This window comes from Pelmatolapia mariae, linkage group LG7 (genome assembly GCF_036321145.2).
Source record: "Pelmatolapia mariae isolate MD_Pm_ZW linkage group LG7, Pm_UMD_F_2, whole genome shotgun sequence".
Taxonomy (NCBI): domain Eukaryota; kingdom Metazoa; phylum Chordata; class Actinopteri; order Cichliformes; family Cichlidae; genus Pelmatolapia; species Pelmatolapia mariae.
Window position 1 is genome coordinate 40,918,546 of NC_086233.1, and position 58,391 is coordinate 40,976,936.

The 58,391-nt window shown below is 40.1% G+C and overlaps 1 protein-coding gene across 1 annotated transcript; it reads left to right on the forward strand.

The window, feature by feature from the left end:
• The first annotated feature begins 8,165 nt into the window (after positions 1 to 8,165).
• Positions 8,166 to 12,952, forward strand: dusp6 (dual specificity phosphatase 6). The gene is made up of 3 exons (XM_063479108.1): positions 8,166 to 9,172; positions 9,508 to 9,942; positions 11,233 to 12,952. The coding sequence occupies exons 1-3, from the start codon at positions 8,770 to 8,772 to the stop codon at positions 11,544 to 11,546; spliced, it is 1,152 nt and encodes a 383-aa protein (XP_063335178.1). The 5' UTR covers positions 8,166 to 8,769; the 3' UTR covers positions 11,547 to 12,952.
• Positions 12,953 to 58,391: the final 45,439 nt, after the last annotated feature.

The following is a 58,391-nucleotide window of genomic DNA, read 5'->3' on the forward strand; positions in this document are numbered from 1 at the left end:
GAATTAAGAGTGGTAGGTTGACAAGTCCATGTCTGCCAAGTGATGGGATAAAGAGACCGGAGTATTTATAAACCTTGGGAAAAACCTTTGGAATCAGGTCTTTCCAGGGTGAATTAAGGTATAACAAGGTTATCTTAGAGATCAAATCTAATATTGAGTGCTGAAGACATTTATCAGAATTTTTGCCTAATGTATATCACATGATCTTTAGCTCATTTAACCATTTACAGTTATAACATTTTGAATGAAAGAACTCTCAGTGATAACTTATAGCTCATTTCCAAATAAAGATACAGCTCTTTGCAATGTTATTAGTTATTCTCATTGCTCTGAAAGTTTTCAACATAATTATTCAATAATAATAATAATAATAATAATAATAATAATAATAATAATAATAATAATAAAAACAACACACTATATCTCTAAAAAAACATCAAACTGCTGACAGACACAGTTGGGGTTTACCTGATAAGAGCTGATATTTCCCTTAAAGTGGCATCTGCACAGGGAAAGATGCTACAGCCTGACACTGTACAGTAGTACCAGGCTGTAAATGCAACGTATTTACCACAGTGCCATATGTTAGTCAGCAATATCCAGCACTCTTATTGGTCATCGCTTCAATTGCTCATCTGAAAGTTGAGAAAATGTAAAGTTTGCATTACATGTGATATTTCCCCTGTAGCTGCTTGAAGTCACTGACTGTCATTGACTTTCTGTGGTCTCTTCATTGCTACATCACTACAGATTACTTCCTATGTGGACCCCTTAAGAGTTGGTAGAAAAAGAGAGAGGAAGTACTATGCTATCAGGTGATCAAAGTGTAACCTTGGTTAAAAAAATAAACCCCAAAAAACCCCAAACGTGTCCACTGATCATGTGTCCATCAGTGAGAAAAACAAACAAACAAATAAACAAACAAACAAACTCTGTACCAGATAGGGTACAGAAAGGCTACTGTACCCTATCTAATGTGCCAATTTCCACACTATTCTACTTTAGTTCTACACTGGCTCTGCTCAGTATAATGACAATAAATTGGACTGAATAGAATTTTTAGCAGGGTTAAATCAGTATGTAAAGGATGTGGGTATTTTCTTTTTTGCCATTCTGAATTTCAGAAATCCTGGTTGTGCCACAGAAAGCAGCGAGCAGAACACTGATGGCGGTTGAATGCAGTCTAGGTGTGGCCCATGTGAATCAGATAAATATACAGCATAATTCCCTTCTGAACAAACAATAATGAATGTAATGAGGCAGCTCCCGTTTCCTCACGGAGCAACCTTCGCCGTCGAGCTTAAGGTGATATATAAATCACTTTCTAAATGTACTTCCGAAAGCTGCGGAATGAAAGGAAGTAAAACCGTTTTGAATCCAAGTGACTGAATGCAGAGTGACAGACATAACTGGACCAAACACAGAGGGAAGTGGACACACAGTGAAGGGGAAATCCTCTCTGTGGGTCTCTCACACAAGTAGCATGTGAATGTGACACTTCGCCGAAGGTAACCGAGCTCATTGCGCAATCCCTAGTCCATCCTGTCTGTTTTAACACACACATACGCACATGCACGCACACACACGCAGATGCAGAAACAGGACAGCAGTGACAAGGTGCAGAGCAGAGACAAAGCGATGGAGCTGTTGATAACACTGGAGCCAGCATTGTCTTTTACAGAGCTCAGACTAGGGTGTGTGTCTCTGTGTGTGTCTGGAGTTGTCACGAAACAGCTCGAGGGAACCTCCCTGGATATCAAAGTGTGAGTGTGTGCTGTATCTGAGAATGCACTTTTCACCTTTTTTTTCCTCCCACAAATCATACAAAGGACAGATTTTAGAAATGGATTATGGGTAGGAAAAACATAGGACCCTAAACCAACACATACTTTCACAACAACAGCTAATAACGCATAAAGCTTTCTCATTTGGATTTTAGAGAACCTCGTTTAAATTAAAGCAGGACTCTATTATTGCATTTTCCTCTTACAGACAAAACCATCATTCCATTCTTCATGGAGTCAATCATCATAGCCAACATAAAAAAACCCTAACAAGTTGCTATCATACACAGTTTTTTGACAAATGCGTCTGCCTTCAAAAGGTAAAAAAATAGAACGAACAAGAGAACAGGATGTATTGGCATTGCGTGCCGTTTACCTATGAGTTTGCGTGTTTGTGTGTTGTGTGTTACTTTGGTGCCCCTGTACAGATAGAGTGGATAAGGGAGGAAACCATGCACTTGTTATCTGTTAGCAGAAACCTGGCAGCGCCTCCTGGCTTTTTTTTTTTATTTGCTGATCTGAGCCTCCACCGCAGCTCAAAGCCTTCAGAAGAATCCTCATCATGTCTTCATGATGCGCGACGTTTCTGTTGTTCAATGCTGTGCTCTTCAGCTTTCACAGAAGGTTGGCCTGCCTTTGGAGTGTGCTGCATTTTGACCATTTTGCACCGTGGTACTTTGTCATGTGAGTGTGCTTAGAGTCTATTGAACACATCATATAAATATGGTATATATTTTTCTGAACATACGACTATAATTGACCACCCACTCAATTTTTTTTTAAACATAAGTGTGCTTCAGCATGTGAACACAAGCACCCATTCTCAGTATAATGACAATAAATTGAACTGAATAGAGGTCCTCATTACATTTTTCCATTAACTTTTTGCATTTGTGTGTTTGTTTGCCTTTCAAGCCGAGCATTGAAAGGCATTGTTTGCTTAATTTTGTGGATCGCATGACTTTTGGTTTCAACACGCATTTATTTCTGGAAGTCTGTAGGTTCACCCACACCCACAGTCCATTTTTTCCATAATTGTCACGTTTCTCTTCCTTTGTTTTTATTCAGCAAATAAGAATATAAGTTATTTAAAAGCAATTACCCCAAATTAGCCTTCTATTGACTTCTAATTCTTGAAATGTTGTCTTTGCATTTTTTTCCAAGTAAGTATCACTTTTAATGCTCAACAGAAGATCCTTGTTCAAGTTCAAGTGCAGACTTCCTATGTATCATATGCTAACTTTAGTTTTTTGCAGTGCAGTAATATATGCAGACACTTTCTCACTGTCTGTCTCAGTTTTTCTCCATGTCATTCTCAGGCACCAATAAGACATTTTTACTTCCTGAGTATGTGTCATGTGCATACATCTCACACACACACACACACACACACACACACACACACACACACACACACACACACACACACACACACACACACACACACACACACAGACTCCAGACCTGATTAGTGCACGGTCTTTGTTTGTGGACAAAGGATTTCCTCGTCTGAGACGAGCAGCCGGTGGCAAAGAAACAAGGACGGAAAGATTAGTTGCTGAATGAGAAAAGAGGTTTGAGGTTGAAGGAGTGGCTGCTGTTGTTGTTGTTGGTGGTGTGGTGTGTATGTGGAGGGGGTTGGGACTGACGTGGGGAGCCTGACGGTGGAAAACACCCAGAGAAACAGAAGCTACAACACTGCAGGTGTTTCAATTGGCATCATTCAAAAAGAAAGCAAAGAAACTACACAGTGCAAATCTTCATTTTAAGTTGCACACTAGCGTCAATAAAGTAGGAGATATTAAATCACTGACCTTTAAACTCCCTGTCTCCGGTATAGTGATTTAAACACATCTTACCACTGCCTTTACAGTCTCTAAGATAATCAGTAAGACATCCATTAAGTCACTCAGTGTGGAAATGTAAACCAACTGACTGTAAACAGTAGAGATAAGACCATGACACCACAAAGTGGACATGTAATAAGTCTGTGTAGGTCTGTAGGAAATGAGTGGAGTGAAACAAGCTGACAAGGCGAGTCAGGGGATTTTCCAGCAGTACAAAACAAAGAAATGAGTAACAAACAAGGCGAGACTAAGCATGTAAACAGTTAATGAATGACTTGAGTTGAGAAAGGAACAAGTTATTTAGTGGTTGGCTTGGACAGCTTTTACACATATCTGAGACAATATTTGTTAACAAGTGGCAAAATTAGACTCCAGAATTGGTCACAGAGATATCATCAGTAGGCTTGGTGTGGTGGTCATGTGACCATAGTGAAGTTCAAAGGTAACACTGCATTTCTGGCCATTGCATTTATGTTTGAAAAAATTTATGTGACACCATTTTATGAAGATTATCTTGCTAAACAAAACATAAGTATCACAAACCTTCAGTTGCCCCATGGGAATAATGCTATTGACTTTTTATCAAAGTAAACGGAGCAGTGATAACTTACAGGTTGGCCTGAAAATGAAGTCATCCTTATGTTTACGGCTACTGGTTCTTATGCTGGTAACGCAATTTGCAACCACAGCCTATACTGTAACAATGATCAAGGCGTGGAGACGATGTGCTCTCTGTACAAAACACACAAGTGAGGACACACAATTTGAACTTCATTATCTGCCACAATTTGTCTTCAAAGCTTATTTTCTCTGTATTTATGGTTGATTACTTTAGTTTTCATGCCAGTCAGCAACACTGGAACTACTTTCATCTTCATGGGTTGTGTGTGCCCATAGCTTAGTATCAAAGGCAAGAAAGGAGTCGGCACCTGGATACTTTGTGTACATACACATTCACCACTGCAAAGCACAGCCCCCACTGCATATTTTGCCCTCATTTCAGTGATGCTAACGCCATCCTTTATACACTGTTTATATGTTGTTGTGATCAGGACGGACAGGGTAAAAAATCTGAAAGCTCTCATATTAAGTTTCAGCATATAAACAGTGTTTTCATGTCGGTTAAAACAGTGTAGTGGCCCAATTATGTGCCGAGACTGTGCCTAAGTGAGGCAAATGAGTTTATTTTAGAAACGCATCTTCTTCTTGTCATTTTGAATTTGCATCGTGAAATCGACTGAGCTAGCAAAACCGAGCTTTTTGAAAATAACCTGGCCAGCTAGAAAAGACTCGTACATTAACTCATTAATGTTTTTAAAAACACTTAATTCAGGCTGATCAGAGCAAGTCTGAAAATGACCTCACAAAGTCTTGACACACTGCGTTTATGTATGTCTGGCCCAAATTAGTGGTTTCAGGCATGTTTGATGTGCTTTATGTGCATGTACGCAGACAAATGAAATGGAAAGGGTGAAAGAAGAAGGGAGAGAGGGACAATGACAAAAAAGGGGGCCAAGGGCAAAAAAAAGGGGGGGCAGGGGGGCAGAGGGAGAAGAATGGGGTGAGCAGCAGGGAAGAGGTAGAGGTACTGAAGAGGGTGAAACCCAGAGAGGAGGAGGAGGGAGCACTGAAAGAGAATAGAATTCATTTGAAGGTGAATAGTAACAGCTTGGCTTCTTTCATAGGGGCTTCTGTCATGCCTAGGGGGCTGCAGGAGGTGGAGGGGTGTGCAGAAGTCTTTGGGCCAAAATTAACACTGGAGCCATTACACACTTCATATGCAGAGACACTGCTGGGGAGCCACAACACAGGCACACCCATGAGCCATATTTGACATAACAGGAAGTGTTATGTATGACTGAAACTCACTAAAGACTAAACGCATACATGCTCCATTTTACTTTAAGCCAAATCTTTTGCTTACTGCTCATAGAGTGTATTTGAGAGAAGTCCTGTCAGATGAACAGAATCAACTTTTTGGGGTCCCTCCTTGATCACAATACATAAAACACAATTTCCAGACAACAAATGAATCATTATTGTAAGAGGATTTTTAAAACTTGAGCATATTATTGTATATTCCACTAAACCGAAAACAATCATGGTTTTCACTCACAAGGTCTTTAGAGCAATGCCGCTACTTTTACAGATTTCATGCTGTTTGATATAAACAAACATGTACTGTATAGCAGAATACAGTACATATAATCTTGCAAAGTGGGGGACTGTGAACATGCTGGCATGAATCCTTTCACAGAGAACAACAACAACGAAAAAAAAAGAAAACACAAAAACAATGCAAACTTTTTTAGAGTAGCCAAGACTGGAATCGAATGGAAAAATACTGAGTCATCTGCTGTCCAGTCACTCAGCTTGTTTCTCTTGTTGATTGAGAAACTCCTCCTTCACAGTGATTCTATCTTATTACTCTCTGAGGTGTGAGGAAGACAGGAAGCAACAGAGATAAACACGCTATCAAAACACGACTATATTTAAACAGGAACTACCTCTGAAGAAAATCACACTGTCTTTTTTTAAGTGCACTGAGCTCTTTACAGGATTATTATGTCTAATTAAATGTTCAGTAAATAGTTCCCCTGTTTGTCATGTGCCATAGTATCATGCATATGAACTGATAACACTTTCAGCCTTAATGATCAAAGATGCGATTAAGTTACTGCTGGGATATTCACCCATGTTAATTACGTTTCCACTTACCTGTCCAGAGCCTCACTAAATCATACATTCATGCCACCAATAAGAAATTAAATATTTGTGTTGGATCATTTTCGCCACATAAGTGTATCCAGATTTGTTTCCAAATCAGTCTTCAAATGAATCCATCAAATCGGCCTTATACGATGTAATACTTCAGATTTGTGCATGTTTGTGTTTTCCTGCTGGGTCATTTTAATAATATCGCTGTAGCATGGCTTCCGCTCGAGGCTTCAACTCCTCTTATATGATAAAAGTGTCAAGTTGCTGTTACGGTGTGATGTTAATTGAACCCCACTGAGCCTGGACAGGTCATGCAAATTAACAGGTAGTCTATTAAAAGCCTTTGTGTGTGCGATCTGCGACCCTCGTGGCTTCACATAACCCTGAAACTGTGCGTCTGTCAGTGCTGAAAGAGGGTTAAGACAGTCAAATGATCCGTCTGATTAAAGTGAAATGGTCCAACATTTCAGTCTATGCCACTGGCTACTCTTCATGCACTTTGGATTATGGGAAACAAACAGATACTAAAATTTAGTATTATTGGGACAATGTATGATTCAGAAGAAAAAAAAGAAGAAAACCACCAGGGGTTACATAAGGTAACGTGACATCTTCGGAACATGCAGCAGTTTCACAGGACTGTCGGGCTAGTTAGTGCGAGACAGAAAAAGAGACGGTGACACTGAACCAGCATCACCCACACAAACAAACCTCTTCATTCCAGTGAAGGCTGCACAGACAGAAATAGCTCCAGTGCCGTTGTGTGCTCACAATATCGCAGAGAAACATTTTTTTCATCTGAGGTGATTTCAGCGGCCTTCCATCAAGTGGGCAGAAAAAATCGTGAATTGCAGAAGGCCACTTTTTTGTTGTCACATAGCAGCTGGCTGCTGCTTTATTCTACCGAGAGTATATATTTGTAGCGGAAATTTATGGAGCTTGAGTTTTTCGAGTTTTACATTTATATATATTTTTATGGAAAAAGAAATAATAATTTCCTTCCGTGAGGGCGCACCAGTGTGTAGGCCTATATGTAATCCCAAATTCATGCCCACAGAAAGCAGTGGAAACAATCTAAGTGGTCACACAGGGTGGGATAGTTAGCATTAAAAGACAGACTTTTTTTTAAAACAAACAAACAAACAAACAAAGGTTACAGGTCATATCTCTCAGCAGGGCGCTGATCCTCCGTCAGATGTGCCAGACCTCACTGGATGCAGATCAGCTGTGTTTCCGGAGTGAGGAAGAAAATGAAATTGCACCAAAGGCGTTCCGCCTGTAAAGCCCGCATTGAGCATGGCTTTACTGTCGCGCTATTACAGTGTAATATGTATTTTGAAAACACATATATATGGCTCTTATTATTCTTATTATATTATGATGGTTTATGGTAAGACTTTCAATATAGTGCATACAAATGCATTAGAGCGGTTCAAACAGCTCAAAGTGAATTAAAACTTCCAACATGTTGAAAAACGCACACCGCATTGTTGCAGACTTGCGTTGTAGCCTAATTATCGCGACACTCTTTATTTGAAACTCGTGTGTGTGTGTAACTGTGAGTTGAGGCCGCTCCCGCCCTCTCCGTCTTCCTTCCTTCCCCCTGCAGTTCTTGTGTTTGTTTGCACACACTTGATCCGGAGCGGAAATTCCTCTCCGTTTTTGTGAATGACAAACTCATTAACGATTCATCAACACAGGCCGCTCTATCCGGCCCCCGTTTCTAAGGCGACCGCTGCTGCCGCGCTTCTGATTGGTCGCCCCACAAAACGTATCCAATGGAACGCCTCCTGTTTGTAGCCATTCAGCAGCCTGGCGCCGCAGAGAGCGCAGAGAGCCAGAAGCTGCAGAGAAACGATCCACAGCACAGACAGGCTGCAACAGCAGGCAGAGACGGGTGCATACCCCGCATGCTTCACAGCAACAAATCCACCTTTCCGCTCTGGATCTCCATAAAAATATTAGATACATAACCTGTATACGCACAGAGAGAGAGAGAGGTGGAAGAGCAGCCGTGGAGTTATATAAGAAGAGAGGAAGCTTCAGCCTCGTCGCAGGGCCAGTATGACTCATTGATAAATAACTCAGGCTCTCTCCAACCAGATGCATGAATGAGGAACAGTGTGGGCAACCTACTCTCGGGAGATCTCTGAAGGGAACAGGAATTCCTTCGTCCCGCAACACACTGGATCCAAAAGAACGTTTGGAGTGAGACTTGACAAGCGTGACGGTTTTTATTTTGTCTCTTTATTTAGTTTTTTAAGCCGTTGTTCTCAGAGTTGTGTTGCCGAGGGCCCTCTGAGCAGCAGATCAGACTGAAAACGAAATTCTAGACAGATATTTGTGCTTGCTGCTGAAGCCGAGAAGCTCCCCGCTTTTCTTCGACACCCTTTTTTTCCTTTTTTAACTCCTGCTTATAAATGCTTGACAAGCTCAAGCCCGTCGTCCAGCTTGACTCGGTTATGGCGATCAGCAAGACGGTGGGCTGGCTCCGAGAGCAGCTGGAGACGCGCAGGGACGGCCTGCTTGTGATGGACTGTCGGGCCCAGGAGCTCTACGAGTCGTCTCACGTAGAGACTGCCATCAACGTGGCCATACCCAGCCTCATGCTTCGCCGGCTTAAGAAAGGCAATCTGCCCGTGCGCTCTCTGCTCTCCAACGGAGAGGATCGAGACAGGTTTGTGCGGAGGTGCAAGACGGACGCCATCCTGCTGTACGACGAGTACAGCCGAGAGTGGAACGAGAACGTGGACGGGGGCTCCGTGTTGGGTTTACTGCTGAGGAAAATGAAGGACGAGGGCTATAAGGCGTATTATCTAGAGGGTGAGTGGAGTTCATTCACATTTTCGGGCACGGCGGCTGCCGCTGTTCATTCACAGGCTAGATTTTCGCGCAGACATAGATTTTGGCGTTTTGATTAAAGAAATATATAGTCATCACTCTAAGGTTAGGTTACATTTGACTCCTCGCACGTCAGTAATTACTGAAGAGGGTCTTAATTTACTCCGAAGAGACGCATAACCAGATTTTATGTCTATTTGCAGCTTCTTTTTTTCTTTCTCAGAAAATATTCATTTACCGTCTACAGTGTGCAACTTATGCCTGCTGTATGGCAGGCAGAAACGATGTGTTCATTGCATCTGTTTTATATTTTCCAGGTGGCTTCAGTAAATTCCAGGCCGAGTGTCCGGCTCTGTGCGAAACCAACCTGGATGGCTCGTCCCACAGCAGCTCCCCTACTGCCCAGGTGCTGGGCCTCGGTGGGCTGCGCATCAGCTCTGACTCCTCGGACATCGAGTCTGATATCGACCGGGATCCGAGCAGCGCCACAGACTCGGACGGCAGCCCGTTATCCAACCCGCATCCCTCCTTCCCTGTGGAGATCTTGCCGCACCTTTACCTGGGCTGTGCCAAGGACTCCACTAACCTTGATGTGCTGGAGGAGTACGGGATCAAGTATATCCTCAACGTGACTCCCAATCTCCCCAACCTCTTTGAGAACGCAGGAGAGTTTAAGTACAAGCAGATCCCAATCTCGGATCACTGGAGCCAGAATCTCTCTCAGTTCTTTCCCGAAGCCATCAGCTTTATTGGTAAGTAATCCCGCAGAACTGGAAACGCTCTGCAGATTAAATCTTGTTGGTTAGGTTGTGTACATGCTTATTCATTTTTTAGTACTGCTTATAATTATTTAATCTCCAAAATTAGCTTTTGAGTTTGTGAGACCATAAATAGTAATAGTCAGTCTGCAAAATATAGAACATAGAGAAAAAAAACATCAAGTCCTCACAATTCTGAGGAAGGATTCAACTCAAAAGTTGGGTGTTTGATTAGTATTGTTGTTCCCTACTTTATGACATGCATGCAGGCAGAGTAAAGGGGCAAAAACAGATAGCTGGGGGCATAAACGTATTAAATGTGATATATGTTATCACTGGCAGGAAGTTCTTAGGTTGTTATTGTGCAATTGAGATTAGATGAGGTGTCCCTGGCTGTGGTCTTATCAGTCAATCAGACAGGGACGCACAGAGCAGGCAGATTAAGGCATTGTGTAGAGGCAGAGGAACACAAGTCTGCCTCCAATGGTGCACAGGCAAAATGCACTTGGTTTGACTTCAGTGGAAGACATTCTGGCCCTATCTCTTGTCCCAGGGCTTGTGTAATTGCAGCACAAAGGGCGATGTTGAAACTGGAGAAAGGGGAGAGTGAGCGAGGGGAGGGCGGTAATTCAAGCGCAACAGGAAGGAAGTGGCATTGAAAGTAATCTAGGACATGGCATTGCCCCCCCTCCCCTCCTCCTCCCGCCACATTACAAAAGGAGCCATTTACGGCCCCGATGACATCCTGTTCGCCTTGACAGGGTGCCCTCATGACTCCTACATTTACACGCCCAAATGGCACCATTGTCAGAGTAACCCTAGCAAGCGGAAGAATGGTTTAATAGACCGTAATAGTCAATTTCCCAGCCGGCTACTCTAGGCCAAAAGAAACCAAAGAATGTGAGCTCTGTTTATGTGCAATACTGTCATAGCCCCTGTTTATTTACTGACATGGCCGGGAGATAGGATAATAAGTTCCTGGACCTGCTTCAATTTCCGACAAAGCTTGACTTAAAAATCACACAGATTTGATTATTGATTAGTTGCCTAAAAGAAGCATAAACAATGAGAGCTTCTCTGCTTTGGGCTTTTCAGATGTCAGGAATGTTTTTTTCTTCTGATCAGTATCCATGCACACTAAATCTTTGGTCTTCGGACTGTGAGAGTAACAAAACAACAAACTGGGATATCTACTCTTTCCTAGTTATCTGGAATGATGAAAAGCTCTAAAGATGTTGTTTATTTATGATACAAAATTTCCACCCCTTTCTTTTCTTCCATCAGATGAAGCTCGGGGACAGAAATGCGGTGTCCTGGTCCATTGCCTTGCAGGCATTAGCCGCTCTGTCACAGTGACGGTGGCCTATTTGATGCAGAAGCTCAACCTGTCCATGAACGATGCTTACGACATTGTCAAGATGAAAAAATCCAACATCTCGCCCAATTTCAACTTCATGGGTCAGCTTTTGGACTTTGAGCGCACACTGGGTCTGAAGAGTCCATGTGATAACCGCATGGCACCACCAAGCCAGCAGCTCTACTTCACCACCCCGACCAACCACAACGTCTTCCAGCTGGACCCCCTGGAGTCCACGTGAGGTCTGCTGTCACCACTCCTCTTCTCACTGGGGGTTTTGTGGGCCTCCTATTGGAAAAGCTGCAAAATGTTTTCTCTTTTTTCCGTCGTCTGCTGTGCGACATTATTGATACAGCTGGTCTGAGGCGACAGCTGCTGAGTGTGGTTACTGAAGGGCCATAGCTGTCTGACCGAAGCGCAGCTGCTGTTGACTAAATGAGGAGAGACAGTACAAGAGACAGGAAGCGAATCATTTAAAGTGTGCAGATACTTACTACAATCAGATTTTGCTGTAAGACTCTGGTCTTTTTTTCGTATTTTTTCAGTGTGTCTAAGGAAGCCTAAAGTGATTGATTGGACAGCTGTATGTTATGCTTCAAAGTTCAAAGGCTGGTGTGCCAAAGAGACATGATTGTTCAAAGTGGACAGATAAATGAAATCCTTTTGTATATTTGTTTTGGGGTCTATTACTAGTTCCCCCATGACATCAGGGTGCATTGTCTCCTTCATCTTCTGTGAAGACTTGCCTGCATGGGGCTCAACTACCCTGGCTTTAGAAGGCACACAATATAATGGACTTTATTTTACATTTGTGGAGTCTTTTCAAACATTTATACAGTGTGTATATATCTTAATATAAAAGACAATATGGTAAAAGCCTTGCTCTAGTAGTATATACCCTTTGGCACAAGTGGGTACTGAAGATTTGCTTTGTTTCATATTCTACTTTTATGTAAGCATACAAACTGCGTATTGATCAATATGTTTAAGTTGATTATGCCAAAAATCAAGTAGGCTTTCCAAGAATTGTGTACATGTGTAATATATTCAATAAGCGCTTTGTGGCTGGCCTTTTCTTTTTGCACCTGTCCTCCCACAAATCAAAGTCACCTTGGCCATTTGCCTTACTTTTGAGCTTGGAAGATTTTTTTTTCCCTTTTTTTTTTCGCACATTAACCTTCAGAGAAATGTACTTTTTTTTTTCTTTTTTTTTTACAAGTTACAGTATCCCAGATAGATTTGTTTTGTTTTCTTACAAAACCCCCCAACCAAACCTAGAACGATTATCACTGAAGTTTATAAATTGGGCTCCATGCTTAAGAACTCAAGCAGTTCAAATGGCCAAAGGTGGAATTTACTGGATGTCTCTGAAGGTTAATTTAAGAAATCATGATCTGTGGGTTAAATATTTCTGATGTGTGGAAAAAGCAGGGAGCTTTGTTTGCTTCGCTTCTTCAGGGAAAATTCTGTGAAATGCAGTTTTCACTTGTCAAGATGAGACAAAATTAAATCCAGAACTTCGGAGAGTTGCCCCCACACCCCCCGTAGAGGAAACCACTATGTTGCCCTCTACTCACTCCTTTCAAACTCCTCTCTTACGAATGTAAAGGAAATATAAGTTATTAATAAATTGCTATTTTGTCTACACGTTTCGCTTCTTCTGCTTGTTTTTCCATTGACACATTTGTTGGTATTTTGTCTCCACTTACAGTAACACATTTATGTAAGTGTCTCCTCACCTGCAGTACAGTTGAGTGTTAACCAGCTGGCCAAGTCACGACAAAAAAGAGTCGCAATGAATCACGAGGCTGTTCACAGAGTTCTTGTTTTCCATTAACTACAGCACTTGGCACATTTCCCACTTTACTTTCCAGTACAGAATTAGCATGTCCTGTTACATGATGCTTGTGTAAGATAGCACTGTGCACACTCTGTTCTGCTGTGACAATAAGAAACAACAATAAGCTACCCAGCAGGTGCAAAGTGATTCCAGTCCTGCTGTAACTAGCCCAGCTGGTTTTACCAGGTGCTAGTCTACCATGAGGTCTTTGGGTTCAAAACAAACATTCCCTTGGTTAACTTGTGAAGGCAGGTCCTCAGCACTCAACCATCAAGGGAAGCATAAAGTACAGAGATAAAGTACGATTTGATAGGAAGAGCAGTGGCGTGTACTCCCTGAGAACTGGAGACTCAGGAGATAATCTTGACGGTGTAGCTTAGGTGTCGTGTTCTCAAGCGAGCAGCAACTTGTTTCACAGTTTGAAGAGACTATTCCCACATCAACACCAGCTGCTGTGTGTGTGTGGACAATGTGGAAATGAGCAAGCCAAGCAGTACCACAAGGTTTAATCGTGACAGAGCTAGGATTGTTAACAATAAAGGATATGGAAACAGTGACTTGTATTCAGCATTTTTGTCAACTAAGTTCTTGGTGTGCATGTATGACACAGTGCAAAAGCCCACACACGAAAGAATCCAGTGTGTAAGTAGACACAATCCTTACCTAGATTAAGTGCTAAGAGTTGGTCAAAATAAAGATGTAAGCAATGCAAAACGTATTAGCAACCACCTACAATTTTACATAACTACAATAAAACACAGCATGCAATATATAACCCATATCAAAAGTAGACAATGGAAAACATGAATTGTAAGTACTTTTTTTACTATAGAATAAGCAAATAAGCATACATAAAACATAGATCTTAACAGAAGACAGCATACAATAGAGAAAGAGAATTATCTTAAAAAAGCAATTAACAGATTTTATTATCAATAATATGTGTTGTGTAAAAATGAACAAAATAAATTGTAAGGCATCTCTCTTTTTTATGGTTTATTTCCTTTTTTAAATTGGAAATTCAACCCAGCGCGTAGCTGTACAAAGTGTGTGAATCACTGGCTATGTAATAAAGAGTGAGACCTCCACATTCATGTCCTGACGCAAGTGATTTATAAAAAGACTCATATTTCAAGAGGTGCCAGCTCTCTCTACTTTTCCCACTTTCCATTTCAGGGAATCTTTTTCTTTTGTTGGGTAGCCACTTATAATCATAACAATAATAATGAGATACCACTGATCCAACTATTGCCGCAAAGCCTGCACACTAATGAGAAACACTGGTTCAAAGTCACTATATTATGTTTTTCCTTTTTAGTTCTAAATTTGTCGTGTTGCCCATAAAAAGTGGGTGTCCAAGTGTAAGTGTACTGCATTTCGTTGCCTTGTACTTGTGACATGTGTAATGACAATAAAGTTGAATTCTATTCTAAGATAGGGACTATATGCATATAGAGATTTCTTTTTTCACAGAGAGTCATAGTGACTGTATTACTTCACGACAAATAGGCAAATCTCCCTGAGGTGTCATGCTTATTATTAGCAGGGTCACCATTCATCCATTTAGTTTCCTATGACTCTGCTGGTGCATTGAATGCAAAAGTCACCCATTTGTCACATGATGAAAGCAGATCTACTTCAGACCATCCATACACATATGCTTAGTCTTATCCTACCATCTAAATTGTAGTAGGAAGGTCATGGGAACATTGAGTGAACATGCATACTCCACATTAAAAGGGAATTTATAAAAATTAAGATTGTGTTTCATAGTTGTCTGTACCAAAATCACTGGACTACAAGAAGGCCTATGACTCAGTGCCCCACACTGGAATTCCTAGAACTGTACAAGATCAACAGGCCCCTAAGAACCTTTATCATGAACTTAATGGGTATTCGGTAAACAACACTAGAGGCCAACTATAAGCTCATAGCACAAGTCGCCATCAAGCGTGGGATCTACCAAGAAGATGCGCTGCCCCCACTGCTGTTTTACATAGGCCTGAACCGCCTCAGATCATTAACAAGACTGGCTACGGATACTGACAATGGAATGACGTAATCATCAGCCACCTCCTCTACATGGATGACATCAAGCTGTATGGCAAGAGTGAACGAGACACTGATCAACACCCCAAGGATATACAACAACAATATCTGAATGTCACTGGGATTGGAGAAGTGTAGTAGGGTGGTAATGAAGAGAGGGAAGGCAGTCAGAACTGAGGGGACCACACTACCGAAATGCAACATTGCAGACATTGAGGACAGCTACAAGTACCTGGGAATCCCACAGGTCAATGGGAACCACAAGAGGCTGCTTAAAGCTGCAGCCACCAAGTACCTGTAGAGAGTAAGGGAAGTCCTGAGGAGCCAGCTGAATGGGAAGGACAAGATCTGGGCTATCAACACCTACGCCCTGCTGGTGATCTGATACCCTGCTGGGATAATAAGCTGGCCAAAGGAGGAGATAGAAGCCACTGACATAAAGACAAGAAAGCTTTAACCATGCATGGAGGGTTTCTTCCCAAAACCAGGACCTTGATACTGTATGCTAAGGGGAAGAAAGAAGGCCGGGGACTAGTGAGTGTTGGTACCACAGTCCAGGATGAGACAACGAACATCCAAGAGTACATCAGGAAGATGTTCACAACCGACCGCATGTTTACTGAATACTTCAGGCAGCAGAAGCCCAAGAAATAGAGGAGGAACCATCATGGAAGGACAGGCCCCTGCATTGTATGTACCACCAGCAGATAAAAGAAGTGGATGACATCCAGAAATCCTACCAGTGGCTGGACAAAGCTGGAATGAAAGACAGCACAGAGGCCCTAATCATGGCAGCACAGGAACAAGTTTTGAGCACAAGATCAATAGAGGCTGGGTTCTACCACACCAGGCAAGACCCCAGGCTGTTTAAAGATGCCCCTGAGATAATCCAGCACATAAAAGCAGGGTGCAAGATACTAGCAGGCAGGGCATACATGGAACGCCATAACCAAGTGGAAGGCCAGAAACATCTGTGCGGAGTATGGCTTGGAAGTCCCGAGGTCAAAATGAGAGACACCCCAGGATAGTTGAGAATAACTAAGCTAAGATCATGTGGGACTTCCAGATACAGACGGACAAACTGGTGATGGCTAATCAACCCAACATTAATGAAAAGATTCTTGACAAATGCTTTCGCTTTTGTCCGTCTTGCCCCAGTCCAAGAATTTCACCTCTAGCGGCAGAATACGAATGCCCCCGGCCGTCCCTCTTAATCATGGTCCCAGTTCAGAGAGAAAACCCACAAAATAGAACCGGAGTACTATTCCATTATTCCTAGCTGCGGTATTCAGGCGACCGGGCCTGCTTTGAACACTCTAATTTTTTCAAAGTAAACACTTCGGACCCTACGGGACAATCAGCTAAGAGCATCAAGGGGGCGCCGAGAGGCAGGGGTTGGGACAGACGGTAGCTCGCCTCGCCAGGAGTGGACAAGCAGAGGAACACGGCCATAGTGATAGACATAGTTCTCCAAAAGTTGATTCTGTTCATCTGGATGTAGCGTTTTCAGTGGGAGAAACGTTTCTCCCACTGAAAGACGATAGACATAGTTATACCGAATGACAGCAACATTACTCTACCATGCTTACTCTTCTTAAATTTATTGTTTGTCTTTTGCACTGAATGGAACTGGAGCCTTGTCATCTCGTCTCTCTATATACTGTACTGTATATAGCAGAGATGACAATAAAGTTTACTTTGACTTTGACTTTGAACATGCCTAGAGCAGAGATCCCATGACTTGAAACCACACAGCAATGCAGTTAGGACTACTGTTTGTTTGTCTCCATACTCAAACCTAGTTTTGGATACCTCGATATCAAGATACCTTGCAATTGCTCTTTGTTTCAGGCATGTTTGCTGTTGATCCCTTTGTAGATCGAAACATCACTTCAGTCTTTTGGTGCTTATTGTAAGTCCAAAAGCGCTTAGTGGTCGCAGACAGGGGATCTGTAAGTCTTTGAAGGTCATCCACCACATGGGTGACAACAGCACAATCATCACCATACAGAACATCACGAATAAGTGATTTCATCACTTTTGTCTTTGCTTTAAGTCACTCGGTATTAAATATCCTCCATCTGTCCTGTATATGATCTGGATGCCTCGATCTGTCTTTGAAGAATCACACTAAAAAGGAATCTGAAGAGTGTTGGAGCAAGAACACATCCTTTCTCTTGAAAACCCATAGTGAGAATGTAGATGTGAGAATGTAGATATTAATATTTGGTTCCTTACATTTCTCTTGGATCTGTCTTGCAGCAAATATCATGTCGACTTTTGTTTTGCCAGAACCTGCACTGATTTTCTGGTACTGTCTTATTAAGAAGATGGGTATTCAATCTGTTTAAGATGACCTTAGAGAGGATCTTGTCTGCAATACTCAAAAGGGAAACCCAGTGATAGTTACCACAACTAGATTTGTCACCTTTAACTTTGTATAAGTGCATTATTCTGGCATCTTTCGATCTTTAGGTAAACAGCTGTCTTCTCAGCACGTACAAAGGAACTCAGTAAACATCTGTATCAGGGTCTGACCACCTGCTTTAAAGGTTTATGATGGAATTGCTTCTGTCACCTCATCTTTCATGGGTGATTTGTCAAGTTTCCACACGTAGGGGTCTTACTGGGATCTCTTCAACAACACTGGGGTCAATCAATGATGATCTGCTGAGGCGATGTTAAAGTATTCTGACAATCTCTTATTTATTGCTTCGTTGTCAGTGAAGAGCTCAGCCTTTTGGGTTCGGGGTTTGGGCTGCACTTCCCTGTTGTGGCCTATATACCTCAGGCTGGAGTAGAGGAACTTGACATTGTTAGAGGGGGATAATTTCTTGCCTTGGGGCCTGTTTTTTTGTATTCACCTGGAGATTTACCTTGGATCTGAGGAGAAGATGGTCTGTTGAGCATTCAGACCTCTCTGGCTCTAGTGATATGAAAGTCAAAGAATCATGTTGTCTGCAGGTGAAGTCTAATTTTTGCCAGTGCTTTGATCTTGGGTGCGTCCCGGTGGCTTTGTAAGTGTCTCTCACTTGGAAGAATGTATTTGCAATTGAGAGATTGTGTTGGGAGAATAATGAAAGCAGAAGTTCGTCATTTGAGTTCTCATTACGGATACCATGCTGAGCAATATGATTTACAATATGATTGTATGATTTAAATACAACACCTGCCTTCCTTCCAGCTTTGCCACCTGACCAGTATTAGTATATCCTGATCCAACCTCTTTTAATTAACCCTTGTCTAAAAGTCTTGTCCTGCTTTGGAGCTCTCTGTTATCAAGGTACTTCTTCTTTGTTGCAAAAGCTCATTTTAATGTATTTCCTCTGATAACCTTACCTCAAGGTTGCCATAAGTATCTAAGTGTCCAAGTATCCAACCCATGATTCAATTATCCAGACAATTAACTATTTAGGGTGTGACTCAATTATCAGTCTACGTATCATTAGAGACATAGGAGCACACAAAAAGGCTTTAGGAGTGATGCCCTCAAAGGAGTATGAGTTTTTTCAAGAAAACTGTGGCAGACTGGGAAGACAAACCTGTGAAACTGTGGGTGAAGGTGGAAGTTCCTTCAATTGTCTGGATAATATCCATCAAACTGGATAACATCCGTCAAGCACAACCTATCCTGGGAAGCTTTTATTCTTAGAATTGGCTGCTGGTAGGACTATGATTGACAGATAGGCTCAGTGGTATCTGTGGCATGCAGAGCTACAGAGGGGCCCTGATGGCTGCTCTTCCCGTGGCTTGGCCATTGGTGGCTTTAAAGCTAAGGATTAAAGGGCACAGGAAACTACTAGGGTTAATTTTAGACTGGCATGTAGATAGGTTTGGCTGACCCCCATCAGCACCTTCATCACCACTGCATGACAACCGTGACAGGGGAGACCATACAGGGATTTTTGAAAACACATATGGTGGAGTAGTAGTGAGGGCTGTCAGGCTGGTCGACATGCAGACATTTAGTTGGATTACTGATAGGCCGAGGAGTTAAATGTACAGGGAAGTGGAAGTAGGCAGAAGTCCATACTAGAATTAGTTGCATTGGTGTGGTGTTGATGAAGGTACTAGTTCAGGAAGTCTAAATTTTAGGCTCATCACACGACTGTTTAAAAATCCAGCCTCTACTCTCATATAAATCATTTAATGTGGTCACTAGGAGCAGCCTCGCCATCCTCAGGGCAGTTTTGGTACAAAGTAGCTCCAACAGCAGCCACGTCAGAGAGACTTGAACTCCCCCAGATAAGAAAATAAATGAAAAGCAAAATCTGTCATAAGAAAACTCTGAGCTGTTAAACCTCTGATAGGTTCACATAGATTTGCCTTTTTAAGTTGAGGCAACTCACAATAATCCATAAAACATAGCAAAGGCATGTGTTTAAACTTAAAAAAAGAGAGACAAACATAAGAGCCATGCAAAGAAAATGCTTAAGCTCCAGCATCACGTGCTGTATAGCTGATAACTATTTGTTATCAATGTCAGTTCAACACTGACCTCTCTTGTCACCAGGAGGGGCTGTGGCAGAATTGTTTCTTTCCACCTGCACACATATTTTTTACACTGCAGTGTAGAATAAAATTGAAGTTAGATCCAGATACCTTCATTGAAATAATCACACCTTAACTGTTGTTTTGGCTGGAGAATAAGAATATTCAGCATTTGCAACAGAAATCTGTCACAACTTCAGGTAACTTGCTGACAATGCCATCGTCCTTTTGATGTCCTTTAATTTGCCAGTAAGAGGAATTTTTATGCTTAAACAAAGCATGGACCAAAAATTAACTTTTTAAAGTTTTAAATCTGGACCTTCACAATTACCCAATTGTACTAGCACTGATAGCACCTCCAGCTTATTCAAAGTCTGTGTGTAGCTCAACCTCAAAACCCATGTTTTGGTTGTTTTTGTTAAACACGTGTTTAAGTGAAACATCCTAAAGTGTTGAAAATGCCACATTCAATTTATGATTCAACATGGACATAACATCCGGCTGTGTGCTGAGTATAGAATGCCACTGTCCCAGTTCCCACTGGTTTTTTGGCTGTGAAAATAAAGGCAAGAGGTTGTTGGGCTAAACTTGGCGCGCCTGCTAATCCTCTGCTAACGGTTCCTGTCCCCCTTACCCTCAAGCGACAGCGTGTCGACAGCAGCCTCCACCACCCTTCATATCTCCCTTCCATCATTCCACCCCCCACTCCCCCAACAGCCCCCCACCCACCTGTCTCATGTCACATTGCTTCCATCTCATCCACTCCAGCAATTTCCTGTTGCCCTCACAGATCATGTTGCAAGCTCCAAAACTGCAAAACCACACACACACACACACACACACACACACACACACACACACACACATGTCTGGTTTGCTATCCTCGTGGGGACATCCCATTGACATAATGCTTTCCCTAGCCCCTTACCCTAACCCTAACCATTAAAAATGAATGCCTAACCCTAACCCTTACCCTAAACCTAACCATAACCTAATTGTAACCCTGACAGTAAAACCGCATTTTGAGTGTGAAAATTGCTTTCAACCCCGAGGGGACCTGGATTTTGGTCCCCACGGTGCAGAAAGTCCCCACCAGGATAGTAAAAGTCAGATTTTGGTCCCCACCAGGATAGTACGAACCCGTACACACATACACACACACACACACACACACACACACACACACACACACGCACAGACCGGAGGCTCGTACTCAAAACGCATAGACATAAAAGGGCACAAACACACTCACATACGAGCACTGTATGCCAGTCATGCTATCATTTCCAATGCCCCACCAATCCTCACAGTCTCTTTGCTTACAACATCACACTTCCCAGCGCTCTCATTTTCTGTATGCTCACCCTTCCCCTCTTTCTGATGAGATTATTAATCCAGCTCAGGGAACAGGCTGTGACCAAAACCTTGTCGGAAGCAACAGATGGACCAGCTCCCAAAAAAAAAAAACCCCTAAATACTTCCTGTCTCACAGATTTGCTCATGCACACTCTCTCACACATAGGCCTATCAACACTTCTCTGGTGAAGAGTTATGATGTTGTGAGTGTGTCATAAGAGTGAGTGTTTTTGTGTTTGAAAGTTTACGAAGAGTTTGGACTAGAGTGTGTGTGCTGTTCAATAAACTTATATATATATATATATAACATTGCTAAAGGAATTTTTATGAATATTTGTTGGTTTTGGTTTGTTGCCTGTGTGTTTGTGTCAGAGTGAGCAACATTCAAGAGGAGTGTGGTGGTGTGTTTGTGTCTCTGGCTCATGTATGTTTAGGAGAGAAGGTTCTGCAGATCTGCAAGTCCACAGGTGATAATTTCTTCCAACTGGGCAGTGGGCACTCTGCTAATTAAAAAGCAAATTAGAGCTTCTTTTCACAGCTGCTAGCAGGGTGTGTTTGAGTGTGTATGTGAAGCATCTTTTTCTTCATTATAAATTCATGGGTTTATCCAAAACTCTGTTATACCTGTCAAGAATTTTAATTATTGATGTGCAGAGTTGTAGAGGGATAAAGCTGATCAGCCATATCATGGTGATATGATGGAATATATATGATCCATGTATGATGGGAAAGAGTTGTTGAAGCTAGGTTAAGAAGACAATGAGCGGCAGTGTGGCTTCATGTTTAAAAATAGCACTACAATTTCGATATTTACTTTGGGATATGAGCGAGTCAAGAGGGGCAGAGAAGAGTGTGAGCTTGGTGCTGGACATGTAAATGGACCTGAGACACTGGTGAGGTAGGTATAGGTAGGAATGACAAATGGACTGAAGGTGGGGTGAGGTTACATCAGAGGTTGGCTCTGATGTGAAAATATACAAACACGGTAAACACGATAAAATAAAATAAAAACACATTGCAACACATCCCTTTTTCTTGTCTTGTACAAATACTGCTGTGCCAATAATGTTAATGTGTAAACGTCTAACACTACAGGTGCTATCATATTGGCCATGGCTGTCTCCACTCTCCCGCCTTCTTCAGTTTCCTGCTCACGTAGGCCACCTGATACTTCAGCCTGTCTAACCTGTTGCGTCTTTGCCAACTGATCATAAGTGTGAGGTCACACACATGCAACCAAGCTATCCATGTTGCTTTATTGTGACTCAGTCTGTTAACTGGAATGCAGAATAGCCTAAATTGCCAACAGATTCCCCTTGTCTGTTGCTAACATGTGTATTACACAGTCCCTGCTTATTATCTGCTGCCTTCAGATTTGTGCTCCTAAATTGCTTTACTGAGCCAGGATTACCAAGGCCCTTTCCTTTTTCTTTTTACAATGGTCCTAAGCTTTTTTGTGTTTTGCCAAATAGAAGCTATTAAAAGTATGCTGAATTTGCTATTACCATTCTATTTCTGAAGGCACAGTCAATTATCACTTGTTAATAACTCACTGTGTAAATGACTTGACTGGGGCTTGACTGAACTCTAAAAATGTAGTTAACATAATATTCCTCCAGTCTGTATTTATATTTTCATCTCTTTATTCTTTTATTTCTTTTAAGATAGATTTAACTGGATGTTTACCACACAGTTCTAGTTGTTTTTTCCCCATGCAAACATGGATTCCTTATTTCTTATTTCAACAAACACAAGAAACACAAGACAAACACATTTTATAGTTTTATGTCCAGTACTTCAGGATTTTCTTCACTGTTCATTCATTAGGGTCTAAAAAAAATCATTTTTTCCTCAAAAATGGATATATCATATGTAAAGCTACAGTTACAGTAGGGAAAAATGTGAATGGAGACTGTGGCACAAACAAAATTACGGTGACTACCAGACAATGAACTTGCAATCTCGTTGCCTTTGAAATGTTTGCTGCAAAGACAGAGAGCAGGTTGTTCACCAGCTGCTGTTAGTTGCCATCTTCAAAGTAACTTTTGTGCACCAAAGCTGTGATAAGACGCCAAGATTGCTCAGTCTGCTATTATCTGTAATTGAATGAGATCAAGCTGACAATTATATACAGTTTGTTTTTTTTTGTTTTTTTTAATAAAATTGTGATTAACTGTGATGAAACATTGGAAATCCTTTGCTGTCTACATACAAAGAAATTCACATTAACTACTCACAGTACATTCAGAGTTGACCCCGAAACTTAAATATCTCCACAAACAGTAATGTAGCTGCTGTATGGACATTGATTTAACTGAAAAACTTCATAGGTGCTTAACAGCCATGCTTTTAAATAGCAATTAATTGACAATTAGTTGACAAGGAATTGAGTGAAGTCACTTGTTGCAAATGGTGTCTGTATTTGAAAGTGTTTGTCTGAATTTATAAATTTGTATTATGAATAATTTGCCAACCTTAAGGACTTTGGTCCCGTTGAGTTGGACTGTGACTGTTTGGAGATCGGTTGCGTCTGACCTGCCTTGCACTTGAAAGTAGTTGCCCAAAGGTTGAGGGTGTTGTATAGTCAAGGTTGCGATTCTTGCTGTTACTCCAGTGCGACTGAGCCATAAGCAACGCTATCAATAATTGCTCAAAAAATAATTTACAATCAACTCTAAAAATGAGTTTCAAATTCTGGATTCTGCCTATTTCTTACCAGGTTAATTTAAAGGGTTTAAGGACGATGTGTATGGTTAAAGTTAGAATCAGGCTAAGGCTAAGACTGGAGACGGAGGAGAGCAATTAAGTCACTGAAGCTTCTTATAAATACAGAGCACAGATACATGTGTGAGTTTCATTAAAATACTTCCCTCATTTAGAATCAGTACTTGTGTAACTGGGACCTTTGATCCCACCCACGCACCGTGGAATTCTGGGAAAGAATGTCTGGAGTAGGGGGTAGAGTCAGAAAAAAAGAGACTTCTTTTCAGACAAAGTATTTTGCTCGCTCTCTATCTTTCTGTATGTTTGTGTGTGTGAGAGAGAGAGGGGGAGAGAGAGTGTGTGGTCTTGTGTGTACAGGATAATACAGTGTTCTGTGTCGCAGCCATTTAGCCCACGCAATTTTCCTCAGTAAGGCAGCTCTTTCCTCTTTTTTTGTTCACAATCCTATTGAGACTGTTTCTCTAGAGCACAGAGAAATATGTAAAATCAAACAAGATATAGATTCAGGTGTTACTGATAGACATGTGTCATCCTCTATCTACAAAATCTGTTCAACTGCACATTAAGAAAAAACAAACAAACACAACTGTATTCTTGTATCCCCTTGATTTGCTGCATGTACATTGATGTTTTTGCTCGTGGAGAGGGTTTTTTTCTTGCACCTTTGGGACAGGGACAGTTCAGAGTACCCGGGCTTTTTGGAGTCACTAAGTGGGGTGCTCGAGGATGCCCCATCTGGTGACTCAGTTGTTTTACTCTGAGTTTTCAGTAGTCACATAAGCAATGATAGTAAGACCTGGAGGCATGGGGCATGATTGGGGAGAACGACCTGCCTGATCTGAACCTGAGTGCTGTTCTGTTATTTGACTTCTGTGCAAATAACAGTTTGTTCAAAACATCCACCATATTTGAATATAAGGTGCTGTTGGGCTTGGTTGGGGCTTTGGAAGTAGTTGGAGGGTCCCGGCAGGCAAGCGAAACGCAGCTTGGGAAATAGCTGAAGCAAAAACTCGGATCTGTGAAGAGTTCGGAAACTCTACTCCCACAGTCTACAGTGGGGTGGGGTGCTGCTGACTTCATCTGAGGATATGGTTTTTAATTGTTTTTGAACACTTTTTTTAATTTACTCACTTTTTGTAGAATCATAAAACATAAGACTTATAACTGGAAAACAGGAAGATGGTGTATTAAGGAAGGAAACCACCAGCAGCATAAACCTTATTCTTCTTGTCTGCAGTGCAGACAATCAGTCTATAACCGTGTCAGTTAGTAACTAGCACAATCCTCTGGCCTGCACATGGAGAACATTGGTTGAAAAAGGATATAAAAAATACCGAGTGGTTTAGAAAAAAGGCTCCTGAGTTTGATTGATTGATTAGTAATTTATTTCAATATGTGAACAATATACGGGTACATTTCGAAAAGAAAATAAGAGAGAGAAAAAAAATACTATACAAAATACATACAAAAAAAAAACCAACATTCTGATTAATTTACATGTTGAAAGGGAGTGGGAAGAAGTAAACACTTATTTAATCCCACCCCGTTGCCATAAATTATCAGTTAATATTTAGTCAGCTTCCTTACTGATATAATTTGTAATAGAAATAGTGAACAGATTTCTGATATACTTTATACTATAATATCACATCATGAATTTTTTATTTATTTATTTTTTTAAATAGAGACATTCACTTAATTTCAATATTTTCCTTTTCTTTATAGTTCGAGAAGATCATATTTTTATAACTCTTTTTGAACAGTTTTATGTTTGGACATTGCTTTAATTCCATATTCAGACTGTTCCATAGTTTCACCCCATGAACAGAAACACAAAAGCTTTTTCTTGTAGTTCGTACCTTCCCTGTTTTGAAGTTACAAAAACCCTTTAAATTATAACTTCCTTCTTTCAAAAAAAACATACTCTGAATATTTCCTGGCAGTTCTTTATTTTTTGCTTTGAATAGAATTTGTGCTGTTTGGAATTTCACTAGATCATCCATTTTCAATATTTCAGACTGCAAAAATAGTGAGTTTGTATGTTCCCTATAACCTGCATTGTGGATGATTCGAATTGCTTTTTTTTGAAGAGTAAAAAGTGAATGTAATGTGGTTTTATAGTTATTGCCCCAGACCTCTGCACAATAGCTTAAGTATGGTGAAACCAGTGAACAGTATAGAATATGAAGTGATGTTCTGTCGAATACCTGTTTTGCCTTGTTTAGTATTGCAATGCTTCGTGATACTTTGGAATGAATATATCTTACGTGAGCTCTCCAGTTAAGTTTTTCATCTATTATTACCCCCAGAAATTTATTTTCACTGACTCTTTCAATATCAACACCATTTATTTGAATCTTTGCATTTGTATTTAAACTACTATTTCCAAATAACATAAGTTTAGATTTATTCAAATTTAATGATAATTTGTTTTTATCAAGCCAGAACTTCACTTTACTTATTTCATTAGTCATATCCTCCAATAAATTCTGCAGATCATCACCAGAGCAAAAAATGTTTGTATCGTCAGCAAAGAGAACCATTTTTAATACTTTGGACACTTTACAGATGTCGTTAATGTACAAGTTGAAGAATTTTGGACCCAAAACTGACCCTTGGGGTACACCACAAGCAATGTCCATACATAAGGAGCAACCACCATTTAATTTCACAAACTGCTTCCTGTCACCTAAATAACTCCGGACCCAATCTAAAGCTACTCCTCTGACACCATAACGTTCCAGTTTTCTTATTAATATATCATGATCTATAGTGTCAAATGCCTTTGTCAAGTCTATGAATAACCCAGCCACATATTGCTTTTTGTCTATGGAATTTGTAAAGTATTCTATTGAATCTAATAGTGCCAATGATGTTGATCTGCTTGATCTGAATCCGTACTGACTCTCAGTGAGTAGTTTATGTTTATCTATAAATTTTTCCAGTCGGTTTTTAAACAGTTTTTCAAGAATTTTTGAGAATTGAGGTAGTAAAGAGACAGGCCTGTAGTTTGTGAAATGGTGTTTGTTGCCAGATTTGTATAGAGGTATAACTTTTGCTATTTTCATTCTGTCTGGAAATCGACCAGTTTGAAGTGATAAATTACAGATGTATGTAAACGGTTAACCATTTTAACCCAGGTGCAACAGTTGCTGGCAAAAACTGACCAGCTATGGTCTCTGTATAATTTCGATATATTTGCACAAACTTCATAGCATTCACCTTCCTGTCCCTGCAGTGCCTTCATCACCCATCTCCCACTGTGATCCATGTGCACATCAGATGGATTTGCAGGGTGCTGATATAGCTGTCTGCTGCACGTGCCACTGTCAGCTGTCCTAGATACAGGCAAAGCAATGGAGGAAACAGGCGATTTTCACGGTTTACACCCTAATAGGCTTTTACCGTTGTAAGCATCTGGGCAGAACCAGCCTGGGTGGCTAGAGTGGACGTTTGATTGTTGGTTCCAGTTCTGGTAATCCACAAGCTTTTATTTTCTTTTTTTCTTTTTCCTTTTAAATTTAGCATCACATTAAAACCAAGACCCCAAAAATCAGTCAAATATGCAAGTTAGGATCTTAATGTTCTGGTTTTCACAGCCTAAAAGCCACACAGACTGAGGCATGATACAGCCAAAGCATCATCAAGAAATAACTCTCACCAAAAGAACACTGATCAACTTCACAGGTGCTAGCTTAGCTCAGTGGATGAGCAGCCAACCGCATGCCACATGGCCAGAGAGCTGTAGCCTGGGTTCTGAGCCTGACCCAGGGTCTTTTGCTCTTTTGCTCTGCACTTTCCTGTCCATCTCTCCACTGTCACTATCCACAAAAGCCCCCCCGCCCTCACCCCCACCCCTAACATACCTTAGTATGTTTTTATTTTAATGTATGTTTTAACCCAGGCCACACTTTTACAAACAAACACTGATAACCTTACACTGCACACTGAATGTGTTCAGATTTCAGTATGTTTTCAAAAATCATGCTGAATGAATTCAAACTGAGGTTAGAAAAAAAAATACCAATGCACCTCACACCTTTTCACTTGAAATTCTTTGTGAGCTCCAGAGACTTATAAAATGTTTTCTTCAAAAACTATCTTTGTCTCCTTCATAAACCTTGAATAACTGTGTCCTTCCGCCCATGCAGCCACTGCCTGAACAATGATCTTTCTATTATTGCTCTACAGGAGAAAACACAGGAGGGACTGAGATATAAAGAGAAAGAATCAGGCAGAGAAAGAGAAGAAAAGTCACAGAAAAGAGAAGCGGTGGTTGACAAAAGGCGATCTCTAACGGCTGTGAATCATGCACGCTGTCTCCATCGAGCCCACGCAGCCAAGTCGAGAGGAGTATAAATAGTCATTATCGTTTAAAAGCCGTTTTGAAAATTACGAAATGAAAGAAACAAGGCGAGCAAACATCACATCCTGCCCACACATGCAGACCTGCCATGAGTCCCACTTAACTGCTGCTGATTTCTTTTTTCACTGAGATGTCTGTTGGCCTCCATTTACACTTTCTGCATAGTGTCAGTTGTGTCCAACACCTGTCTGGTGCCAGTCTGACAGTAATGCAGGAATATATCAACAAACGATCAACATGTTGCTTTTCTTCTCTACTGTCAGGCAGAATATTCTTTTTAAAGCAATTTTTTAAATCTAGATTTTGGCCCAAATAAAAGATTACATAAAGAATAACAAAGCCAGAATTTTCTTCCTTTTCACACAGTTTAATCAATATACTTCTTGTTCAACAATATGGAATGTCTTTCATCCCGTATGAAATTGTCGACAAGCAAGAATGTCTGTAAATAATTTGCTTACTTTAAGTTCGCATACTGTGACATGTGGTCATCATGCACTACTCTTTTTCTTTGCAGCCTTTCTGATGCTTGAAACCGTAAGAATGGCTTCCTTTAACTATGTGTGTATGTGTTCTTACAGTGTGTTGATTTTTGTATCTTTTGCACTGTTATTCCCACTTTGCTGGCCCTATATTAGCAAAACTATAATAATATCCTAGTGAAGTGCTACCTCCTGTTTCTCTGCAGTTTGACTGTGCTGTTTCCCATCATCAGTGTCCACCCACGGCTGGCTGTAGGCACATCGAAGAATAGGAAGTGGAAATTGGTGATTAAGGCAGATCCAGACCTGGCTGCCCAGTGTATCCAGCCCAGGTATGAGTAACACTGCTGACACAACTGTGCCACTTCAGCGACAGAGCAGGAGACAAAGAGCTAATAAGGGACACAGTGGGAGGAATTATCAATTCACCACTTCAACATCCTAGCACGCTTCACCAAGTATTGAGTGACGACCTGAACCCTTTACAGAACTGTTGACATCTACCAAAATAGACGCAATATTTACTTCATACATGAGTACCGTACCTGTGCTCATTTCACATGCTGTGGATATTCCTGGCTTATTACAGCTTGGTTGTTATTCTGGTTGTTATTTCAGGACTAAAAAGTAATTTGATGAAAAGTCAAAATCTTAAAAAATACTATACCATGGAGCAAATATAATAATCACTACTCATGGCTGTTGACCGCACCAAATTATACATCTAATTTTAAGGAAGTATGAATCAGAATCAAGTAGGTTTTCTATTTTATTTGAGACTCCATAACAAAAAACAAACAAACAAACAACCCCCCCCCCCCCCCCCCCAAAAAAAAAAACAAAAACAGGACAAACAAAACAGCACAAATACAAAGAAAAAGTAATTCCTTGGCCAATTTCCAGGCTACCTTGGAATACGAGCGAGAAGCACATCCGGTCCTTAAGTGATGATGTATGAACCCTGCTTCCAGGTCCAAAATACTCAGAGCTGTTGTGTTTTTAACATGTTTTAATCTTGTTCTATTTAATCTGAACAAGCCCCTAAAAAAAGGCAGTGAGCACCTTCGGCCTCTCTTGGTTTTTATTACCACTATTCATTTAAAAGCTGTTTTTAAAACCTTACAATGTAACTACAGCATCCTGCCATGTGATTGCATTTGTTCCTAACCATTGGGAACCCTCGCGTTAACTTTTATCGAGTGGAAAAAAGTTAGCGTTCATCCTCCTGCTTCAGTGTGTTCATATTACGCTCACCATAGCTGCATAGCTAGCCACATCATTATATACCAGCTAGCCCAACTTCAGTAACCCTACAAACGTCACTACTGTTTAGTTTTTTGTCTTCATTTATGTCGGAAATGCTAGCAGAGCTGTACGTTTTAATTTTTTCAGAAATCCTTCAGTCACAACATGCTATATTATGTTTTGGTGGAAACTAGTGAGCTAACTCCCTGCTATCTTCTAACTCCGTTAAATTTCATAAATCCTGTTTTCATGCCTGGATTTTAAACTTAATTGTTACACCTGGTAGAGCAGGCACACTGTTCATTTTATTAAAAAGAAAGAATTTAGACAGTTTGTAACTCTCACTGCTGTAGTGTTCATTTGATGGGATCTGAAGCAGAGTTTGGACCCGGAAATTTGGCTAATAACCCCAGACTTAAAGACTGGATGAATGAAGCCATACCAGCTTGGACGTTTTCCTTTGCCCAATTTTAGATCCATGTCAGGTGGTGTTGAGGAACACCTGCCTCATGAGAAGTGGGCTACTAGAACAAAAAAGCATAAGTGAAAGGGAACCACATCTTCGAGGAAAGTATGGGGAGTAAGATGTAGTGTATAATTACAAATATCAAAGTTGTAAATGAAATTCGGTTACATTCAAGCTCGTGCAAAACAAGTTTACAATCATAGTTAAGTTTGTACTTCCATGATTTTCACAGGAGATACTGGAATTTAGATTTTTTCTTCTTCTTTTTTTTGTATTTTAACAGACTGATTCTTCCCAATAAACTATTAATTTTTCAAGAAGGTATAACTTTTATGTTAGACTGAAAAGAGCAATATTTTGACCGACAATCTCCCTTTACATATACGTTATACAACTCATTTATTTACTCCGTATAGGATGATTACTTAAGTAAAATGGACTTAGGCAAGTAGAGGGAAATTGTTAACTTTTTACTGTTTTATTATAGCAAACACTCTTAATCATGTTTTTGCAGCTTGACTCTGACTTCCCATCCAACATGGTAAGGAGATCTGTACCAAGACTTTTCTTTTTGACAGATTCTCATCTGTATCTCTGCAGCTGAGTATCCTCCTCATCCAGTGAAAAACAGGTAAATAAAAGGCACCTTGTTTCGTCTCTTTGGTGCCTATTCCCCATTAAATGTTGTGGATCTCTGCTGATATAAATAAGTCACACATCATATTTGGCCATTAGCTAACAATGGCTTAAAGTGGAACACACACAGAAAATACTAGTGTATTGAAAAAAAAAACCCTTATCCTTGGTCTGAAACAACCTTTGGTTGCTGCCTGTGAATAGGAAAAGAAAGAGGTGAATAGGAGCTGTTATTAGCTTGTCCTTTATAGAAAAGGCATTGTAAAATGTAGGTCAGTGGCACTGATAAAGAGATTTATATATCCTACACTGAGTTGCCGACAAATGAGAAACAGACTTCTTTCTAAAAATGTAATGTTTTCTCTCCCAAATCTACAGGGTGGGCCATTTATATGGATACACCGTAATAAAATGGGAATGGTTGGTGATATTAAAGTCCTGTTTGTGGCACATTAGTATATGTGAGGGGGCAAACCCCTCAAGATGGGTGGTGACCATGGTGGCCATTTAGAAGTCGGCTATCTTGGATACAACTTTTGTTTTTTCAATAGGAAGAGGGCCATGTGACACATCAAACTTATTGGTAATGTCACAAGAAAAACAATGGTGTGCTTGGTTTCAACGTAACTTTATTCTTTCATGAGTTATTTACAAGTTTCTGGCCACTTATAAAATGTGTTCAATGTGCTGCCCATTGTGTTGGATTGTCAATGCAACACTCTTCTCCCACTCTTCACACACTGATAGCAACCCCGCAGGAGAAATGCCAGCACAGGCATCCAGTATCCGTAGTTTCAGGTGCTGCACATCTCGTATCTTCACACCATAGACAATTGCCTTCAGATGACCCCAAAGATAAAAGTCTAAGGGGGTCAGATCGGGAGACCTTGGGGGCCATTGGTGCAGTGAATGGGCGCTTTGGGGTCCTATGGACTAGAAAAGCGCTATACAAATGCAGGCCATATTTTTTCTCTTGTAGGTTTTTGAAAAATGATTTACCAGTTATGTTTTGAAACGAGTCCAACCTGTCATCACAGAAGTCAAAGGTTATCATCAGATATCCAATAATACAAATACGATCACCAAACAGCCGCGACTGCACTATCCAGTCTTCCTGAGGTTTCCCATTCTAAAGTCAAGGGTCAAATGTTGCTTGTGCAGACTATAAAATACTGGTGCTTGTGTGAATATTTTCGCTCAGACCCTCAAATAAATGCATTCTGTACTTAAAGCCCGTATTTATCATATAACAAGAATTATGTTTTGGAAACCTCTAAGACAGCAATAAGTCTGCCACTGTACAAGATATATGGAGCTAACTACATGTAAGCAGACATATTTTACACATGCTTTTAAGATGGGCAGCTCTACTGCAAAACGGTAGAGTTTAACTGCTGAATGCCAATCTTTCTATCTAAAAATAACAAAGGCAAAGATATAAATCCCTTATATGGCTTTAACGCAGCTGTGCCTGCACTTTCCTCACTCTGCATAAATGTCAGTTTACATTTCATTTATGTTTATTTATCTCTATCATTGTTCCATAGTGTCTTTATAGCACAGTTTTTCACATATAATGGCAACAACGTGGCAATAAAATGAATCATGCAGCCATTCTTTCCCTCGTATCACTAATCCAGGCTTCCAAATGTGTTATTCTTTGCGTACCCTTCTCTATCCATTCTGGAAAGCCAGAACTGAAATACTAACAACTTCCTCCTGTTAAACCTGGGGAGGAGGTCCATTAGTAAATACGAGGGGCCACACCGGATGGCAAGAGCCCTGATACTTGACGAAGGCTGGAGGCACAGGAGCTGATGGAGCCTTGTAAATATTTTAGTGTGCCTAATGTAATGTTTACTCAGGCTGTGTCCACCTTCTGCCTTTCAATCCTACCCCACAAGAGGCATGCAACAGTCAACTTTAACTACTTACCTCATTTTATAATATTTGATGATTGACTCCTGAAGGAGAAAGGTCAGAGGTCAGGGTCACATATAAAATTGCATTCCTGAAGTTGTAAGTTTTAAATTGTATAAAAAGTATAATTTCAGCTTATCCAGTGAAGTTGAGTTGTTTTAAGAAGTGACACGCCACATAAAGATTTTTCTCGTCTTCAGGTTTACTGCAGTAAAAATATTTTTGTGTTAGAATGTTTTAAAGACTATTTTTAATGGTACTTTTCTCTTAGGAATAATGCAGTTTTCTTATCAGATATAATTTGTTTGTACATGCAGGGTGAAATATACTCAGGTCCAGTGAGAGCAAAAATGGTTTTGACAAAATCATTTTGCGTGAAGTATGAGCAAAACATCTGGAGCCCAAAACAAACCAAAATGGTTACAGAATTTTAAATTTTAAATATTTTTAATATAAAAGTGATCAAAACAAGAGCCAGAATTTGCAAATTCTAGTACTATAAATTAGAGATGGCACGATACCACTTTTTTATGTCCGATACCGATACCGATATCATAAATTTGGATATCTGCCGATACCGATATTAATCCGATATAGTGTGTTTTTTAATCAATAAAACTGTTTTTTTAATATCTTGCTGCATTTTGTATAAGTTCATACTCAAGTTTAAATAAACAACAACACTAAAGCTATTCTGTTATACCTGTATGTAAAAAATACACTGCACCCAAAATATTTCATAGTTCAGCAACACTGATCAATCTAATAAACTTAAACCTACTCCATCCTTCCTATTCTGGTATTTTAAAGAGTACTTAGCAGAAATATTAAGCAACCTAACTAATAGGGTTGCAAACTCCCAGCAAAAAAAAAAAAAAAGGGAACCACCCCCCACCTCATGATGCTTAATCAACGTAATCAACTTTAATTTGATGCAGTGTGAAAAAAAAATGCACAGAAATAAATTATTTTTCAAGAATAATTAAATAGATTCAACATCTTTCTTCTACAGAATTGCAGACTGCACAGATGGTATCTTCCCAAAGGAAAAAGTACTATAGCTTACTAGGATATATTAGACTTAACAGTTACTATATACAGTAATGGACTTCTATACATTTTACATCAGATTAAAACTTTGGGCGTAAGATTCAGATAATTATTTATTAAAAGCTAGACATTTTAAATGAGAATAAGAAAGATAAGTATGTCTTTGTGCCCCCTTTTCCCTGTTCATGCCCTATCGGCCCCCCTGGCTAAACTTTGCTAGATCCGCCCCTGCACAGTTACCAGCCGTCAGCTGCGTAGAAAAGGATCCTGGTCTAGAAAGTAATATTAAATAAATTCTAACAACAGCTTATCAAGGTTAAACGTGCTGCTGTTGTTCAGCCGCTGGTTTCCTCTTTCTGGTGCAAAGTGGGCCAAAAACAAAGAAGAGAGACGGACTCACGACAGAAAAGCCGATCAGCTGATCATTAAGCAGTTTCATGAAGTAGCGGCAGGAGAGGGAGGGAGAGAGAGGCAGTCGCTCCATATATCGGTTAAGCTTAACGTAGGTACGCTTTACAAACATTCAGAGATGAACTTACACACTTGCTTTACTTCTCTCTGGGATAACTTCCTCGGAGATGAAATGCTGGTTTGCTAGCGAGGCTACAAATACACACAGCCGCTCTATCACGTGAGCACACTGCTCCGACGTGCTACGGTTATGAGCCGAGTTACGCCGTGTCGCAAGTTTTGTGAGGTGCTTTTTTGATATTTAATGGATCGGATTACATTTTTTATTTCTCACCGATATCCGATCCAGCAATTTACGTCAGTATCGGACCGATACCGATACGTAATATCGGATCGGTCCATCTCTACTATAAATTCACAGTTTTACAAGACTATGTCCAAAAGAACAGCTTGTCCAAAGGCGAAAATATAAATTATTCCTCAAGGAAATTAAATGAGCATTGTTTCCATGTACTACACTTAGTAACCAAATATGTACATATCACTGTGTGTGCAAGAGTGATTCCAAACACACCATGAATTAAATTCAGGTATATTTTCCTAAATGCAGTTTTAGAATTTTGAGGCTTTATCTTCATCAACCAGACACACTGACTCCTGACTTTTAACAAAGAACAAACAACTTCTGATGTACTACTTGTCTTTAGAAGTTGCATAAAGTCTGAGGCCTGGCACCATCACCAAACCTCAGGCTCTGTCTCTTGGAGTGACACTTAGGTGTAAGGTGAGAGTAGGAAACTCCCTGAAATAAATATGCTCTTTGTGTCAACAGCATCACCTCATCTGCCAGAATCCAGATATGTTAAACCATCGAGCAAAGAGGGATTTAAACAGATTTAGCAAACAGCTGTTACAGTATGCTGACGGAAAGAGCTCTCAGGTAACATCAGCTTACCAGAAAACTACGACCAGTTTTTAAAAAAAAGAAAGAAAAGAAAAATGCACACACCATATAGAATCGTCTTAGAGGAAATGAATGCAATCGATTTCTGCTTTTCAAGTTAGTTCAAGTTGATCTTCCACAAAAAGGAGGCTAAGGGACCTAGAATGATCTTTTCTGATTGATGCTCATTAATGAGCTTTGCATTGAACCATTAATCTCGTTGGTAATAAATAATTCAAACTGGCTAATTTTTTTTATGCCAAGGGCACGTAAAATTTAGCTACACTTGTTCTTCTTTGCATTGGTTTTGCATGCAGTGTCTCCTACATCAGCAGGACTTTGCTCTAATAACTACCTCTACAAAAAAACTGGTCAACATTTTGAGAGATAAGCTAAACTAACTTATCATACAAACAAGGGGGAAGGTTAAACAACTAGCTGAGCTCTCTTCAAACTTCAGTACTCCTTCAATAACCTATAATCATTAGTATTACACACCGTAGCTTAAAAAGGTTAAAAAATGTTTGTTGCAGTTTGTGGTTTAAAGGTGTACACATTAACGAGACTAGCTGTTTCTCCCATTTACAACCCTTTATGCCAGTCTATCTATTTAACATCTGGTTAATAGAAAACGGAGAATGGTGAGTCAGACCCTGTAGCAGTCACGTAGCAGCCATATGACAAGATAATAAATATCCAGTAAAGGGGAAGTAAGTGGGTAGAGCCATCTGTCACACTAGGAAACAACAATGGCTCAGAAATCATGCGTTTGTCTGCAGCGCTGATGTTTGCTGGTGGACATGAACTTCCCAACCCCCACATGTTATCTGGTGACCCTGTGAAAGGAAAATGGCAACAGAAATAAAGACAAGAGACCTTAATCCAGCTCGGTTAAGGTTAGGCTCTTTTGTGAATTTTTGCACTGTGCAGGATGTTATGTTCATACTTGAACTGGTGATTGCTATGAAACCCCGGAAGGCCAGCTCCTCATTGCTTCCTTTCTCCTTGCACCCTGGAAACCAACACTACTGACTAAAATACACACTTGCAAAATCTGCATGCAAATAATATAGCATCCTCAAAAAGTATATATTTAAATTTGCTGTTAATATACTGGAAACTCATTCATTCATGCATTCATTCTCCTAACCACTTGACTTGATGCTGGAGTGAGGGTCCACCCTGAATAGGTCACTGCTGCTAGCACAAGGCGACCAGCTTTCACACTCACATTCAAATCTATGCTTAATTTATAATCACCAAATCAACTAATATACATGTCTTTTTATAGTGGGATCAAAGGTGTTCAGTAAGGACTCATGTAGACACAGGGAGAACATGCTAACTCCACACAGAAAAGCTCTGGCTGGCTGGTGGATTTGAATCCAGAGCCTTCTTACCTACTGAAACTCATCTAGACAACAACAACCACAATACCAAAGATGTAAATGTGATTTGAAGTTCATAAGAAATCCAAAGATACAGAGCTTCATTATAACATAAATAATATTTGAAACTAATGTAAATAAGTAGTGAATACTATAAGTTTTAATTCTATAAACATCCATCAAGTTGCCAGTGGCATGTTTAGGTTTATTTTATCTTTATCTCTTAGTTTTATCTTTATGAAATTTTCAAGGCCAGTCAGTCTAATAAATAAGAAAATTAACATTTATTAAAAACAAGACAAACAAACCAACAAAAAACCCTCAGTGGATAACAGTAGAATATTCTGCAGACACGTATCGGCCAGTATATATCATGTAGCTCCCCAGTTTAACTGTTAATTTGTGCAAGAATTTCTGCTTTTTAACCACATTTTAAAAGATAATGTGGACATTTAACTATGTTTTTCTTGCCTCCAAAAATTCTGATCAGCAATGTATTGAACGCATTTCAGACATATCAGTCGCTTTCATTAATCTTAACATGTTTACCTAATGTTTGAAAGATCATCTGGATCACTTTCTCCTAAGGGTCACAAAACCAATCTAGTCCAGCCTAGTGGACTTACTAGGTTGAAAGTGATAAGCAAGTGTTACTATGTCTAGTGTTACTAAGTGCAGTCACAGAATTATGACCATTTTGGCATATGTCTCTAACAGTAAAGAGAAGAAGAGAAAAGCCTCTGGCCCTAATTATTAAAGATTGTGGTGCCAATTGGTTAAGCTCCAATTTTCTAACTGGACTGCAGCACGATTAAGACTTTTGACTATTATTCCCACATCAAAAACAAGTTCTCGCTCTCAGAGCTGGAGGAATCTGCCTCTCTAACACAAATGTACAGATACTGTCCCACACACACAAAACAATCCATTTTATGATGGCGTTTACCACTGGCAGTGGTCTGCTTCCTGTCAACTCTCTTGCCTCCAATCCCCCAGCATGCACACACTTACACAGAGGAATGCAGATAGCCCACACAAAGTTGACCGCCACCTGCCTGGCCCTGACCCCTTCCTCTCCTGTTTTACAATGCAGGAGGAGCATTAAATTGCCTTGACCCCCCATTCAACTCAGCCAAATTGATCCTGAGGAGTGAGATGGATAGGATGGCGAGTGAGCCAACTGACTGATGGGGGAACAGAGTTCAGTTTACATGGTGGCTTCCTTCTGGTCAAGGTAAAGTAGCTGGTTAGTGGAGTGATTATCAGTCACACTAGCCTGCTGTCACCAACTTTATGTTTTAATGGAGTAACTGGTTGACCGAAGAGTGAACTGTTAGAAGGCATACAGTATTCCTTTTCTCTCTTTCTCTTTCTCTCCTCCTTTTCTGTTTAAAGCCAAAAATCAAGCTATTGGTTAAAGATTGCTTTTAAAAAATTGACTATGAAATGTTCACATTTTTATTCTCCACTGAGAAGAATTGTGGTTTACATGAATCTGCAAAAACAGAAAGTTACCAACAGATTTCACGAGTTCCAGGCTGTGTTTAAAGACGTTTCAAACTTTTTCAAAGAAAACTGTCTTCCCTGAAGCTTTTGCAGCATAACCCCCATGTCGCCTGTATGCACAGTGTGTGCCAGTCACGTTTTCTTGCCAAAATAAGTCCAAATATGTCACTTTCCACAGAGTTCCTGAATTTAAAGTAGTATTTTTCTTCATTTTTAAGACTTCAATGACATTACCTCCTTACTTTTAAACAAAAAGTCTACCTATACTTACTTGACAACCATTTCATCTAAATTCATTACTAATATTGATTACTTATGCTTATAGTTACTTACTATAATAAAGACAGAAGGTACAGGTTGTTTTTAATGTTTATTATTAAAAACGGGCTTCAAAGACTTCAAAGATACTTGATATTGTTATATCCAAGTATTTAACAGTGATGTATAAAGTATGATTTGGATAGTTAATGTTTTAACTAAAAAAGGTTGGGTTATTGTAGTGGTATGTTAAATATTAAGCACAGTAATAAAGATTTACAGTAAAAAAGGAAGTTAATTCTGAACATATGGTTTATTACACAAAAGCTGACTTTTATTTTGTGTCACTACGGAAACAAGTGATATATATATAACACTGTTCCAAAATTGCAAAGTGAATGTTTTCCCCTTTTTATCCATTATATTTGTAGGATTTCACTCCAGCATATTTTAATGTTTGTCTAAAGAAGCAGAGGAGGGCAAAGCAAAGAAGAAACTGGGGTAACACCTGTTCAAGTAATCCAGGACTACACCCACTGCTTCCCAGAAATGTGAACATATCATCTCATACTTTCCTATGCCTTTTTTTGAATTTCTTTTTTTTTTCCTTCCACAGCTCTAGTCCTCTACCCTCCTCTGCCCTGGCCTACTCACCCCTTCCGGGTGGATAATAGAGGGCTGAGAGCAACAGCTGCACTCCCAGTGCCCCAGGAGAAAGCATAGAAAGGGTGGGACTGCAGGAGAAAGGGGCAGTGAAAAGGAACTAAGAAGCTGAAAATAAATTCTTTCCACATGAGTAGGGGATGGGGGATGGAGTCAGTCAAAAGGTCGTTGAGGTTACATGTCACCTGCAAAAACTACCACGCCCACTGGAGAAGACGTGAAAATAGCAGGATAATGTTAATTACTGAGGGGTCAAATAAACAGGAACTCGATTTTACATTTATGTAAAACAACAAAACACCTTCAGTGTTTTCAAATGAGAGACTGAATTTAAAAGAGTTTGTCACACTTCAAGACGCTACACCCGGATCAACAGAATTAACTTTCTGTGATATCCTTACCTGGATAATTGGGCATGCATCAAGATGCATATTCACAATAATCATGTGATTAATCAAGGTGACTGTTTTCTAACAGCATTCTCTTACATTTGTGGTATGTGACACATGTCCAAATGGGTTTTGTCCAATCAATGTTTTTTGTTGAGATGCTTATCTGCAGCTAAAGGTTAAAACATATCCGCTGATTTATTTAGCATTTTTTTATAGCAATAAAAATAGCATGTCTTTGGTCAACATAGAATAGAATAGAATAGAATAGAATAGAATAGAATAATCCTTTAATTGTCCCACAAGGGGAAATTTGGTTGTGACAGCAGCAGAATAAAAGCACATATACAAACAGAACAGGACACAGAACAGAAACACACACAATTTTTACAGAAAAAATATTTACATCATGGACAATAGTTACAAAAACAGAGTACTGTAAGATTAAAGTATAGGGTTTTTTTTTTTTACATAAACTGAGAAAAATAATGTGCAAAGAAAAATAATGTGCTACATATGATTGTACAGTGGTGACATGGAGTGTTTTAATATTTCATTCATGAGTTCACTTGAAAGAGCCTGTAAATTACAGATTGCCTAGTTAGCTACAGGAAACAAAAAGAAGTTTGATAAAATCTTATTGTATTCTTTATTGCTACAAGATCTATATAACCCCACTTCCTTGCTAGGCACAGGGCACGAATTTTTACAAAGGCCGTATGGGGTGCCAAAAGGAGGAGGAGCCATAAAGAATGGATGAAAGAGATGAGGTGGGGGAGAAGTGGGGCTGTGACTGACAAGAACCCCCAACCTTTAATGAAAAGCTGATTTCATGCTGAGAGAACAGAGTAAGGAAACACTTGAGACCTGTGAATGTTCCAAGTGTTGTGTGAGTTTGTGTAACCTTAAGTGTGTAGGAGGAACTGGAAGTGTTGGCCAAGTCTGTGAAAAGTGTCAAATGTTTTTTTTTCTTTCTTTTTTATTCTGTGAAATAGGGGGGATTAGAGCAGGACAATGCAGAATAGTGAGCCATCGTTTTCCATTCCCTGCTCTTTTTACCCCCCCTCGCCAGAGGAAATATGGTACAACCTCGATATTTATTTGCATACATATATGGTGTGAACTGATCTACTCTACAAGCTTGTGAGCAAACACAAACACAAGCTTGTGCCAGAAATGTCTTTTCTGGTCACATGCTTGTCCATGTCCTCATATTTCACATATTTCAGGAAGGCAAATCAAAAGCAGAGACCAATAAATACATATCCACAAAAACAGCTTTTTAAAATTTCTGTTTTTCAAGTTTATACAGAGTATTAATTATTCTGCTGCACACTGAACAAAGGTCAATTCTATGAGTTTACAATGCTGGATTGTCTGTAGATGTTTAAGAGCTTTTAACAGAGATTTAACAGAGTAACTAAATCACTATATTTTATGACTTGTTTGAGTTTTTTCTGAGGCCAGCTTCGTGCGGTAACGCCCTTACAGAGAACGTCTGTGAGCCAGTCAGAGGTTAGCTACCTTGGGTTCAAGTGCGGTAATTTGGCTTTGAAGGACATACTCAGGCCATAAAGAGCCACTTGTACATCTCATGCACAAATCATTGGAAATTTACATTTATCACAATAGCCAACTTTCTGTCCATATGACAAGTAGACTGAACATACAGTTCTTAACTAATTTAGGTTCTTTTGAAAAGATGTAATATGGCTGGCAATTTCAGTAGAGTCAAACAGTGTGCGTGTCACCCCCTAGGGGTTGGTATGAGTGTCTCTGATGCATTCACATATGCTACTTGTTTGTTTGTGAGTCTGAAACTAACTAATCCTCACTCTTCCTCTTTCTGTATGCTCACAGAGCCTGTATTAACATTAGTGGGACCTATCTCCTCCAGTAGCTAACTTATTACTCTTCTGTTTGTTTTCTTTGTATTATTGTAGGGTCTTTACCTTACAACATAAAGTGCCTTGAGACAACTGCTGTCGTGATTTGGCGCTATATAAATAAAACTGAATTCAAAAATTGAATTGAATTGAATCTGGGTATCTGATGGCTAATTGGCATATGTGTTAATGCAGGCGCAGGTGTTAGGTCTTATACCAGCTGACCTCTTAGTACACGCCTGCCTTCTGGAGGTATTTGGCTGTGGCCTTTGTGCATCTTTATCATGATTCCCATTGGCCTGTGGGAAACTCAGGTAGCTGTTTTACGTCTACCATTTTGCCTTCTAGCAATTCCACACATTCACTCCACATCACCATCCCTCTCTTTGCAACCGTTTGGCCACACTAATCTCGTCTAAGTAATATCTTGATATCTTTGCTGGGAATCCTGGTCAGGCACTTGATGGTCCGATTGCCTTAGAGCAGCCATTTAATGTCGTCTTCCACAGTCCCACTAAGTTCCCGATAAATGTTATTAATGCACTATTAGCCTTGTACAGTACCAAGCATTCTAGTATCCATGTGTGGGGCAATGAGCTGGAGGCTTTCTTGTAGTCAATGCAGGCAGGACTAAGGTTGATTTTCCTGGTCTTAGTCCTGGTATACTGCTCTATTAACCAGGGGCTGGTGTTTTTGCCTTTTAGTGTTATTCCCAATGTCCTTCTGAGCTGTGCTTGTGTATTGACTCATGTGCCTGATCAGCTTGGTTGCAGTGAAACCTGAGAGGAGCTTCCATGTCATGAAGAGGTAGGTAATTGGCTGGTAGTTTGACTCTTGTGGGATACTAACACGTTTATTCTACCCTGTGTTACTCAGCCTGGATAAAACCTGCTGTTAGCATGAAAAGTCATGGATTTTTATTAGCTGCAGAGCTTTATAATTGGATAATGGCCTGTATTTTATATATAGCGCTTTACTAGTCCCTAAGGACCCCAAAGCGCTTTACATATCCAGTCACCCACCCATTCACGCACACATTCACACACTGGTGATGGCAAGCTACATTGTAGCCACAGTCACCCTGGGGCGCACTGACAGAGGCGAGGCTGCCGGACACTGGCGCCACCGGGCCCTCTGACCACCACCAGTAGGCAACGGGTGAAGTGTCTTGCCCAAGGACACAACGACCGAGACTGTCCAAGCCGGGGCTCGAACCGGCAACCTTCCGATTACAAGGCGAACTCCCAACTCAAGTCATGAGGACACATCCTAGAGTTGGTCCTAAGTTGTCCTTGTTCACTGTTCACTGAGAACTCCATAGAGCTTTAGAACTGGAGATGATTCACCTTTCAGCACAGTATATAGTCAAAGACAATACTGTAGTGGCTTCAGGAAAATGCCTGGCTGATATACACAGCTGAGATCTTTTCAATCTATAAAGTTTGAAAAAGATTCAAAAAGATTCAAAAAAATCTTCAATTCAAATCTTTTTGAATCTTTTCCAAAAAGATTTGAGGGATTTTTCAAGAGGAATTGAGTAAGTCATCCAATCTAAGTCTGTAGAGGTCCAAAGCAGCAATGCTACCGAGGGGCTACAAATGGTTACATTTTGAAATTTAAAAGTTTGTTCATTTTTTTAACGACCTAGTATTGAGAGATTTAGCTTTTTCTAAATTAAAAAGTGAGCAAAATTTGAAGGGGTACAAATATTTTCTAAATCAACAACCATCCAGGAATTAAAATCTTTAGCTATAATATAAGTCAAATAAATACACTTTAATATTCTGATAATTTTCAACTCAGTGAATTGGCTGAAATATTTGCTATATTCTTCTCCAGAGAAAAGAATATAGCAAACAAGTGAAACGGGAAGACAGGGTGTGTACGTTGAAATAACACAAGTGGTTGCAGTGCTCCCACATTCTAACGTTAGCAGAGAGGTAACACGTCAGTGCTGATGAGAGCACCAGGTCAAATGGTGTAAAAAAGCGTCACATTCCCCTGTACACAACAGGGAGTTGTAGCGGCTTCCTGTGAGGCAACATATTTCCTATGGTTCATTCAGTCTGCCACTGGTGGGGATGGTGGGGGTCACCATGGGTTTAAGAGGTCAGCTTTTGAGATGACAGACAGAAGGAGTTAGGGAGGCAGATAAGGATGCTGGTTTCTCTGTCACGGCTGAGAGGAGCTCAATAGAGTCTCGCCTATTTAAGTTTATGTGACAGGGTTATAAATGTTCTTTCTTACAAAGCTGGAAATAGTGTCTCAGAATAGTACTTATCTTGTTTTTATTCCTCCATGTTACTCCCTTCAGAAACAGCCCGGGATCAAGGCGCACGTTGGATCACAAAACAGCCAATGATATTTTAACAGTTCCTGTCATTTCGCTCTCAAGTGTTGGAGGCTGTAAAGTCTTGGCTGTGTGGAAGAGGATAGTTGGAGAGAAAACAGAGGTTTCACCTCAAGGAATATATGGAGTGTAGGTGGAAGGGAGTTTGTTGGGAGATACCATATCACACTGAGTTCCTGACACAATCAGGGAAGAGAGGTGTTGACAAATGAAGACCACACTCTTGCTCACTCACACCAACCTCTCATGCACAGTAAGCCAGTATTCTTCCTCTGAAAAGTGGAGAAGCTTGAATTAGCAGCATGTGGCTTCCTGTCTCTTCTTCTTTTGTCACATTCGCACTTACTTGCTGACACTCAGGGGCCATGCTTCCTGCTGTATCACGCCTCCTGTTCCTGTGAACTCAAACAAAAAAAACTACTTGTTTTGTTTTTTTGCTGGGTATGTACTTTTTCCTCCAATCATTTGTGCAAAGAAATAAATTAATTAGTTAATAAAAAAATTAAGGTTTCTAATCGAGTAGTTTGTACAGCAGCTCTTCATCATCATATCAACTCCAAAAATGGCTTTACCAAACCCACAGTTTAAAAAGGGCAAACAGTGATAATAATAAATCAGCACAACAGCTCTAAACTCCATATTTTAAAGGCCTAAATGACTTACACATATGTATGTATGTATATATACACACACACACACATATATATATATATATATATATATATATATATATATATATATATATATATATATATATATGCACAAGTTGAGTTGTAAACTGTAAAGTAAAATGAATTTGTGGGTCTTTGGATTTTGACAATGCATGGCAGTGATGAAACTTTCTGCAGATCTGAGGCTGCGTTCACACTAGCCCGGATAGATTTGAAATCTGCGTTTTAGTCTGAAAACGCTCCGCGTCCACACTAGCGTTTTCAGTCGTTTTCACAGAGTTGTGCGTCCACATTAAAATGGTCGAAAAAGCTTACGTTCCAGTGCTGTGCATGCGTGAAACGCAAGAAGATTGGACCTGCCTCATTTCTGTCTGGCGCTTATTTACTTTCCGGCTCTTTGAAATGTTGCGGCAAAATGTCGAGGAAAAGCACCGAGTTTTTTAAATGGACTAACAATGAGGTGGAGTTGTTGCTGCGAGTAACACAAAAGTACAAAGTTGCAAAAGGGAGTGAGAATTAAAGAATTTGAAGAAAAGCTATCTGGAGCATGTACAGACTGATATTAATCTTTAATAGGGCTGTCAAAATTGAGAGCAAACAAAACAACTGCTGTATAATGCCCTCCGCTATCTTAGTTTAATTGGTCACATGACTGCATCATATGACTAACATGCGTCATCGTTTTCAGAAAGTCTGCGTTTTTGCTGTCCACACTGCGACGCGAAAGCACCGTTTTCAAATGTATGCGTTTTTGAGAGCGTTTTCCATCAGCAAAAACGCCGTCTCAGTGTGGACGGGAGGTCCAAACGGAGAGGAAACGACGTGTTTTCAAACAAAAACGCATTAGTGTGGACGTAGCCTGAGGCATCTCTCAGTCCCTCTAGTCCTTTCATGCTGCATATTTTTATGAATACTTTTATTAAAAAATTCAACACAGCTGTCATTTACATGTTCATTTCTTATATAGCAAGAGGAAACTTTTTCAGAGTTTCACAGGCAAAAACTATTTTAAATCATGCCTCTGATTGGTCAGATGGGGCTTTTCTTTTTTTAATTTGTAGACATTTTAAAAGTAGCGCTGGTCTCATTTATGTTTTATGATTTGATTATCTGTGCTTGAGAGTGCTTTGATTTTTCATATTTGAATATCAATTGTGTGCTTAAGTGAGTAAAAACGGCAAAAAATACTCTAAATATGGATCCTTAAAGTGTTTTTGAAAACATTACATGGCGGCTTCTGTGTTCACCTGCCATTTTCTGTCTGTCTCCCTGACCTGTTTGTGTTTGTGGATGTTTGTTTCAGAGGCTAGGTTTCTCTATGCTTTCCCGCCCTCTTGGCTGATGCACCTGGAAGCTGTTGTTGAAGCTGCAGTTAACTCACCTGTGTGGAACTGGATGTTACTTCCCTGCTACTTAAGGCTAAAGGACTTGTTCAGTTGATGCCAGACTTACTGCGGTAGTGTTGTTTGACGCACATTTTCTGTGTTTGCGCTGCTTATTTGAATTACTGGTTCTTTTCTCTTTTGTGCAGATACTTCTAGTGCTGAGGTTCCCTGCCCCCCACAAGCTCACATCTAAAATAACTGCTTTCCATAAACGTGTGTTTACCTCCAAGCCTGATATAAACCTGCTGAGTCCAGGTCTGAACCTTGACAAGTGGTGCAATACTTTGGTTCAGGTGGTGAGGAGAGCGGAGTCAGGAAAGAGTGGTGGTTATACTCAGCAAACAGTGACCTCTAACTTGATTTATCTTTTTAGTGTAGTGTCACGATGACCGAGCTGTGACCCCATTGTTGAGGAACTGATGCTGAACCATGTGCTGAATGACATCACAGTCAAACCAGCACTGTGGTGATGATACTACTCCAGAGTAATTTATTGTATTTATTTTATTTATGTATTAATTTTAGTTTATTTGAATATATTTGTAATATTTATTTGTAATTCCCTGCTTCTCCTTTTCTGATTCATTATTGTTTTAAAATGTTAAATTATTGTTCAAAGAATATAGTTAATGTATTCTATTTGAGTACTACAGCTATAATATGCAAATAATTTTTATTTTGCAGCACCACTGACCTCGTAGACCTAAACTCTGTTTGATATCTGACCTTATAGCTTCATAAAATAGAGTTATAGAAAATCAACTCTCATCGTTTCCTTATACAAATCTTGTGTACTGTTCACATTTTAAAGCAACTTCAAAGCATCTCAGCATGTGATCATTCACTAATCAGCTCATATCTGTGTAACATTTACATTAAGTGTCGGGAGCAGCAGCAGAAACAGGCCCCCCAATCACATGCAAACAAGAACCTGGCTGACCTAAACTTGATCTTGCTGTCTGGCGCTACAAAAAACCAGAGGGATAATGAGGAATACAGCTCATTTTACTGCCACTTTGAAAGGAAGTCACTAAATTAGGTAGAGGAGAGGGGAAGCACAAAGCCACAGGCTATCTGTATGTTTACAGTCCTTCATATAAAACACAAAAAGACAGTAACAGTATATTGAATGCCAGATAGCTAAATGGCATACTAAATCTTTTTTTGGTCTAGAAACAGATGTTGTGTGTGCTTTAATGGGGAGTGCTCACTTGAAACATCAAGATGATTCATTGGAAAATAAAAACTTTCATTCGGGAAAGGTTCAGGTGTGTAAATGTATGTTCCAAGAAAGCCTTCCTTTTAATATTACAAGTTGACCCCAGCAGAGAGCACAGGAACGTTGCCAGTTTCACAAGGTACACTGTCTTTTAGGCTTCAGAGTATATCCGGTTTCAGGTCTTTTTATTTGATTTAGCTTCTTTTTGATGTCCTCTGGCTCCAAGAAATACAACTGAAAGTCAAACTGGAATGCTCTGTTACCACTGTAGTTGAATTTCCAACAAATGAGCCTTACATGTGTGAGTAAATGAACAAATATACAGAGTTATAGGTCACTTGGTGACTACCCAAGGTGCAGTTAGGAAAATGGCCATTGTAGATGGCTAACTTTTGTGGTTACTCATGGTCAAAATCAAAAACAAACAAGTCAAACAAAATGTTTTCTTTGGAGCCTATGTGCAATTGTGGGCCATCTTGTAAAACTAAATAATCTTGTGAGAGGTGAGGAGGAACAAGTTATTGAAATATTTCATGTCAGTAAGGGCTGACAGCTAATTGAAGAAGCTGGACTGGGAATGAGCGGGGTTCAGTTCAGGAAGCAGCATTCCTACACTGGCATGCTGTTCTCTTTCCGATTATGGCAGCAGCAGTAGGCTGATAATGAAGTAGCTGTGGCAGATGGAAGGGTGCCTAATGGTGGAGAGCTGCGGGGGATGACTTCAAAAGAGTTGCTGAAGAGTGGAGCCCAGTGTAGTGTGAATGCTGTACTGAGGGGAGGGGAGAGTCTGTGCACTGGGGTTTTATGGTCAAACAGGTTTTTGTAGTCTGGCTTGTTTAGTCTACTGAGATAACAAGAAGCATTTACAATAGCACTGTTGCGATGATGGTGTGTTTGATGTATAATTTGGTAGTCAAAATGTGACAGCAGATTGTGATTTATGAAGAAAAGGTTTAAGTTTAAAGTGCCAGTTTTAATAATTCAGTACAGTGTAGTTCTCACAAATTATTGTGAGAACCACGATAACATCCACCCAACCTGGAAAATGGGTATTCTCATATGTGATTTAACTTACACAATTCATAGAGGAGCCTACATTTTTGCCTCTTGACACATTGAAGGTGCTACAATTAACATTCTTGGCATAAGTAAGTTGTAAAAAGTCCAGAGTTAACATGCAACATGAACAACATAGAGCTGGCTTGAGCTTCAGAGCAAAATGTTGCCCAAGAATACCAGAAAATCTAGCATAAGATTAGCTCACCTATCTATCTACTTTCCTTCCTAAGTAACTTACTAACTAACTAGAGTGCTTAGTGTTGACAACACAAAAATGTAATGATGGTTTCATGAGAAGTATTTTTGAGAAGTATAATATTGCCTTTCATTGCTATGCTGATGATATACAGATTTATTTTGAGATTACTGACGATCTTGCTATGTCTTTTCACTATTTTCGTGAATGCATGCGTGAGGTTAAAGATTGGTTCAAGGGTAATTCTCTCGTCCTGAACGCAAAGAAAATGCAGATCGTGGTGTTTGATAGTAAAATCCCTCGCGACCAATTGTGTGCTGCTCTGATGCCTTTTGCTAGTGCCCCTTCTGATTATGCCAGTAATTTGGGCATATTACTGGATAGCTCGTTTAAATTTGACAAGCAAGTGTCTGCCGGAGTGAGGTCTAGTTTTAATCAGCTGCGCCTCATTTCTAAGGCTAAGCGCTATACTCCGCATAATGACCTGGAAAAACTTATTCACGCATTGATACATTGCGTGAATTACATTGGCCTTTCCTCCTCCCTTCTCCTTAGATTGCAGACTGTCCAGAATGCGGCGGCACGCCTTTTGACAGGTAGCAGGAAATTTTCCTCCATCACTCCTGTTCTTGCTGGCTTGCACTGGCTGCCAGTTAAATACCGTATTCAATTTAAAATACTACTTTTCACGTACAAAATTATCAATAATTTGGCGCCGAGCTACCTCAATGAGCTTCTTAGGTTACACACTCTTGTCAGAGCACTTAGATCTGCTACCCAACTTCTCCTGGAGCAACCTCGTTCTCGGCTGAAGTCTCACGGCGACCGTGCGTTTTCTGTAGCTGCCCCAGTCTTATGGAACAATCTTCCTGTTGCTATCCGGGCGTCTGACTCTATGCTATTGTTTAAATCACGGCTGAAGACTTATTTATTTAATCTTGCTTTTCCACCTAGCTAATATTTGGTGTGCGTTGATACATTTTTATCCGTTATGCTTTGTTAACTACTTTTATGTATTATGATTGTCATGGTTTTATAATTGATACGTGCCAGGTCCTTTCTCTTTTCCCTCCCATCTCCTTTTTCTTTTTTTCTTTTTCTTTTTCTTTATTCTTTTTTTGTCAAGCACCTTGGTATACCCTTGGTTTTTTTAGTGAGCTTTATAAATAAAGTTTATTATTATTTTTATTATTATTATTGTTATTATTATTATTATTATTATTATTATTATAAGTCGAATGCCATAAGGAACAAGCAAGTGGACAAATACCTAGGGTCATTAGAAACATGTAGGTCCAGTCATGTGAGCCATATCCATAAAATATAAAACCCTTACTCGATTTCAGTTCTTGAGTGTTGTGTTCTTGTGCTCCTCCAGATCGTGCTATTTTTGGATTGCTCCATGGAAGTCTAGGTCAGAGTACTTGCATGTTTCCATTTCAAGGAGACATAAGGTGGGACTGGCAAAGATAAAATTATGTATATGCATATTTTTAACTGTTTTTTACTGTTACTTTATTTTATGGTTCACATAGGAATGTTAAGAAGAGACACATCTACACCATTATCCGTGCGTGTACACACACACACACACACTGTAATGCAACCACTTAACATAAAACAAACACTGTTTCCTCATCCTCTTTCTTTCTCTTAATGACACGTACACACATGCACACAGACTCTTCAGGCCAGTCTAAGCAAGACAGTTGCTGAGCTAATGGCCGTCAGAGAGAGACAGCCATTCTCCCCTAAGCTCCTCCTGAATTATTGAAAGGCCAGTTCACTCATGTCAACAGGAACTTCCTGCCTGCCTAAACAAGTGTAAGGGATACACACAAGGACCTGTCTGCCTGCACACTCAGTAACAGGAGAATGCCAAGACCTGGCTAAGAGGAGCCGCCACATCCGTTCTGCCAGTCAAACAGTTGGATGTATGTGGGTTGCGTAACCCGCCAGGGCTTGACACCAATGGCAGCAACAATAGACTGTGTGAAATGAACTCTGCTGTCATCAGTGCTCAGGAAGCAGAGGAAAACTGAATAAAAGTTCACATATCTTTCTTTAATGTAACAGTTGCTGTTTAACTGTTCAATTAACAGAATTGTAAAGAGGGATTGCTTACAGGAAATGAACAACTCTATGTTGAACTCTGAAACTACAGCCTTAAAACCCATTGCCTACACTATGATAGCATTTTAATTTAACCCTAAAATCTGGATACAAGTCACTGTCTTGTCACTCTTGCTGATGGGCCAAAAAACGTGGTGCAAAGTTTGGTGAGGTCTTAATTTTTCCTTCCATGTTTACATATCACATTTCAATTACAAGGAGCGTTTGAAACTTCTGGAAAAAACAAACTGTATTAATCTAAGGCTGTACATTTATTCTGGATAAACTTAGTTCTAGCTTGTAACTTGCTGAAAACACAAATTGTCATGGTAATAATTATTTTGTGCACATATACATGTACATTTTAAGAGTCATTTCTGAAAAAATAGTATATTTAATTTGAGCTTGATTTAACCATATTCAATTGTATGTTTGCAAGCTGGATGTATCTTGAACATATCTGTTCCAAGATCATCATGTGAACAGGGCTCAGTGGCTGATGGTCAACACTTTACCCTACTCTGCCTCTCACCCTGGTGGTTAGTCAACAGTCCACTATCACATCCTGACAGTAATGACCATGTAAATCTGGGTTCTTGCTTTGGAAATTTCTAGGCTTGTGTTCAGACAGCACTAACATAACGTGTTAGTTGGTCCTCAGTCAGCATGTGCAGTTTGTGTTGCAGGGTCTCCCTGGTTCTCAGCCTCTGTCAGCTCAGACTGCCTGCCCTCAAAGGAGGTCATGAGATACAGAAACGAAGCCAAGTTTAACCACAGCATTTCACATGACAGCTCAACAAACACTTCTATTCAGCAACGAGTTATTACTAAAGTGAAGCATGTTTTATTGTGCATGTGTGGCCTATATAGTAATTTTTCTCCAGTCTCAGTTAAAAAATGAAAATAAAAAATTATTCAACAGAGAACTTGCTATATTTGCAAAATTGTGTATATTTTAAAAACTATTCATTATTATTATTCAAATACAGTGTGCTTTAGCTGAAGCTAATTCAAAGCTGGTATTTACCAGTTTAATGTTTTCAATGAATTAACAAATTGAATATAAAATTTTACTGAACCACATTTTTAGAAAAAAAAAAACAACTTAATTCAAAACAGATTGTACTTTCAGAAGCTGATGACCAGAGAAAAGAACAAACAACTAGACCATAAGAGGAAAACAAAGGCTTAAAAAGCGGTCGTTTGAACTGTCCTGAACAAAGTGGTTTCAAAGCTGACATTCTTGCTCCTATCGTCTGCCATTAAGCTTTATTTGTCTAACCTATGAGCCAGGGGTCACATGCTTGGCCCTTAAAGGCACAACAGCTCTCATTTGAAATGGACTGTTTCTGGAATTCCCTGCAGACCTTTTATGTTGCAAGAATTCTTGTGTATCCTGGTAAACACTGAGCAGTTTGACCTCATCTTAACAGGAAGTTCAAAAGGTCATCGTTGACTGGGGAGCGGTGCCCACATAACTCACACACAACTCATAAGCAGCAGATTAGAGGTCCTTGGGCCTCTGAACCCTTTTGAGATTGACGACCACACAGAAACCGAGCGATAACGCGTGATAATGATGATCTCATGAAAAATCATTACTCTGTCCCCTCAAATTAATAATTTAGAAGTACAATTACATATTTTATCAAAGCATAAATTATTCAAATATGCCATCAACTGATCAGAGCTTCACCCTGAACTTGAATACTTCACACAAGGGGAGAAAAGTGCCTATATCATCTATTTGGACACTGTCATTCATCTCTTTAACACTCAGGAGATTAATCCCTACTTAGCAGTGGAAGACTGTTATTCAGGGCTGTAATGTTAAACTCAGACTTCCTGGCATCCTTTAATAAGAATGTCGTAACTCATAGAAAGGCCCGGTTTTAGAGCTCTTCCACACACAGGCCACATAATCTTTGATCTGTTTATTGTATGTACTAAAATTTTGCAGTCACATTTTTATGGTATTAAGCTGAGAGTAAGGATAGAAATAATAGCATTTCTGTTATGCCTTCCCTTCCCTTTTTTAACCTTTCTCTCAGCCCATGCGAAATGATCTAAGACTCTTAAATTCAAACATCTGACTCAACATGCCATCACTGATGAGCGGAAGCGAAGGCTGAAATATTGATGCACTGAAAGCAGGCATGTCGCCAATGCTGTGCAACAAACCAGGGAAATTATGTGTTTTCTACAGTTCAGCTACGTAATGCATTGGCCTTTCACGAGAGGGGTTCACAAAGAGAAAAAAAAAAGCTCTCTTTGTAAAATCATTTCTAATACGGCGCATGTTTCCATGTATCTGAAATTTTCCATGCTTTGCTGTTTTTTCTTAAAAGTTTTTAATGACATCAGCAGCAATTACTGGAAAAAGAGGAAATTATCTGGAGAGTGGGAATGATTCCTAATGATTTGTAGACAAAAAGATATTAAACTGTAGTATTTCTGTCTAAACACTGCATTACCTGGCTTCAGCTTGAGGATTTGGAAACAATCAGTATTGGCCTCTCAGCTCTTGACACCATGCTGCTGCAGTCTGAAAGTATTTTGCTGGTGTGTGGTCTCATTTTGTAGGAAAACCGAGGAGAAGTAATGCACTTTTTCCCATTTTTCAACAAAGCTTTTTGTTGAAATATTTCTAGTCTAAAAATGTTTATCTCTGAAAATCTCTAAAAAAAAACCCTTCAACTGTAGAATATCATGAGCTTATAGGAAGTTGCATAATACACTGATTCAGACTAACTTTAGAACTTTAGAAATAAAAAAGGATTAATAAAAATATGTGCATGTTTTGTGTGTGTTGGGAGACTGCAGCTGGAAACTCCTATGAATGCTTATGCTCACTGCCACTATTTGGCTCTCTGGATCAAGTAACTTGACTAATTGATTATCAGCATGCGTTACATACTTTTATAAAAGGATAAAATTCGAAACTTTGGCATTCTACAGCATTCAGATCTGTGTTAACACAGTGGCACAATCTGGTAACTTGGTAACTTTAACTTTATTGATTTGCAGCATGTCCACACATTAAACAACACATTGAAAAAAGAGAACAAGAATAGCAAAGTGAAACGTGCAATAGTGATAGCAACAATGCTCATAGTTTAGTGTTGTTAAGCATGATAATAGCAGCAGCAGTATCTTACTAGAAACAGATTAGAAAAAGACAAAAGAAAAACTGAATAAGTATAGCTTGTTCAGAAGGGTTTCCAAGAGAAAGTCTGTTCACTCAAAAAAAGAAGAGCAGCACAGCTCAAGGTTGCAAAGTTGTATCTGAACGCACAACAAGACTTCTGGAGCAATGTCCCCTTCGACAGACAACACCAAAGTTTAGATATTTGGCCATAATGCCTATAACCGGGACAATTAAACAGCATATCAGAAAAAAAACCCACTTTATACCAACTGCCAACACAGTGGCAGTGTGATGGTTTGGGCTTGTTTTGCTGCCACAGAACCTGAGCACCTTGGTATCACTGTGTCAACCATAAATTCCTTCGTATACCCAATTTCAGCTAAGCTTTTGCTGTCAAACAGATGACCTCACATTTGACGCTGTCTGATAGCCAAAGCTTAGCTGAAATTGGGTCATGCAACTTGACAAGGATCCCAAGCAGACAGGGCAATCTACAACATATTTGCTAAAAAAGGTAAGAATCAAAGTGCTGTAAAGGCCCAGTCTAAGTCTAGAACTTAAGTTGATTGAAATTCTGTGACAGGACCGCAAGAGAGCTTTCATAAATGGAGGCCCAATAATGTCAATGAACAGAATTAATGTTGCAAAGAAAGGATAGTTCAGTTCAGAATTCCTCCACAGAAGTTCGAGACTACTGATGGTGGTTCTATTCTTGAATCATAATGTGAGCTTCTGTGTGACTGAAAGGAAGAGATACCAAACCATCCATAAAATATATCCTGCTTATATTCTCTTGCAGCACAAACAAAATCTGTCTTGACTGATCATACCAGATGCCACATTTCTATGAAAAATAATAATAATGTCACTGGGTGAGCAATAAGAGTTATGGACAAGTGTTGTAAGACACATGCACAAATGGTCAGACCTCAACTCTTTGCTGCCTGTGCACCTTCTCTATCATTTTCTTTTTGTAAAATACAGGATTTAATGTCTGGATGACAATAAAACCAGAAAAAAAAGCATCTTACAGAGGTTGAAATGTTGCTGCTTACAACAATCATCCCCACAGGCTGATATGGGTGAGAAATCATAACAGAGTCCACCCACTGTACCCAGCAGTCTCCTGTACTCATCTAATTATAGGGTATGTAAATGCGGATTTGGCAGTGATCTCAGGAAAGCTTTAGAACAATGAATCATGCTGGATCTGGAATACGCATGATGAAAAAAACAATAATTTAAAGATGGAAAGACTGATTCACTACATACACAGCTATAAACATGTCAGGTGAATCATTTCCTTTTTAATGCGCCTGTAATCACCCTCATTATAAAGTTATGTTGTGAAAACACGTACTGTGACCTCCAGGTTGTAACATTGCTCAATGAGGATGAGTCAAAGGGGAAAAGCTACACTGGTCATCACCACAAGTGTACACGCTTGAGTTACTATTGTTTTAGTATTATGAAATACTAACTCTACAACTAGACAATACAATTTCTAGAGAAATTGGGGTAGGATTGTTGCTATTCTGCAGTATGGAGTAATCAAGAATTTTTTTTACAACATTTGGTGTTTCTGTTTTTTTGAGATTATACAGAGAAAGAAAATCTGAAAAGTGTGTTAATGTGTAATGCAAAATATAGTAAAAAATGTCATTATGAAAAATGTCCCATGCTGTTCTTGAACTCACAATCTTTAACATGTATGAAGGAGTGGGAGAGTGAGTGGTCACTACAATAAGGGAGAGGTGAGTGCAATATTTCAGAAATGGTGTGAAAACACAGTACACAACCAAGCCGGTCATTTTGAGGTATGAACAGTCTGTCTACGACAAACGGTGTGAGACTAGAAGAAAAATGCCAGACGACAATCAATCAATCAATCAATCAATCTTTATTTATAAAGCACTTTTCATACAAACTGTAGCACAAAGTGCTTTACATGGTTAAAAGCAGCCCACCTCACCCTCCCACTCATTCCCCGCACTGTCATTAACAGAAGCGGTCATGATACACACATCCCCCTACCCCCCCACCCCCACACACACACATACACACATACACACACACACACCTAAAGAGTAAAATTGGGCTGGGTACGTATTAGCCAAGTGAGGAAACACTATCACAGGGAGCTGTCTGCACCGGGAGCCGGTCACAGACCGCAGCCTCCAGGCTGGGCACACAGCAGGAGGGAGGCAAAGAAGCCCCCCAGCCAGGCTCAGAGGACCCACAGGGCCCCAGCAGCCACGGTCGATCACAGCCCCGGTGCAGAGAACCCCCTCCGAGGAATAACATATACTGGGATTGCTACTGTAGCACAGTGGTGCAAAGGTCTTGAGTTTGACTCCACTATGTGGTTGGGGCTTTTTTTGTTTGTATGTTTTTCCTGTGTTTGTGTGGGTTCTCTCCAGGTACTCTGGCTTCCTCTTACAGTGCAAAAAATATGCCGTTAGTGGGGTTAGTGTCTTGATGCATGCTCAGTCATCCAGGTAAGTAGATCCCAAAATGTTGATTCTGTTCATCTGGACAGAGCGTTTTCAGTGGGAGAAACGTTTTGTCACTTATTCAAGTGACTTCTTCAGTCTCAGCTGACTGTAGGTTTCCCCAACCCCAACATAATGACTGAAACTAGCACCACTGAAGAACAATGGGCTAGGAGGTCAGTTTCTTTGATCATTAATATGCAAATTGTCATGGCCATTGATCAACAACCACTGATGAAAGCCCATTAATCAAAGACCACTGATCAATGACCATGAGTACCATTCACAGAGAGTTGGGGAATGGCTGCAATCACAGCATAATAAGATGGCGAAAGATGTACCCTTAGGCCCTCTCCTTGATTCACAGATGGTCTTTCCCTTTGCACGTAAATGATCTCTTTGACTCTGCGCTCAAACCAGCGTTCCTCCCTGTCCAGGATGTGTACATCCTCATCATTGAAATAGTGTCCACTGGCCTGCAGGTGTGAACAGGCTGCAGAGTCGTGTCTGTGGGGATGGTGTTCGCTCTGTGTTGTAGTGTCCTGATGACACCCAATTTATGCTCCAGTGGATGATGAGAGTCATACCTTAAATACTGATCCTTATGCATAGGTTTACAGTACACATCAGCTTTTAAATCTCACAGTCTAAGAAGGCTAACCTGCCATTTTTCATATCCTCCCTGGTGAATTTGTGTTGGTGCACTGAGTTAATGTGATCCGTGAATTGTGGTACATCCTGAGATTTGATTTTCATCCAGGTGTCATCCACATACCTGAACCAATGACTTGGTGGTGTTCCAGGGTAGGATAACAAAGCCCTGTTTTCCACTTCTTCCATGTTTAGGTTGGCCAGAATGGGTGAAACTTGGGAACCCATGGCACAGTGGGGTTAGGTTAATTGGAAATTCTAAATTGTTCTTAGGTGTGAATGTGAGTGTGAATAGTTCTCTGTCTATCTGTGTTAGCCTTGCGTCAGATTGGTGACCTATTCAGGCTACGTCCACACTAATGCGTTTTCGCTAAAGGAAAACGCAGCGTTTTCAAAACGCTCTCGAAAACGCATACATTTGAAAACGGTGCTTTCGCGTCACAGTGTGGACAGCAAAACTCTCACTCCCTTTTGCAACTTTGTACTTTTGTGTTACTCGCAGCAACAACTCCACCTCATTGTTAGTCCATTTAAAAAACTCGGTGCTATACGGCAAGGCCAGGATGGTCCATTTGGTAAAGTAAATCGGTTGGGCATCTTTCTTGGCCTTTAGACAATAATTCTGATGGCAAAAGAACCAAACGGGACAGGCAAAAAAAAAAAAACCTCGGTGCTTTTCCTCGACATTTTGCCGCGATGTTTCAAAGAGCCGTAAAGTAAATAAGTCTGTAACTGGAAGGTTGCCGGTTCGATCCCCCAGCTCTCTCTGTCCTGGTCGTTGTGTCCTTGGGCAAGACACTTTACCCTACCGCCTACTGGTGTTGGCCAGAGGGGCCGATGGCGCGATATGGCAGCCTCGCTTCTGTCAGTCTGCCCCATGGACAGCTGTGGCTACAACTGTAGTTTGCCTGCACCAGTGTGTGAATGTGAGAGTGAATGAATAGTGGAACTGTAAAGTGCTTTGGGTGCCTAGAAAAGTGCTATATAAATGCAATCCATTATTATTATTATAAGCGGCAGACAGAAATGAGGCAGGTCGAAGCTTCTTGCATTTCACGCAGTACTGGAACGTAAGCGTTTTCGGCCGTTTCAATGTGTACGCGCAACTCTGTGAAAACAACTGAAAACGCTAGTGTGGACACGGAGCATTTTCAGATGAAAACGTCGTTTTCAAATCTGTCCGGGCTAGTGTGGACGTAGCTTCAGGTGTACCCCGCCTCTCACCCTATTGTAGGTGGGATAGGCTCCAGCTCCCCTACAGCCCTGAATTGGAAGAAGAGAATGGAGGAAATGAAACTGTTACAGCACATCCAGGTGCTGAATATCAAACACAGACTAAAGGGTTTTATAATTGTTTTTAATGTGTTGCCAAGATCCAGACCATATATGTAGTACAATTAAAATGCACATAAAGCGGAACGTAATCTTTAGCTAACAATTTTTCTCTTGTAATCTACAGAAAAGAATATCCAATATAACTCCTTTTTTTACCCTCTTAGTTTCTTGTAAAGTTGGAATCACCAGTGATGTAGACTCTTGAATGATGTCATCTCAAGACGCACATACATAATTTAGCCTTCTGGCTATGAGGTCAGCCTTCTGTTCTGACAACCATTCGTTAAAAAAAATGGAGGAAATGGGTCATGGATTTTTAATGATCTGGTTCTTTGGGGAGAGCCAAGGTGCAGAGGTAATTTGCTGACATGTGTATGTACTTGTGTGGGTGTAACACAG

Excerpts from the sequence above, each read along its gene's own strand:
- dusp6 (XM_063479108.1), top strand. The coding sequence starts at position 8,770 with ATGCTTGACAAGCTCAAGCCCGTCGTCCAGCTTGACTCGGTTATGGCG. Across the intron at positions 9,173-9,507 it reads TAAGGCGTATTATCTAGAGG|GTGGCTTCAGTAAATTCCAG; the intron begins GTGAGTGGAGTT and ends TATATTTTCCAG. Across the intron at positions 9,943-11,232 it reads CGAAGCCATCAGCTTTATTG|ATGAAGCTCGGGGACAGAAA; the intron begins GTAAGTAATCCC and ends TTCTTCCATCAG.